General features: G+C 39.0%; 3 protein-coding genes across 11 annotated transcripts; 1 reads left to right on the top strand and 2 right to left on the bottom strand.

Annotated features, from left to right (window-relative positions):
- Positions 1–18,669: 18,669 nt before the first annotated feature.
- LOC104585776 (protein NETWORKED 3A-like) lies at positions 18,670–22,801 on the bottom strand. 5 transcript variants are annotated; one of them, XM_088902654.1, is made up of 4 exons: positions 22,254–22,801; positions 21,738–22,141; positions 21,444–21,544; positions 18,670–20,997 (listed from the first exon to the last, which is right to left on the bottom strand). In XM_088902654.1, exons 3-4 carry the CDS (start codon positions 21,535–21,537, stop codon positions 20,345–20,347), a joined length of 747 nt encoding a protein of 248 aa, XP_088758780.1. In that variant the 5' UTR covers positions 21,538–21,544; positions 21,738–22,141; positions 22,254–22,801; the 3' UTR covers positions 18,670–20,344. The 5 variants fall into 5 exon arrangements, with proteins under 5 accessions (XP_088758780.1, XP_088758784.1, XP_088758782.1 ...); XM_088902658.1 differs by lacking the exon at positions 22,254–22,801 and having other exon boundaries at positions 21,748–21,871; positions 21,976–22,229; XM_088902656.1 differs by lacking the exon at positions 22,254–22,801 and having other exon boundaries at positions 21,738–21,871; positions 21,976–22,228.
- A 21,257-nt stretch (positions 22,802–44,058) lies between these two features.
- On the bottom strand, positions 44,059–48,543 carry LOC104585794 (acyl carrier protein 1, chloroplastic-like). Its single transcript, XM_010242796.3, has 4 exons — positions 48,331–48,543; positions 46,337–46,438; positions 45,304–45,426; positions 44,059–44,394 (listed from the first exon to the last, which is right to left on the bottom strand). Exons 1-4 carry the CDS (start codon positions 48,394–48,396, stop codon positions 44,269–44,271), a joined length of 417 nt encoding a protein of 138 aa, XP_010241098.1. The 5' UTR covers positions 48,397–48,543; the 3' UTR covers positions 44,059–44,268.
- A 7,791-nt stretch (positions 48,544–56,334) lies between these two features.
- LOC104585802 (pentatricopeptide repeat-containing protein At1g08070, chloroplastic-like) lies at positions 56,335–66,821 on the top strand. Of its 5 annotated transcripts, none has more exons than XR_016085167.1 (9): positions 56,335–56,628; positions 57,281–57,410; positions 59,706–59,776; positions 60,213–60,294; positions 62,327–62,442; positions 62,512–62,694; positions 62,966–63,175; positions 63,335–63,412; positions 63,968–64,028. XR_016085167.1 is itself a non-coding variant. In XM_088902480.1 (9 exons), exons 2-9 carry the CDS (start codon positions 57,359–57,361, stop codon positions 64,079–64,081), a joined length of 855 nt encoding a protein of 284 aa, XP_088758606.1. In that variant the 5' UTR covers positions 56,339–56,628; positions 57,281–57,358; the 3' UTR covers positions 64,082–64,318. The 5 variants fall into 5 exon arrangements, 3 of the variants coding, with proteins under 3 accessions (XP_088758606.1, XP_088758607.1, XP_088758605.1); XR_016085166.1 differs by having other exon boundaries at positions 62,966–63,191; positions 63,968–64,027; XM_088902480.1 differs by having other exon boundaries at positions 56,339–56,628; positions 62,966–63,124; positions 63,968–64,318.
- Positions 66,822–69,566: the final 2,745 nt, after the last annotated feature.

The following is a 69,566-nucleotide window of genomic DNA, read 5'->3' as shown; positions in this document are numbered from 1 at the left end:
TAGTAAGTCTGGTGACTAGTGAGAGGCTGATGCTTGAGTGCTTGACTGCCTGAGTGTCACAAGGGACCATTTTTCCACGCCTCCAAGTGCCATCACCACGCCGACAGCATGCCATCCGAGTGTGCAAGTGTGTGTCTTGGGTGGGACATTGTATGTATTTTATATGGGGGGATTGCCAATGGCATTATTGTAATACTGTAGTATGATTTTTCACCTTTTTCATGTTTCTTATTGTCACTCCCCCAAAAGCTTAACGTACTCTTTGAGGGGAGGTAGGTAGTCGAGTGAGCTCATAAGCGTGTAAAGGTTAAGCACGAGATCCCCTCGACACTGTACTATGTGCTTGTGCTTACCACTGATTAATGCAATACAAGTTGCCTTTTGTCTAATTTGTGTGCCTTTTTGTTGCCTTTTGTGTGTTGTTGCTTGCATTTGTAGGTTTTTTGTGTGTTGTTGCTTGCATTTGTAGGCTTTCTCGTCCCCATCGAGCGCCGCACGGGGCCTCGTCGATTAGCCCCGTGACATGAGAGCATGAGGAGACTCGGAGTCAGAGAATAGAGACGAGAGAGTAGAGGTCAGAGAGAGAGGACAAAGATGAGAAGAGCATTGAACTTTCGAAGGGTTAAGTTAGGTCGAAGGGTTTTTGGTTTCTGAAATTTTACCATGTATAAGGGACTATCATTATAAAATAGTTTCACAAATATAACTTCTTGAAAAGGTATAATATATATATATGAAAATATAAATTATATATAATTATATATATAAACTCATTAGGCTCGCGAGCCTAACGAGCCAAACTTCAAAATACTCGGGCTCGGCTCAATTACTATATGAATATGGTATGAAACTTGAATTCGGCTCAAACCTCGATTTAAGCCAAATCGAGCCGAGCTTTTCACAAGCCGAACTCGAATGGCTCGTGAAAAGCTCAACTCGTGTCCACCCCTACATGGAGCTCACACGGCAACCCGAGGATCCCCAAAAGAATAAGTCCAATAAATTCAAAACATGACATCAATTGAACATATATTCCTATTATAAGCTAAGTCAGCTTTATTATCTCAATTGGGTGTGATGTGATTGAACATTAAAAGAGACAAAGGTAGGGTGTGGCGGATGGGAGCCATGGCCCCCTATGCCTTGAAAAATCCCACAATTTACATTTATATTTCACTTATATTTTTTATGCTTTATCGATGTATATTAACTTATAGGGCTTCATAATTCATGTTTATTAGCTTTTGATCCACCTTAAAAATAAATTCTAATTCCACCTTTGATAAGGCTTACATTCTTTTTTAGCATATCCCCAAAAATCAAAACAACAAATAACATTTAAAATCCTAGGAGTGGAACTATTGCAAACTTCATTAGAATGAGCATGGTTAGCAAGCCAATCTGCAGTCATATTCCCCTCCTTAAAGACATGACTGTAATCCACCTTCCTTCAAGCCTCTCGAATAACACCCTACAGTCTTCAATAATTGTTCTCATTCTCCACGGGGTTTTAGTAGTTCTCTTCAGACAATCGATCACGAACTTAGAATCTCCCTCAATGATAATCAACCTGTTAGGAAAATTAAGAGTAACAGTGTGAGCTTCCCAAGCAGCCCAAGCCTCAACCACATTGATTGTAGCTAATTTGTAGGCTTTGAAATGTAAGATTTGACCCATATAGTCTCTAACTATACAAGTGGTGGAATAGTTGCCATTGATGCAAGACACATCAAAGTTAACTTTAATGACCTCAAAATTAAAACTTGACCATCTAATAGGAATAATTTATCTTCTTATATGATCACGCCCATCCCCATCCATACTTTGGATTTCCAACAAGGCATTTCGCACCCTCTCAATAATAATGGGAGGAGGCACATTCGTTTAGGTTCCATTTGGAAAGAGTATAAATACAAGCACAAAAACTTATATTTTATATTATTTTGTAGAAATTTTTACTGTACATTTTTGTATTTGTACTCTTTCCAAACTAAGCCTTACATTCAAGCATGTCTTTTAGGGAAGCTAATACCCTACGGTTGTGATTGCTATATTCAACAAAATAAAATCGAACCGAGCCAATTATATAGGGTCTGGGTTGGCATTATGTGCCCATGAAAAAAAATATTTTTTCATGATATATTTATAATATTATTATCCGGTGGCGTAGATTTTTTCAAAAACTTGTAACCAATCACCCGGTATCGTATCTCTCATGAGGTTTTTGATTGGTCAAAACCCTTTGGATATCATGTAACAAATAAGGGGGCTTGTAGTCAAATTACATTTAATACTAACGGGTCTCATCAGATCAGATCTAATGGTTCCAATTGTAAACGAGGTCTGGTTCGGCTTAATCTAAGGCTGCTTCAGTCATGTACGAATGGTCATTGTATCTCAAGTTTAAAACAATTGTCAATATTGTCAATATATTAAAAATAAAACTATGAAAATTCAAATTATAAAAAAAAATAATAAAATGAGGCAAATTAAAGTTTATTTCTTGCTTGGTCGACTAACATATGGTGCAATTGGATCGGGTGATCTGATCAGATATATATACTGTATTTTTGTAAATTTGTTATATTAATTTTTTTTTTATAAAGAATATGTATCTATGACATGGTTTTCAAAACTGGACTGGATGGTCAGACCGGAAAAACCGGTAACCATTCAGCCCCCCAGGTCTGGTTATACTATAAACTAGTAAATCCTTAAAACCCGTTGAAAAAAGTCAGGAAACTGCTGACTCGGGCGATCAAACCGTTAAATTGCTCAACCCAGGCAGTGGTTTGTGGGTTACAAATTTTATTTTCGTTGATTTAAATAAAATAATAAAAAAAATAAAATGACCCCATATCTCTAATCCCACCTCTTACAAATGTTTAGGGTTAGAATGACCCCCATTTTCGTTCTAACCCTTCCCTCCTCTCAACCCTTACACCCAACCGACCACCTACATCGACCATGACCTACGACGTCTGACGGCGACATGCACCGACCGACGGCGATTCATGACGACCAACAATGGCGGTGAGCTTCATCTACGACAACCAGCATGGATTTTGCAGCAAGTCTAGCAATAACCTCTAAAGTCTTAATGACTTGCAACGACGGCCGACGATTTTGCAATGGTGGGGTACGGGATACCCAAGCTTTGGAGGCGGCAGCAGTTGGTAGTTGACCAAGCGGTGGATTTTGGACGGTTATGTTGTTGTCGATACATTGATCCAATGGAGATTGGTGAGTTGACATTCCTATAGACATGTGCATCTTCAAATACACATTGTGCTGGTGAGTGTTGACTGCTATCCGTCGACACTCCGGATGCCTAACATATGATAGAATTACAAGATACGGGATACCCAGGCCCCAAGAGGTGGCATCAATTGGTGGCTGAGCAGGCGGTGGATTTTGGACGGTTACATTGCCGTCGACACGTTGATCCGGTGGAGATTGGTGAGTTGACATTCTTGCAGACACATGCATCTTCAAATACACACTGTGCAGGTGAGTGTTGACTGCTATCCGTCGGCACTCTGGATGCCAGACATATGATAGACTTACAGGATACGGGTCAAGTAGTAACCTCTATGTTTTTTCTATTTTTTACATTTTTCTGTGTTTTTATGTAGTTTTTTGGATTTTTTTTTTTTGTATTTTCTGCACATGTATGAGCATGACTAGACACAACCTAATTTATCTTTATTTTTCTGTATTTTTTGGGGTTTTTTCTGTATTTTTTAGGATGTTTTGGTACTTTTTTTTGTATTTTCTATTTGTTATGTACTTTGTTATTATTGTATTTAGATAGTTTTATCTTTCTGTTTTTTCTGTATTTTGTGCTTTTTTCTGTATTTTATTTTTATATATCCTATGTGTTTTTTACTATATTATTTTTGTATTTAGATAGTTTTAATTTTGTATTTTTATTTAATTTTATTCTATTTTTTATTATTTATAAATATTTTTATTTTTAATTTATTTATGATGTCACGGGTCGAATCGTCCCTTGACTAGTTCTATTTCTGGTTCGTTTTTAAAAACCTTGATATATGATGAAAATATTTGAAAAGATATTTGTATTTTTTGTTTTTTTAAATTATTATATTTTATTTTTTCTTTATATAATTTATTATTATTTTAAGAAATTTAAATTAGATCGGATCAGATTCAAAAATCTTACTTCTTCATCAGATTCGAATTCAAATCCATACTTATGAGATCTGATTGGGTCAAATTGGCTCTTAACAGTGTTGGATTGAATTCGGATATACCCCGATTCGAATTTGGTCTGATCCATTTGCATCTCTACCAACATCCAATAGCGTCCCGGTACTAAAGAATAGTTTATTTAATTATCTGAATTTTCCATGAAATTGAGATATTTGGCATAATCAATTATTGGGAAGGAAATTCAGTACAATTATTCAATCCATTTTAGGGATAATAATTTTCATTGTTCGAGAATCCTGCATCCCTGACCCAATCAGGTTTGGGATGGAAACTACTTTGGCAGGGTTGGGGATGGGGATAGGGATGTGGAGATTGACTACTTCTTGTTGTTTATGGGAGGAATTTAGATCAGTTGAACGCTAAGGCTGTTCAGGTGGCCATGGAACCAATGATAATGTTTCATGTCAACAACAAATTCATGGATCCCATTATAAAAGGTACGGATCTCATGTATTTTATTATTGGTGTGGAACTTTATCATTAGTTCCACAGTCCTTTAGTTAATCAGGAGAGAGTTGCTTCTTTTTCTAAATCATCACATGTCTTCTTCTTTGCCTTCTTTTTCTAGAGGTTCATCAAACTCCTGAAGGGGAACTTGTCTCCATTAGGGATTACAGATGGAAGTTCATTTTCTACCTGATGGGAATCAAGGACAAGTATGGGGAGTTGCTCAGAGATTGAGGACGGAGATGAGTGAGTATAATTTCCACCCCCATCCTGCCCATTGCCATTCCGACCCATTTAACAACCATATAATCGAATATAATTGTGACCAAACAACCCCCTTACATTGCCATGCTATAACATCGGGTTCCACTTTTTGACCTCAGCTAGGGGTGTTCATATTGAATGTCAAATCGACCAAACCAGCCCATTCCACCTGATTTGGTCGGTTTTTCAACATCATCAGTCGATTTCAGTTTGTGCAAGTAATTAAATCGATGGATCAGTTCAGTATTGGTTTTCACACATGAAAATCGAAACTGAACCAAACCTGTAATACATACACTGGTGTAGAGTGTTTCAGTTCTTGGCTAAATGGTTATTGGCATATTGCTTCTTAGTCCCTACTCCTTAGTCCTTCCCTATCCTACTTAGTTTTTTCTGGATTTTGAGAGGGGGGAAAGTTGGTCAATGGGATTTTGATTTACATTGACCAAAAATCCTATGTTCTTTTTTCAGATTTATGTGGGACCAAGGGAAGTTTATTTTCCTGGGTATCACTTACCCGAGGGTAAATAACTTTCCCACCTTGGGGGAAAGTTGGCAGTACTTGAAAGGGACAAAAATGTCCCTTGAAATAATGGATTTTTATGAATAAAATGGTCATTGCCTTATTTACATGGGTAAATGCACTTACCCAGGTAATTGTTTGGGTAAGTGCATTTACCCGAGTAAGTAACTTACCGAAATGCGAACAGGGCCTAAGTTTAAGTAACATAATAACATTATCTAAATGGGGAATTGGTTTTGTCTTAGAATTGTTTTTCTTTTTTGAGTTGGAAACTTTACACCGAATAGGAAACATAGGATATGGGGGAAGTCATAGTTTAAATCAATTTCAAAAACTAATTAAAATAAGAATTAGACCCACACTTTATTTATTAGACTTTAAACTTAGCAAACTTAGAGAAAGAGAGGTTCCACTCTTTAAACTTAGCAAACTTAGAGAAAATTTATGTTATGGAGTGTTGGACATGTTGAAGTCTTGGAAAGAGAGGTTCTACTCTCTAAGGCTTTACACCGAATAGGAAACACGTTCCAATCTTCACCATTCTCTAAGCCTTCAAACTTGATTCTCTTCCAATCTGAAATGGGAGGAGGAAGATTTCTAAAACCAATTGACTAAATTGATAAACCGACCCTTCATGTTTGGGTCGGTTTTACTTCATTGTCACCGGTTTTAGTTTGGCGAGTAAACAACCCGACCAGGTTGGGTCAGTTGAACAAAAATGACTTAAACCAATCCAGCCCAACCCGTGAACATCCCTAACCTCAACTCCCATCAAATGAATCTGATTGGTTTTCCTGCACCTTACTTCTTCTTGAGGCTAACATAACCATTGATATGGACCTCATTTTCACAATAATCATTTACTAGAACACCCCCTATAGTTCCATGAATTTACTTAAACCCATCCTATAATTTTCATTTTACTAAAACACCCATATAGTTTATAATAATATATTTATTTAATCGACCTTCAACTAAGAAGTGTTTGTTTTAACTTCAGAAAATAATAACATGATCAAAGAAATTGAATAAAATGTTCAAGAGCATGTATCCATGATTGTTTATTTCAAAATTACCCCTAACACTTCTTCATATAATAAAAAAAATGACCAAATAGAGCCAAATAGAGTGGTTGCTTGTGTCTTCTTAGGGGCAAAATTGCATTTTCATTTTCTTTTGATTAAATTTATTAAAATAAACATTTGGGTCAAAACTGTCATTTTACACTGTCATCTAATGGAAGGTTGGTTAGGTAAATGGATGGCAAACTGTAGGAGAGTGTTTTAGTAAAATATAAACTATAAAGTGGGTTTTAATAAACCCATAAAACTATAAAGGGTGTTCAACTATGATATGGAAAAGATATGATATCTGAAAATTTTCTGATCAGTCAACGGGAATCATAAACATGTAATTTATCAAAATTTATGGGTGGGTTTTGATTGGTCAAAACTCTTTCCATACCATATATTTCCCGCGTCATAGATTTTTCTTTTGGTGAATGACCATTTTCAAAACCAAACCTGAAAATTAGAAAGAAAAAAGACAATTCCTTAGGCTGTGTTTGGTTTGAAGAAAAAGGGAGGAGAAAACCTACAAAAATTTTGTATAAATTTCCCTACTTTTTCCTTCCTTTCTCTGACTTTATCTTCAAACCAAACATAGCCTTAATCATTGAAGTTAATGTTGGATGCTACAAGACAAGGCAGTGGTTATCAAATGGCCCCTTCAAGCGTGTAGCAGTTGTTTTCTGACATCTCATCAGTCATCCTCTAGCTCTATGTATCAGGGAAACGTAATGGCTATAAGCGTTGTGGTAACTGGTAAGGCCTGTAGCGCTGTCCAGTCCGGACAAGAAACCTAGGCTTGGGCCATGGCTGGATTGGGCTTGATCTCGGGCCTTTAACTTTTATGTGTGAATACATTAATTATATTTATTTTTATATGTTTTATGATATTAATTATAAAACATTATATAATGTATATCATAATTATTATAGTCTAACATTTATATTTAAATATAAAATATAAGATAAAATAATATACATATTCTATAAAGTTATGTATAAATAATATGGAGAAGAATTCTAAAATTATAACCCCCTATAATCTATTAGTAGCTCCCCTATAAATTGCATCATACCCGTGAATTTGGCATCACCACAGTCAGGATTCATCCAACCTGTACAATGAGACTAAAAATTCTAAGGTAGGCTGAGCAGTTATTCTCCCTAAATAATATTATAAAATTATATACAGCCCGGGCCGGACTGAAAATGATTGTCCCTATAAGACAAATGTTCAAGGCATCTCATACATTGGAAAAACAGCACTAAATCTTTGATTTATTTATTTAAAATGCTCTCAAAATCACACCATCCATATTTTTCAAATTTTTTATATGACATGTCATTAGCTATATTCGGGGTATACACGGCAGCTCCAAACAATCCTCTCCTTGCCACTCCAGCACGGTACAGACCCTTTCTTCCCTTCCAATGGTTAGGGAAGCTTGGTTTTAGAAGCCCGGTAGTCATCATCTTGAACAATATTAGGAACACCAAGATTCACATGCAAGTACTTACGGTCCGTTTGGTTTAAAATCAGAATCAGAATTAAAATTTGTTGTAATTCGGAATGATTTATTGTTATAGTCTGTTTGGTTCAGATTGGCATTAAAATGGGAATTGGAATCAGTTAAAATAAGATTTCATTCACAGTAAAGGGGGAGGGAATGTCCATTCCCTCAAATATGACAATGCTATTCCACCAAGAATAAGAATGGATTCTAATTTTACCCAATCAAACAGTTGGAATCAGAATGGCCCATTTTAAATTTGATTCCAGAGCCCTATTCTCGCAAACCCAACAGGCCCATAATTCTTTTCTCCTCTTCCCACTGATCAAACAGCAGCACCAGCAACAATAACAATAACAAATAGACATTGATCAATGATGGTATAGTGGTTGGAGTTGTCAATTTCAAAATTCAACTGAAGAGAAACTTTCGAGTATCGGAGCTGAATGAAACCCACTTTCTCCTTTCTATTTATCGAGTACAAGAACTGTGGGGGGATGTTTTCTAATACCGGTATATGCATTCCATGGGTCCCTTTAAGTAATATAAAATAATATATGCATACATTCCTTAAAAAATATTTTTCATACAATATACATTAAGCCCAAACAGAAGCCCAGCCCTCCGGCCCAAAATAAAATCTCAGCTCGTGTACGTGTAGGTAGGGGTGCAAATTGAGTGGGTTGGGCCGAGTTTATGGTCAATCTAGACCCGGCCTTAAAATTTGAGCTTAAAGTGTAAGCTCAAACTAAATCCGATTTTTCCAACCTGAGCCTAGCCCGCACTATAATTTGATGCATTTGAATTGGGCTCGGGCCCAGGTTGGGCAATGAACCCACTCTAAAGCTGGGCTTGGGTCGGGTTCGGGCTATCTAAGGTCTAGGTTTAGGCCAGGCCCAAAAAAATAAAAATGCCCGATCTCTTGGGCTCAAACCCAAACCAAGGACGGAAAATCCAAGTCTAGCAGGCCCAACCCATGTAGGTCCCGCTGTCTTGGCCTAGGCCTAGGCTACCGTAGTTCGCATGAAGACCCTTATACTATGGGGCAAGCCCGGCAGGCCCCACCCATAATAATCATCATAAACTGCTACATAGGGGTGATATGATCCAAGCCGAGCTGAATAGTATGAGGCTCGAGCTCGGCTCGCCAAAGGTTGTATAAGGCTCAAGCTCGAGCTCGAGCTTGGTTCGAGCTAGAACATTGAGCTTGAGCTCAGCTCGAGTAAAAAACTCATAAGCTTGAGCTTGATTTGAGGAAAAACATTTTATAAAAATAAAAAATTATATATAAAAAATATTTTTATTTGATATTTAAAAAATTAAGAATTATAATATTTTTATTATATATATTATTTTTTATAATTATATTATCTCGAGCTCGACTCGTTTATTAATCGAACCTATAAATTAGGCTCAAACTTGGCTCGAAGCTCAGTTGGTTGAAACCGAGCCAAGCCAAGTTTTTTACAAGCCGAGCTCGAATAACTCATTAAGAGCTCAGCTCGTTGCCACCCCTACGTGCTACATAATAGAAATAAGGGTAAATTACACAGACCCCCCAAACTAAACGAGTTAACTTTGGCTGTTGGGGCCAACAGCATAGGCTGTTGAAACAGTTTTTGGGCTGAGCACGTTATAGGCAGTTCACCTATTCATGCCCATGCTTTGGTATTTGGTCAAAATAAATTGAAATATAATTACTAATTTACCCATTCTCATGTAGGTAGAATTTCTAGAAACTGTCAGCCTATGCTGTTGGCCCCCAACAGCTAATTTGCGACAAAGACTCACTTCATTGATGTTTCATTAATTGACTTTGGAAAAGATTTATTATTTAAAATTTTTTAAATGCTTAAATTATCCTTTTTTTAATTTATTTTATCAGATTTTGTTCTCATCGAACAACGAGAATACTTTATAGGCTCCGATCCAGGTGGAGTTAGTGGAGCTAAAATGTATTGTTCAACGAAAAGGGCAGCAAAAGCCTGTGAAAGTGATCGATTCCTGAGTAGCATCGATGGGGATGACCGGATTGGAGTCGTAGGAAGAGGTCTAGTAACGGGATGGAACCGAGGCAGTGATAATAGCAACTGGGCTTCTACTGGTTCTTTAGCGATACAAATAATAAGGGCAAAGAGATGAACTAAAGCGTCGGCCGCTGGGCTCCTCCATTTATCTTCATTCTTTACTTTGCACAAGCGAACTCAAGAATCAATTTTTTCTTTGAAAATTTATCTATAAATCCACATTTTTTTTATTTTTTTATAAAAACCACACTTTGATTAATTATACATACATAATCTATTCATCGATAGTCTTTTGGCCCATGCATAACATGGCCCCCTTCCTCTAGTAAATATATTAAACTGAAATATGTACGAAATAAAGTTTTAGAATGCAATAAATGGAATCTAATAGTGATTTTTGCCTTTTTTTTTCTTAGAAGTTACAAGAATGACACATAAAGACAAACCCCCTTATGCGATCAACTTGTAATTGCCCCTATATTATTCGACAATTATATTACTACCACATATAAGATAAACCTTCAAATTTTTAATTACCTTTATGGTATTTGAAAATTACAAGACTATTATATACAAAACAAATCCAATGTTCAAAATATCGATACGACACGAGTTTTGGCCATATCGTATCAGCACTTAGAAATAGGCGTTTCTAAATTTTGGTTTTTTGGGAAGCTTTTAACATGCTTTTTATTATTAAAAAAAATTGGGGGTCCGAAACACCTGTAATCGTTTTCAAAAGATTTTGATACTTTGAACCATAGACAAATCTTCTAATTTAATTAACTCTAAGGCATTCAAAAGTTACACGAATGCCACATATAAGACAAATTTACTCTCTTTACAACAATGCTTTTATGATATTTGAAAATTAAAACAATGCCATGTATAAATATTTACGGTTATGCCATCTTACAAAATAAAATGTCATCTCTTTTTTCTCGCTTAATTCTCTCTCTCATTCTTTATCTCAATTTTTATTTATTCATTTATTTATTTATTTTATTATTATTATCTAAGCATTTATTTATTTAATAAAATTAAATAAATTATTTTAAATCAATAAAATAAAAGTGATTTGACATTGAGAAAAAGATTTTCATAGACATTTATTTATTTATTTTATTAATTAATTAATTTTTTTATTATTATTATCTAAGCATTTATTTATTTAATAAGATTACATAAATTATTTATAAATCAATAAAATAAAACAGATTTGACATTGAGAGAAAGATTTTAATAGACATTTATTTATTTATTTATTATTATTATTATTTAAGCATTTATTTAGTTAATAAAAGTAAATAAATTAACTCTATATTAGTAAAATAAAGAAGATTTGAAATTGAGAGAGAGATTTTAATAGACATTTATTTATTTATTTTACTAAATTATTTATTTATTTAGAAATAATTTACTAACAAATTATTCTCTCCCCTTGAGCCCAATATTTAGGTAGGGTTGTCAATGGGTTGGGTCTGACCTGACGGACCCGATGAACGGGTCGGTTCTAGTTTTGGGAATTGGAATCAACGGGTCAATATAATTTTATTAAATAAATAAATTATATATATACTATACATATAATATATATTATAAATAAATATATTTTTTTAATTTATTATAATCGGGTCTGTCAGGTCAGACTCAATTGTCTCGAGAACTTATCAGTTCGATTCTATTCCAAAAATTACAAACCCTATTAGGTTTGGAACCATATCCGGGTCCTCAACATTTCATGTTGGGTCGATTTCGGTCCCAACTGGTTTTGACCCAGACCTGACCCGCTGACAATCCTATATTTAGGGTTATCAATAGGTAGGTTTGAGCCCAATATTTATGAGGGGGGCCAAAATGTAAGTGGAATAGGGGGCCATGGCTTCCTTGGGTCCCCTTGGCTCCACCCCTGGGGTTGGGATTAAACCTATTCACAGGTCACGTTGGGATGTGTGACATTTGCCTTTATATCAGTCGAACATATTCAAGTCCAAGTTTGAGCATGACCAGATCATCGGGCTTAGATCTTGAGCTTAAGCCCGAAGCTTGACCAAGAAGTTGAGAAAAAAAATTGTATTCTTTATTTAACAACAACATGATTTATTTATATTAAATTGACTTCAAAAGTGAAAATTTTAATTATTTATTTATTGTTTTATTATTAAATTAAATATCTTATTATCCATAGTTTTTATTTATTTAATTCAACATGCGCCAATATTTAGGGTTGTCAATGGGTCGCATTTGGTTCTAGATAGCTTGGACCAGTCATGTCCCAATAATAAATGAATAGTTACTTATTTATTTTATTATAATAATTAATTTATTTATTTATTTTTCAAAATTAAGTAAATTATTATCCATAGACTTCTATTTATTTAATTTACTAAACTATTCAATTAGTTAATAATTTATTTTACTAACAAATTATATCTCTTTCTCCTCGAGCCTAATAATTTAGGGCTATCAATAGGTTAGGTCTACGTTGGGCAAGGGCGGAGCTAAGAATTTTTTATGAGGGGGCTAAAATATAAGTGGATTGGGGGGTAATTTAGGGCTACCAATAGGTTAGGTCTGGGTTGGGCTGGAGCAGAGATAGGAATTTTTTATGAATGGTGCCAAAATCTAAATGGATAGCCACTAGGGGGGGGGGGGGGACCATTGAGGTGGAAAGTGTGGGAGTGGGAAAATATACATGAAGAGTGGGGATTTGTTGGGCCATAGGGGGGTCATGGCTCCTTGGGATCCTCGTGTCTCCACCCCAAGGTTGGAATTAAACTTATTCATAAGCTACGCTAGGCTTTGTTTTTATATCAACAGAACATATTTAGGCCCAAGCCTGAGCATGACCGAACCATTGGGTCTAGATCTTGAGCCCAAGCTCGAATCCCATATAAAGTCCAAAGCCCATACAGGAAATTGAGGAAAAAAAAGATTTGTATTCTTTATTTAACAACAAAATTAATTTATTTATATTAAATTAACTTCAAAGTTAAAAATTTTATTTATTTATTATTTTATTTTATTAAATTAAATATATTATTATCTGTAAATTTCTACTTATTTTAAGCAAATCCTTTTTTCTATAAACTATTAATTAAAAAATCCACCTTTTATAAATTCGTTTTTTCCTATATAATAATTTAGCTTTTGCAAGCCTCTCCCCTCCACCAGTTACTCATTAAGAGGATACAGAGAAGCCAATTGGGAACGTCAAAGGTTGTTCAGTCCTTGTTTCCTAAAATCAGTTGAAGGTAAAGGCGTAAAGACCCAATTTTGATTTCTCTACTTCTGTGCATTTTTCTGATCGATATTCGGTCTTGGCACAATGACGAGGTCAAATCTATGGAAATCTATCATCATCTAAATTTACACTCTGCGGTTTGTTCAAATTAATTGAAGAACACCAGAACAGAAATGGTAATAGATTATTAGATCCAGTAGGGGGAGCCAGGAAAGGAATTTTTTTCTGTGGGGGGCGGCGATTTATATGTATAACCATATCCAATATATTATACATCCAAAAAACACACTTATTAATTAGGTATTGGATTTTATTGGAGCTTTTCTGCTCATTTGAGGTAATACAAAATTGGGTAGATCATGATATAGTTTCATCATCTCAATCCACTTACAAAAAATGGGTAATTCGAAAGACATAGGGCCAGACCTAAGTTATAACCCATATTTGATCACCCCCAAGGGTAGGGGTGAGAAAAAAAATGAAAAATCGAATCGATCGAAATCGAATCAAAAAATGATTTGATTTTGGTTTAGTATTTTAAAAAAAATCGAAGGTATTGATTTGATTTCAGTTAATCAATATAGAAAATCAGTGGTTATCAAATTGACTGGTATACATAGATTTTTATATTTTTATATATTAAAAATTAATAAATATGTATTATATATAAATATATATTTATAATATATGATATATTGTTTATTATTTAAAATATATATATTTAAAATATATTTTAAAAATCAAAAAATCAAAAAACCGATGAACCGAATCGATTAGCTTCGATTCAATTTTCTAAAATCCGGTAATACCGGTTCGATTAAAAAAAAAAAAAAAAGGCCCGAGCACTCCTACCCAAGGAAACAGTTTTTTATTTATAAAGTTGGGGAGAAGGACCCTATATCTCCGCCCCTGATTAGATCATATTGTTGTCTTCATCATCTCATTATTGTTATTATTGTTTGAAGCTTACTTATCAATCACAATCAGGTCACATATCACTATATCAGTGTGTCTCGACAGTATCAATCAGTGCGATATATCGGGTTGAGTTGATTATTAAAATAATCAACTAGAAAATAAAATAAAAAAAATATTCGATTATTAAAATAAATATTTTTTAAATATTAATTTTATCATTCCAATATCGTTTGCTTGTGAATGCTTGGAAACTCACTTTTGTCACTGCTTGACCTTTGTTCTTTCTCTTTCTGTATGCTCAGTATAAACTATAAAGTGGGGTTTGGTTAGCTGGGGCTCTGCCTCTGCATCCGAGCAGCTAACCAACTACAACTTTCTACTGTACTGTCAACCAAAAAGGGATAAAAGAAGATAGACAATGTGGACTGTTGCAAACATCAATCGAGAGATGTAAACATGTGCACGCGTTAAAAGAAATTGAAGTTTGTGCTTGAATGAGTAGTATAACTCGCTGTTGTTGGTGTCTTGGTGAAGGTGAACGACAAGTGTTCGGTTTCATGGACCACGATATCTTCAATATCTGTGTTGGTGAGGTGAGGAGACAAATATACCTAGCTATTACTGTCTCGTGACTCTCGTAGTCGTCTACAACTTTGCATTTGCATTATTGCAATTAGGGGGTTGCTTTTATCCTACAGAAATGTATAAAAACTAACTAACTTCAATGCTTTTGTTTCCATTTGTGTTTGAATATATATTTGTTGTGGGAATAAAAAAGATTGTTCTATAATGTGAATTTTTTTATTAAACCATCTGGTTTGAAAATAAATTTTTTTAAAATAAAAAAAAACATAGAAAATATGTTTTGGTTGTATATGGAAACATTTTCATCTAATTATTTAATATTATTTTCTATAAATCATAAAATTTGTTTTTTTTTGGGGTTTTAAAAACCATTATTTTGATGATTCCAAAAATATGTATTGTTTTTTTAAGCAAAAAAAAAATTATGATATGGTGATTTCAAAAAACAAATGAAAACAAAACAATCATATTGTAAAACACTCCATATCTGTTTTAAGGTTTAGAAACAAACAAAAAAAAAAACATATATTTTTTGTTTTGAGAACTAATTAGTTTTCAAACCAGAAAGTTTTTATTTGATTTTAGAGCTTACAACAAAATAAACATTTCACATTGAAGAACAACCCAAAAACTTGTGTTCAGTTTTTACAAAATACATTCATTTTCCCTTCATTTAATGTACAGCCAAACAGAGGCTAATTTCCAGTAAAGAGATTGGCTTCGGTGCTTATTTCGTTTGGCCAGCCTTTTACGAGTTCAGTTTCAGTCAAGGCAAAGCCCATTCAGGTAGGTTTTATTGCCATGCATTGAGAATACCTCCGTACTTGTGTACTTTATTTCATGGGGAGATATTCCCAATGCAAAGTTGCAAAAGACTGTTGAAATGATGTAGGCACAAATTTGCCTTGACAGAAGTGATCTTGCCTTTTACAACCATGTATTGGAAATGTCTTTATATTTACATGCTTTTTTATGGGGAGATATTTTCAATACAATGCTGCAAGGGATTGTGTAAATGGTGTAACCACAGTTTTGTGAGAACTAAATCTGATTTTCCAGATAAAGGCATTGGCTGAGATACAAAAATCTGGATTTACTCATGAAATGCACTCCACACCAACCTCGTAGGACATCCCGTTGTGTATTGGAAACTTCTCTCAACGAATAACAACACATAAATAGGGGAGATGTTCTCAATATGAGGCTGTGAGAAACGCTTTATAAGGAATAGATCAAGACTGGAGACACAAGCCATTAAGTTGATAATCCTGAGAGAGTCCAATCTACTCTTGACACTGACCTTACAATATGTTTCAGCTACACAGAACATATCCTATACAATATATAACTGTATATTATTATTCATGAGAGATGTTCTAAATAGACGGTAAGATGTGCCTTTGAGAGGAGATCCAAGGCCCAATTCACCAACTCACACACCATGAGAATAGGCGGGGCTGGAATAGGGTTGAAATAGCGGGATCACGATGACGACGAACATCATTCACGTGAAAGCCAATTTGCTCACAACCACCCAATCAGTATCGCCATTCGCCAGCCAAATCCAATCAATTCTCTGTTTGATTTTTGCCGATGCCTCCCATCCTTGTGGGCCCCCCTCCACCACTTTGATGTCTGGAAGGCTGCATGCGTACATCCGTGACTTGCGCGTTACAATTTTCAGAAATCAAAACCACTATTCACTCCCCCCTGGCCCCCTGCCGTTCATCAGGGTTCAGGCGCACGCGGCGGGGTTCCTTAGAGACCGGATCTGCTATTCACACGTGGCGCCTCACACCGACCTCACAGACATATCTCACCGTATATAGAAAACATCTTCAATATTTATGTTATTATTTACGAGAAATATTTTCAATGCACGGTGAGATATGCCTGTGAGATCGGTGTGAGGAGATCCTAATTCGGTTCTTCGTTCTTCCTACTTCCTATTCGGTGCTGGTGCTGAGCCATCATTGTCCAATAATTTGCACGGTGCAGCACTCTTCGGCAAATTTGGAGATGGTGACGATATTGAACATCTGGGGTTCAGGATGGTGGGCCACACCTTGCATCAGACGGCCAAGCTTCTCCCCTCGTAGTTTAGATCCCAACGCACACGTCGTCGGTTCACGGCTGTCGTATTGTGGAAAACGGAATCCACCACTACCATAGAGTATTGATTCCATCTGTTAGGATTAGAATGTGTCGTGAGACGGAGTAGCTCAACAGTAATAGTAGGTAAGGAAGGAAGATATCATAGCAGCCCTTGAATTTCCTTCCTGTACTTAAGGATAAATCTACCTTCTACCTAGGAGGTGGTATCATTAGTCCCCAACTTTGTTTTCGTGACAGAATCCCCCTGGAATTTTAAATTTTAGCACTTTTCCACCTCCAACTTGATGGCGACTATAAAATCACTAAATTGCCCATTTAAGATTCTAGGGCTGACATCAACAAATGTCAAAATCAGGACCACAGGGTTAAAGCCAAAAAATAAATAAATAAATAAAACAAAACATTTTGATTTTTTATTCGGTTAATTCGATTTTTGAAAATTTTAATTTCAATTTTCAAACAAACCAAGCTTCATTATATAACATGTAATATATAATAGAATATATTAATATTATAATAAAATTTGGTTTTAATTGAAATAACTGAATCAAAATTTTCAGTTATCATTTATTTTGGTGTTCATTTTTTTGTTTCAGTTTTAAAATTTCGTTTTATTTGGTTCGACTTTCAACCAAATAAACTAAATGCTTACCCTTAAATGATGAAAATAACTGTTATAAATCAATAAAACATAAATTGTTCTCAAGGAAATAAATCAACTCATCATTCTCAACGTTTTCTCAAGATGAACTTTGTCGAAAGAAAATTGGAGAAATAAAAGTGAGAATTGGAATTTTACAAAAAAAAAAAAAATCAAAGGGACAAAATGGTAGGATAAAATAAGGGTAATTTGGAGTTATAAAAATGTTAAATAGAATATTTAATGAAGTTAAATGACAGTATGCTAATGTTGTGAGGGTAAGTGTCCCTGAATTTAAAAGGTTCAGGGGGGGTTTTGTCGCAAAAGAAAGTTGGTGGGACTAAATGTCACTAAGTCCTTAAAGTATAAGGTAGCAATATGTAAGTTATCCTAAATTTAATTAAAAAAGATATGTCAATTCTGTCCATTAACAGACATTGCCAATCTGTATTCTCCCATCATTACCCAATAATCACTTTCCACGTGGCCTATCGCTGGACCGGCTCATTCGTAAAGCCTCATCATCATATACTCCAGAGTCCAGACTCCAGTCTTCCTTCAATCCTTCCCCCACCTCTCGTCTCTCTCTCTCTCTCTCTCTCTCTCTCGGAGTTATCAAAAAACACATTTATTACAGTTCCTCTCCAATAAAGTGTTTGATTTCATCCTCATTCAATGGCCTCCTTTTTGCTAACCTTTGTACTCATCGTGGCCTTCATGGTCTCGCCTTCATTGTCTCTCTCTCCGGAGCTGAAGTTACAAGCCTCAGCCATTTCAGCGGCACCTGCATTCTTGCCAAATCCTCCCATCTCTGCTTCTCCGCCGGTTTTATCCCCAGACATTACTCCGTTGTTTCCTACTCCCGGCGGGGCGAGCGCTTCTCCAGCTGAGTCGTCCCTGCCCACCATCCCTTCAAACCCAAGCCCACCAAATCCCGACGACATGTTCTCACCTGGGCCTGCTTCCGCGCTTTCACCTTCTCACTCGTTACCGGTTTCCTCCGTCACCTCTCTCACTCCGGTCAGGCCGCTAAATTTGGCAATGCTCGTGGGTCTGGTCCTGTTCTGGCTGCCGCCGCTTACTGTGAACTGAGGTACTGCTGGGTGGGAGCTTCAGTTCAAGCCTTTAATTATTATTTGTTATTATGATTTGCCCCAATTCTCATTTCATGCCTGTAGATCTTCAATTTCTTCTCTCCCTTAAAACTTCTAGTACATGGTGTTGTTTGTGATGTAGGTAAGACGTATGGGTTTGGCATTCCTGAATCCTGCTGTATTATATGCTTATTTTTGTTTGTTTTAATTTTATAATTGGTTGTAATTTATTCTATTAAATTGAGGGATTTAAGGGAGGTTTCTGTATTTCTTTGGTATTCCTGCTGGTGGGTTTGTTTATGCAATAATTAAAATTTTTGGTTTATCTCTTGTCTTGTATTAAATTGAGGGATTTAAGGGAGGTTTCTGTGTTTCTTTGGTATTCCTGCTGGTGGGTTTGTTTACGCAATAATTAAAATTTTTGGTTTATCTCTTGTCTTGATCTATGACACTTAAGAGAGAAGGTGGGTCAGTTGCATGGACTTTAGCTAAATGATTTGGGTGGCTCACATGGTTCTGTGTAAACATCAGAGTCAGAGACAACATGTGAATAAGGGTCCTGCCTGTTTTCCAAAACTCAACCATGGAGGTTCAGCTTACAGGGTAAGAGGCTGAGAGTTCCTCACAATCTGTCTTCCAATCAACTAAGCCATATCTCAGAGATGATTCGTAGTTCCAAAGGTCTAGACTCTAGAGTCTAGATGTCTAGAGACAGAGAGACCCATCTGAGAGTTGTTCAAAGCTGCCACGGACCCAGAGTAAAGCCCCACACCGCACAATGGGACACCACCAACCTCACACATTTCCCAACCTCGGCCGGTCGGCACTGTCATTTCACCTTTGCCCAGTTAGTCAAATGCCTTACCAAGGCCCCAACTGGGGCCAACAAGCCAGTACTTGATTGATGTCGTTTTGAGCCACATTATAAGAGAGGGAAACCAGGCAGCCACACAACCTTCTGGCCGCCTTGTGACACAGCGACCAACAGAGGAGGAGCCCAGTAGGGGGACTGGGGACACCTTAAATAGAACCATGTACTAGAGCCTAGAGGACTTTTACTTTCACGCCTGCTGTTTAAATCATTCCTGGTGTACCAAGAAAGAGTAAAAAACATGTAGGTGAAGATTGAAGAGGAGCTGAAATTAAACAAATTTAACTATGTTATCCGCTGTAAAAGGTTTTATTGATAGCGCTTCTTTTGTGTTCATGGCGTCCTAAATTAGGACATATCATTTCATCCTTCTGACAATGTAGTGATGCATCTAATGATAAAAGTATAAAGCTACTTATGAAGAAAAAAACACAATATAAAGTTGCTTTGGAATAAAATACAACATTTAAACACTATAGATGCGCCCAGTGATGAAAGTGAAACCTTTTCCCAAGGTCAGTAATTGGGAAGCCATCTAGAAAGAACATATTCAATTGAACTCAAAATTATACTATATGATTGACTCTGAAAGCCTATTGAAAAGGGAAAACCCCAATAAAAAAAGTGAGAAACTCAACAATTCTAACCTAAGACCACAGCAAAAGGAAGGTGTAATTTCTGTGAAATTGTATACCCTATTTCTGTTTATATATGAGGGATGTTCTATAGACTACATTGTTTTCTGGACAAGGAATAGTTTTCCGCTTTTCCTAGAAGACTAGTTTGGGGTTTCAGAGACCCGTTAAAATAGCTTCATTGAGAAGGCTGCCTTCAACCTGCCAAGTTCAAAGAGACTCCCCTTGGATGAACCCTTGGCTTTGGCTACAGTCTTCCTCAAATCTGTACTTTCCTTCTTCATGACCTCTACAGATAAACTAAGCTGTCTTATGACCTCCCTCTTCTCCTCATCTTTCTCCATTAGCTGGTCTGTTTGGATCCTATTTTCCTCCTTGAGTCTCTCTAGTTCTTCTCTCAGCTTCATTATTTCGCTGACACTGTCACCAGCTCGACTAGAAACTTCTTCTTCCCTCATTTCTCTGTCATCTTGGGCTTGGGTTTTTTCTTCTTGTTCAGGGTCATCAACTTCAGACTCCCCAGAATCCTCAAAATCAAAAGCATCAGAGTAGCTGTCATAGGATATCTCCCCATCTCTTCTTAATTTGCATGTCTGGTATCTGCCGTTGAAAGGGCATCCTGGTGGTGTTATTTGGCGGATCCCAGATTCTAACTTGAGCTTATCAAATTGCTCTGCTAAGGAGCGGTGGGCCCGGTATAAACCCTCAACCATGTTAACCAACTCTGGCCGCTTCTTACAATACATCTCAGCACTCTCTGCAAAGGAGTCTGCATCTTCTTCAATCAGTTTCAACATAGCCAGTATCTTCTCGTCAAGCTCTGTTGAAGGAGAAGATTAAGAGAAGGAAATCAGACTCAATTTCAGCGAAACAGAGTTAAATTACAAGGAGATCAATCTGGTCCACCAGTGGATGCCTCTTTGACAGGCTACTAAGATAAATATTCAAATGATAAATAAGGCAATGGGTTAAACCAATCAATGATGCATATCTACTAGTATTCACCAACACCAATGTAAATGACCAGTCAGCTAATCAGTTCAGCCATAGCTTACTTGGGTGTTTAATCAAACAAACACTCAAACTCCATCATACCCATCAAGGATAAAATTATAATTTTACAGATCTCTAACTTTTGGTGGTTTTGAATCTGAAAGCTACCCCACTACAATGATTTTTCTAATTGAACTGAAATACTAAAGTGGGGACGGAGGGAGCTGAGCTTTCTAGGGTCAACTTTTAAAAATTGAACGTAATGGCAGGTACCAGAAATAGTGGACTGGAGCCATGGAGAGCGTCTTTGGCTGCTGTGACTGTCAAACCACCACGAGTAGGACGTCTTCTTCATGCTTAGCAGCATCTTCACCCTGACCAAGAAGCAACAATAACAATTTAATCTGAGTGTTCGAATCCGAAACCTCCAATCGATCAGCCCCACTGTCTGGAGCTTATTCCGGCTTCAAAAAGTCAATCATTAGAGGGAGTTTTGAAAAAAAAAATCAAACCGGAAAAATCACAATATTCATCAGATTTAATTCTTGAAAACATGCCAAACACAACCTTATTTTACCAATATCTTTGCAGCCGGAATAAACGGCGGAGTCCAAATTTCGGTTCGTTTCGCTGACGGAAACCGACGACGATCCAACCGATGTAGCGTGGCTCTAAGAACTAAAAAGAACACTAACCGGAATCTGACACAATGAACTCCGTTTCCGTATGTGACACAAACAGCTCCCGTCTTGGCATATTGAAAAAAGATGGATAAAGAGAAGAGGAAGGAGACAAAGAAGCGTACCTTGAGCTTGAATTGTCTCTCCTTGTCGCCTGGCTCCAGAGTCCAGAGGAAGGCAGAGACGTCCTTCTGTAATCTGTTCCAAATCTTTTCTTCAATCAGGAGTGCGATAAGAGACAACCGAAACCCAAGTGCGATTGTGCGAAGAGAGAAGAGCTCAGGAGCTTTTCTGTTAAAACAAAGCAAAATATTCGGGCTTTTTCCAGTTCGTCTCGTTTAAGACGGATACGGAGCTGTCCTATTACAATTTAGTCTCGAGCGATGAACTAACGTACACTTACCGAAAACAATTCATCCATCCATCTCTCACTGTTGATGTGGAATATGGCATTTTATCGCAGCGGCAAATGATCATGTGGGACCTACAAAATATTCTAGATCAACGATAAACATACACGTGTCAGTACTTCATTTTCACGATTTGACTAATGGCACTGAATTCTGATGGAGATATTCCCGATAAACGGTGGCAAGTGGCTTTGAGTACTGAATTCGAGTTCCTGATTTTCGGTTCAGAATATCCAATGTGATGCCTTCCTTAAAACGGTCGATTAGGCTCTTGCTCTAGTCCACCTGTCCCACTCTATCATCAATTTCCCATATCATTGAAGAAAATCATTTTGATTTTGAAATGAGAAGGACAGGTTGATGTGGCAAAGTCACTAGCACATGACAAAAGTGAAAAGTATGGCCTACTTTAGACGGTTTACATGATCAGATCTAACGGTCTGTTTGGTTTGCAATTGGAATTGGAATCGAAATCCTTATGGAATCAAAATGGTATATTCTCATAGTATGTTTGGTTCATAGAGGAATAGGAGTGAGAATTGGAACCAACATGAATGAGATTTCATTCCCAAAGGAATTGAAGGGAATGGCCATTCCCTCAAATAGGAGAATACCATTCTATTCCAATTCCATCCAACCAAACAAATGGAATCAGTATAGTCCATTCCGTTTCCAATCATAGATTCTTATTCCTGCGAACCAAACAGGGCCTAAGATATATTAATATTTAAGGCCTGTATTGGAAAAGCTGAAGCTTTTATTGAAGCTCTTTTAAGAGTCTGTTAGACAATGTATGTCCTTACCTCCAATTAAATTGATGTATAAATACATTTATTGTAAATGAACAATAGTACATTATTGTTTCATGTTGATATTTGTATTTTTTGTGAAATTATCATTTAAACTGGACACTTATGAGACTCGTGTTAGTTTAGAATTTCTCAATCGTTGGATAGAATTCGGGGGTTTATCCTACCAAGGTTGACATTGATATGCTGCCAAAGAAGTTTGGGCATTTTGTCTGAGTTGCTAGAGTTAGACCCAAAGCACATGCAACGTGTGTTTGGATGAAACATTGAACCTGAACCACTTTTCATGTTATGCCCTAGACCTTGGAGATTGATGGACAAAACTGAAAAGTTACACATAACCCCTAGACTAGACTAGATTATGGTACTACACTAGTTGTTGGATTGGTCTGTCTTTGATATGCCAATCAGTGAGATCAATCAAGGGTCAAAACCTGGTATGTTGGGGCAGTCTGAGAATTCACCTAAGTGGGTGATCATAGTGATAGAATTGACCCCTTTGTCGAGCAAAGTGAATGATAGGGCTTACACTCTCTAATGGAAACTTGAACTACGAGTAGTGTATTTCAACTGTGTTTGACATTTGGTTTTGTAAAATATATTTATATGATATATATATATATATATAAATGTTTTATGAAAAATGTTTGCAAAATGTTTTAATTCCCGGGATTCATCCGAGTAGAGAATGTGACACTGTACCTTGTAGTTAGGGGAGAGGTCCTTCATTATCCAACAGTGTTGAATAATGAATCATGAGCTTTTGAAGCAAATGAACCTAAGGCCCATACTTAATAAGATTAAGTAAGATGTCAAGTTGTCATGTGTTTTGGGTCAAATCTGGGTTTGAAAATGAGTATGGAGCACCCATCATCTTAAGAAGATAACGCTTGTCTCTTAATAAAGTCTAGATCCAAATTACATTTGGATAATCTCCTAATTTAATTAGGAGAGTGCTTCATAAGGAGATAAAAGAAGAAGAAGGCGAATCAGACTAGAAGACCACTCTCTCTTGTTCTCTCTTGTTCTCTTTTGTCTTCCAAGAGATCAATTTTCTTCTTCCCCAGTTCGATTCAAGAAAATTTCAAAGGAATTTTAGGCTCACCTTCCCCAGTTCAATCCAAACAATTGGGTTGTAGTTTTGCTGAAAATTGTATTGTTAAATCAACTTCACGTATACACTACGCCATCTTCAGTGAAGGTTGGTTTTAGGACTTATTTGGGTGTGAACTTCCACCTTTTGATATGCATTTATGGTATCCATATCAGGTATAAATCTCATTCTTTGTTTGGTTTCAAATCTAGTCTGGTTCAGTGCAAGACTAATTCATAAAAATGCATTTTTTTTAAAACATAAGGAATTCGATTCCTAAAAGGATTATGAAATTTTTGAAATTTCACTCACCCATTTAGCATAATTCGGTCATTCATATGATGGATCTTAACCCTTCCAATAGAATCAAATAGGCCTTGAAGGTTTATTTGGTTGAATGAAGATGCATTTGGGTTTTTGAGTTTTTTTACCAAATATAACTTGTAAGCCGTTTCATGTGGGGTCCACCTTACAAAGCCATAACCTATTACATGGAATCCCTTCCGGTGCCCATTTACTATAGACTATTCATATGGTGCCCATATTGCAAAACCAGTGGACGGTATTTTTATTAAAAAATGGGTTCCCAAAACACCTATATTTACTACGGGGTCATTCACTAGTATTTTTATTAAAAAATGGGTTCCCAAAACACCTATAAACAAGTATTCGAAACTCAAAAGATAGAATATGATAAAGAAATTTTCGTCCTTGCTGGCATGTAATATAGTTCCATATTTGATTTACAATTTTGCAATTTTTACAATACCGCAAGGTGTGATATCAAGATGAACTTTGACCAATCAGAAGTCATAACCAATAAATGTGATGAATCCTTAGTTGATTGATTATCACTTGCATGATATTGGTTGATTGATTGATTATTTTAGACATCACATGTGTTTTTAGTATAATAATAACCAGACTCTATTTAAATTATAGTCGATTTTAATTAATGGGCATTGATGATGCACGATCCGGTCGGTTCTAGCTGCCGGTAACCTTGTCTCTGATGGAGCAGGAGATGCCTGAAACAGGGAGGAAACAAGAGATTCCGGGGGAGGAACCCGGTGGGAATGCTCCGATACTCAAGTTAGTACTCTTGAGAAGGCAAGAAGAATGAGAGACCCTGAGACCAGAAGGCACAAAAATATCACATACCTTTACTCTAGGGAAGAGGGCCTTTTATAACTACCCTGGTGCACTCACTCCCAAGTAGACCTGTTCATGGGCCGGGTGGCCCGATGGGCCAGCCCGGCCTGGCCCGGTCCGGTCCCCGGACGGGCTTGAACAGGTATATAGGCCCACGGGCTTAACCTCGGGCCAAAAAGCCCGATCCGCAATAAATTTGAGCTGGGCTCGGGATTTGCCAAAATAGCCCGGCCCGGCCCGGCCCAACCTATAAATAAACCTAAAAACCCTAGTTGAATACCCCTCTTTTTTTCACCTCTTTCCCTTCTTTATATATATTTTTTAATATAAATAAATTTTGAATTTATATATTTTTTAATGTAAATAAATTCTGATTTATATTGATTATTGAATAGGGAAATTTTCTAATTTTTTTTATTAGGTCGGGCTTCAGGCTCAGGCTCGGGCTTCGAGCTTTTTATAAGGGTCGGGCTCGAACCCAAGTTGTAGGCCCGTTGGTCGGGCCGGGCTCGGGCACGGACCTAACATATTTTCTGTTAATGAAGAGTAAAAGCCTGGCCCGAGCTCGGCCCGACCCAGCCCATGAACAGGTCTACTCCCAAGCCTCTACCAGATCAGGTATAACCGCCTCTGTGGGGGGCAGACATAACCGCCAGTGGGCCGTCTCTGCAACAACTGAGATGGCGGTAGCAGGTGGCCATTGGAGTACAGTTGTCATTTTGTCAAATCCATGATCAGTTAGGCGTGCCGCCTCAGAGTACGGGCTTCCTTGTCAGGTACGGTTATTCAGTCATATGACCTGGAGCCGAGGTGTCGGACTGTCCCGTGGTGCCGGGGTGTGGCCCGGACCGACCCGAGGCGGGTTAGTCCGGGCTTCCTCCATTGCGGGGTTCCTTGCAAGGCTTGGGACTTCTAGGGAGAGCTCGGGTTCCACCTCCTGGGAAGCGCAGGTTCCTTTCGGGGAGCTCGGGGCCTATCCTTGGGGAGCTCGGGCTTCTTTTTGGGATGGCTGTCGCTGTGCCGAGCTGACGCTCCTGCCAAGTCATACCTAATTGCTTCCACGTGTCGCACAGCCAAGGGGTTGGGCCAAATCTACTTCCATCAATTGCCCCCCACTCCCCGTGCCCAGGGTCTTGACCCGTTGTGGGGAGTTCACGGACTGACGGGTGGATTTGCCCTGTGGCGTGCTTTGTCCAGTTCGGAGATCCTCCGGTCTGACCCACCTATGTTCTTGGCTCGACCAGGGTCAGTGCAGCTCGACCAAAAGTTAGCCCGGGTCACGTATAGCTTACGCGTGAACGTCAAACGATTAACAGTTTTTGGACGTCAAAAATTCGCGCTAAACTGATTTCACCTCGGGGGTCGTGCAGTCGGTTTTCCTGAGAGCCATTGGATGGCTTTGATCTGGACCGTTGATGTGCGGGTATAGTGGCTATAAATAGTGGGGGCCCTGGTCACTTTTCCTTCGCCAACATTCATCGTTTGTTTCTTGAGCTCGCGTCCAAGGTCTTCAACTCGCGTCACCTTCCCTAGTTCAGTAACTTTTCCTTAGTGAGTCCCCTTAGCTTTTTTAGATTTCCTTTCCATTTCAATGTCTAGTTCGTGTAGCTCGGGTACTTTAGATAGCCTTTTAGGAGGGCCTGAGGCAGAGACCTCGGGTTGGGCTGCCTCTTTCGATAGCCTTCTAGATGAGCCCGAGGTAGGGCCTTCAGTCCGGGTCACCCCTGGCAGCCTGGAATCCACTTCCCGACGAGTTCGGACCCTCCACTATGACGTCTGAGAGACTTCGGTCTCTTGTTCGTCAATTCAACCTGCCCAGGGAGTACACTTATAGCTTACCTACGGGCGACTTCCCTTGGGAGCACGGTCCGGATGAGATCGTGATCTTCCGGGAACAAGTCATTGTCGGGCTGCGTCTCCCTCTCCATCCCCTAATCGTCGAAGTTTTGAATCACTTCGGCGTCTCCGTCGGTCAGCTTCACCCGAACTCCATCCGTAATGTTGTCAGGACCATCTCCCTCTATTGTGAATACATCCTTCCCTTAGACTTAGACGGGCCTATTACCTGTCAGTTAGCTTCCTTACCAAGCATAGGCGGGCCTATTACCTGTCTCCCCTCTCGGGATTTAAACTTCTACATAAGCTTCCGAATAAGGTCCCAGCGTGGAAGCGAGACTACTTCGTGGTCTGAAGTGCTACGGGGTCACCGTTTTCTACTCATTGGAGGGCGGTTGTTCCCGATCCCAATGTCATGTTAGATAAAGACATGGCCAAGACCTTCCAGTCTTGGGCCCAGGTCGGGCTCGAGTGTGGAGACTACCTTACAGAGGCTAAGCTTATTCAGTCTGGTCTGAGTCCGGGTAGGTTTCTTTACTCAACTTCCTCTTTTTTTTTTTTACTGATGTCGAACTCTTTTCGCAGGTATCATGGAGGCAGAGAAGACCCGCAGTGTCAACTTGCTTGATGAAGAAAGCGGGTTACTAAGCGAGCCCGCATTGAGTCTCCTCGGGCTATGGTGTCCGAAGCCCCAAGTCATCCTCCGCTCATTAACCTGGATTCTCCCAGGGAACCCGAGGTGGCCGGGCCTATCCCGGAAGTGGTGGTGGAGACCGAGGTCGCAGAGGCTCGGGATGCCGAAAGTACGGAGGCTTCCCACACTCAGACAGTATTCTCTAGTTCGGGGAGCCAAGAGGGGACTGGTAGAGTGTTGACTCCGAGCTATGCTCTCCGCAAGAGCAAGAAGGTCGTCTATCCTGCGGAGGTTTCGGCATGGGCTGACCTTCCTTCGGGTCACATCGGAGCACGCGCTGCGTCTCATGCTATGGTGGTAAGCCGAAGTGGTCTCCCTTGTCTTTTTCTTTTATGTTGTATTATTCTCTTCTCGTCGGGCTGACTTGTTTCTTACTTGGCAGGTGAACTCCTCTATCCACGCCCTAATTCTTCAATCAAAGAGGAGTCTGAAGCGGGCACAGGTTTCCGAAGAGGCTTCCCATGCAGCGCATGCCGAACTGAGGGCAGCTCGGGAACGGATCCATTGTCTCGAGGGTGACACTTCAGCTCAAAAGAATGAGGCTCCGGAGAGAAAACGGCGCCTTGAGGCTCGTCATAAAGCACCTCGCAACCTCAAAAGGGGCCTTGGAGCACAAGGTGGAATACCTCAAAGCCGATATCAAGGAGAAGTCTGAGATCTTCTTCTAGGCCCTCGAGAACAGTAAAGTGAAGGTCGTCGATGATTACATCGCGTCGGAGCGCTTCGACGACCTGATGGTGGGCTCATATCGGAGGGGTTTCAAACCGAGTCGGTGGATGATAAGGCATGCGTACCCCGAACTCGACACCCGTGCCATAACCACTTCGCGTATCACTCCGGAGATGGCTCTCGCAGCTGACAACGACCCAGACTCTAAAGATGAAGCAAACGCCCCGAGTGCCGCCGAAGTTCCTACAGATGTTTTGGGCGAGAGAGGTGTGCTTCCGTAGTGATATCTGTCGAGCCTGTGAGCTCGTTTTTTTTTTTTTTGAATAGATTGTAAACGAAACATTGGTAATGAAATACCTTTTTTGTTTAAGTGTTGTGGAGTCATTCTTTCCTTTTTCCGAAGTGACTATATTGTCGAACTATTAGAATTAGGTCCCCAAAGCGAGGGGGTTTCTCGAGGCAAGTTAACATAGTAAGGCTATACGCCCGATCTGTTCTCCGCCTGGATGGGTTTAATGGTTTGTCTTCAATAGGCCTGGCTAGGAGTGGGCTATGCACCTCGGGTTTCATACCCGTGCTGCCTGCTCTTTCGGCGCTAACACTTGGTTCTTCGTTGAAGAGGTGTCGAGATCATTATCAGCTCGGCACTTTAACCCATTGGATTGGATACTTTCCTAGGCTTTGCCCATGCCGAAGAGGTGACTGGGTCTTGTGGTGACGAGGTCATTATCAGCTCGGCACTTTAACCCTTTGGCTAGGATACTTTCCTAGGCTTTGCCCATGCCGAAGAGGCAACTAGGTCTTATGGTGTCGAGGTCCTTGTTAGCTCGGCATTCTGGCCCTTAGGCTCTAGGGGCGACTCATAGTCCACTTAGTTCGGTAATTTACAGGTAATATCGCCTTAAGTTGACGATGTTCCATGCCCGGGATATTTGTCTACCCTCCAGGGTTTCGAGCTCGTATGCTCCTCCGCGTACTCTCTTTACGCGGTAGGGTCCTTCCCAGTTCAGTCCGAGCTTGCCAACACCGAGCTCAGGTACCATGACCTTGCGGATAACTAGGTCGCCGACGCGGAAGTTTCGCTTCTTGACTCTAGCATTATAGTACCGAGCTACTCTTTGCTGGTATGTTGCGGTCCTGATGTAGACGAGGTCCCTCACCTCGTCGAGTAGGTCGAGGTTGGTACGTAGCTCGTCGTCAATGGTTTTGTCATCGTACGCTTCGAGTCGTAATGAGGGGATTTCGGTTTTGGCTGGGATGACTGCCTCTATGCCGTAGGTGAGGTTGAAGGGAGTTTCTCCAGAGGCGGTCTTCTTTGTAGTTCGAAAGGCCCATAGGACGTTGGGTAGCTCGTCCGCCCATAGTCCTTTAGCTCGGTCTAGCCTGGCCTTCAGTCCGCGGAGGATAGCTCTATTTGTGACTTCTGCCTGACCGTTTGCTTGCGGGTGCACGACCGACGTGAAGTTCTGCCAAATTCCCATGTCTTGGCACCATTCCTGGAATTTGATATCCTCAAACTGTTTGCCATTGTCGGAAATCAGTACCCGAGGTAAATCGAAGCGGCATACTATGTTCTTCCAAAAGAAGTTCTGGACGTTTCGGGCTGTGATTGTCACAAGAGGTTCAACTTCTACCCACTTCGTGAAGTAATCTACTGCCACTACTAGGAACTTCCTCCCACCTGTTGCTAGCGGGAATGGCCCGAGAAGGTTGATGCCCCATTGCGCAAAGGGCCATGTACTAGTGAGATACTTGAGGTCAGCGGCGGGCTGATGGTGGATATTGGCGTGCTTCTGACACTTATCGCACTTTCTGACTAACTCAACGGCGTCTGCTTTCATTGTTGGCCAATAGTACCCTTGTCATAGTGCTTTTTCAGCAAGGGCCCTGCCCCCAGGTGTCCGCCACACAGGCCTTCATGAATGTCGTGGAGTATAAGCTCGGCTTTGGAAGGTCGCAAGCAGCGCAGGTAGGGGAGCATGTAGGATCTTCGGTACAACTGCACGTCTATTATGACGTACTTGGCTGCCTGGCGTTCTACTCTCCTGGAGGCGTTGCGGTCTGCGGGGAGGGTTCCATGTAGCAGGAAGCTCGCGAGTGGATCGATCCAGCTCGACTTTGCTCGGGCGATAGGAGCGATCTCCTCTACCCCCCCGATATTGCTAGGCCGAGGTAAGTCCTCTCTGTACACGGTCCTCATGGTGTTGTCACTGGTGCTGGCTAACCAGGACAGGGCATCAGCCTCAGCATTCTCTGTCCTCGGGATTTGCCTGATGAAGTGTGACTGGAAGTTAAGCAGAGGCTCCTTTACTTTGGCTAAGTAGGCAATCATTGTCGGTTCGCGGGCTTCGTATTCGCCTGGAACCTGATTGACCACGAGTTGGGAATCACTGCAGATGTTGCTCTTACCTCTTGGGTCTGGGCTAGCCCAGCTATCAATACCTCGTACTCCGCCTCATTGTTGGATGTCGCAAGCTCGAAGCGTAGTGCGTACTCCAGTTTTGTGCCACTCAGACCGTGAAGAACTACTCCGGCTCCGCTATCCTACTAATTTGAGGAGCCATCTACGTGAAGGATCTAGGGCACTTCATCCTAGTTCGCGTTTGGCCTAACCAGGAGAGATACCGAACTAGGTGCGACCTCATGGTGTTCGGACTCAACCGGCCTAGGGGCACCGAGCTCACCCGGACTAGGGGCTTCGTGCTCAATCGGGCTAGGGACTTCGAAGCTAAACATGCATTCCGCAACAAAATCCACCAAGGCTTGGGCCTTGATAGCAGTTCGCGGCTTGAACTGGAGGTCATACTCACTGAGCTCGATGGCCCACTTCGCCAATCGACCAGAGACCTTCGGTCTGAGTAACACTTGCCTCAGGGGTTTGTCGGTGAGGACGATAATGGTATGGGCTTGGAAGTTTGGGCGGACCTTGCGAGCTACAATGACCAATGCATAGGCTAGTTTTTCTATCTCTGGGTATCTCGTCTCTGCTCCATGCAATACTTTACTAACATAGTAGATGGGTCGCTGAACCCGATCTACTACCTTTATTAGTACCGAGCTGACCACTTCGTCACTTGCTGAGAGATACAACTCTAGGACATCGCCCTCTTCGGGCGGGTCAAAATTGGGATACCGGCGAGGTACCTTTTGAGCTCATCAAACGCAAGCTGGCAACCTGGGTTCCATTCGAACCCTTTGCTTTTCATTGCCTTAAAGAAAGGCAGGCAACGGTCTGCTGATTTGGACATAAAACGACTCAGAACGGTTATCTTGTCGTTCAACCTCTGAATCTCTTTTACTTTTTGAGGTGGTCTCATATCTAAGATGGTCTTTATTTTGTCCGGGTTGGCCTCAATACCGCGCTGGTTGACAATGTATCCTCGGAATTTACCCGAGGTGACACCGAAGACACTTTTTTGGGTTTAGCTTCATGCTAATTTGGCGCAGAATTTGAAAGACAGAATGCAAATCTTGTATTAACTTATGTGAAAATTGGGTTTTGACGACCATGTCATCTACAAAACATTCTATTTTACTGCCAATTAAGGGTTTAAACAGCTTATTCACAAGCCTTTGAAAGGTTGCCCCAGCGTTTTTCAGTCCGAAGGGCATAACGTTGTAGCAGTACAGGCCGAACTGGGTTATGAAGGCGGTCTTTTCCTCGTCAGTCGGGTCCATCCTGATTTGGTTGTAGCCCGAGTAAGCCTCCTGGAAGCTCAACAACTCGTGCCCTGAGGTCACGTCTACTAGGCAGTCGATCCTAGGGAGGGGGAAGCAATCTTTCGGGCAAGCTCGGTTCAAGTCGGTGTAGTCGACGCACATGCGCCACTTGCTGTTGGCCTTTTTCACCAGAACGGGGTTGGCTACCTATCTCGGGTAATGAACTTCCCTTATGAAGCCTGCTGCGAGGAGCTTCCCGACCTCCTCGTCGACCGCCCTCCATCATTCTGGGGCTAGGTTGCGTTTCTTCTGTCTAATGGGCCTAACTACAGGTTCAGTATTGAGTTTGTGAGTTATGAGGTTAGGGTCTATGTCGGGCATTTCTACCATGGACCAAGCGAGAACATCTAAGTTACTGAGTAAGAAGCGAACCAGATCGGATCGCAAGGGCTTCTCCAAGGAAGTGTCGACCTGAAGTGTCCGGGTCGGGTCTTCTGCCGAGACAGGGATGGGAACGGTCTCCTCCGTGGGTGCAGCTCACTCCTCGTTCTGCTCCATGGACCGCTCCAACTCGACGTCGTTGGCCACCTTTGCCTTTCCCTTGAGGGCGGCAACGTAGCACTTGCGGGACTCAAGTTGGTCACCCCGCACTACCCCCATGCCGAAGTCCGTGGGGAACTTCATGGCTAAATAGTAAGTGGACACCACAGCCCTTAAAGCGTGAGTGATTGGTCGACCTACTATGGCATTGTATGGGGAAGGGGTCGCAACCACCAAGAAGTCGTGTTTGAGTCTTACCGTGATAGGCCACGTGCCGACTTCCACAGGTACTATAACCTTTCATAGGGGCCTGAGTTCTTCTCCGCTGAATCCGACCAGTGGGGTGTTCATGGGCTTTAAGTCACTCTCTTGGAACTGGATTTTGTCGAAAGCCGCTTTGAAAAGGATGTCTGTCGAACTGTCAGAGTCGACAAGTACGCGTCGGACTTCAAAATCATTGATTTTTACCTTTATGACAAGCGCGTCATCGTGGGGGTAGTGAACCCCGCGCGCGTCGTCCTTGGTGAAGAATATGGGATCTTCTGTCCCCGGCTGCTTTGGGGGATTCTGTTCTTCTCTGGCGGCCTCACGGGTTGATGCCCGAGCTGCTGCCGAGGTGCAACCCGCTACAATCGATCCTCCAATGATCACATGGATCGTTCCCCGAACTGGCCTTTCCTCCGGGGGCTATTTCTGTGACTGCTCTATTGGTCGGTTGCTGGACTCGGGGGCATCCCTACTGCGCTCCCCCTGCTGACCTGCCTTATTATTATTATTATTGCCATTATTCTATACAAAGTTTCTTAGGTATCCGCAACGAATGAGTTCCTCTATTTTGTTGCGGAGATTCTTACAGTGTTCGGTACTATGACCATGGTCTTTGTGAAAGCTGCAATACAAGTTTCTATCCCTCTCATTCGGGTTTCCTTTCAGACGGGGTGGCCACTTTACGTACGGGGCATCCTTGATCGTCATCAGGATCTCAGCCCGCTTCGCGTTCAAGGGTGTGTAATCCGCCCGATCTGCCGCGGGAGCTCGGAACAACTGACTTGGCTTCGCCCCCTGAGCTGGTCTTTCTTCCTTCTGTCATCTTGGTGGGAAGGCTCGCTTTCCCTCTTCCTTTTTTCAAACCCGCCCTCAGTTCTTTGATTGATCTCCTCTTCGATTCTTATGAACCTGTCCGCGAGCTTGAGAAACTCAGCTATGGTTGCGGGCTGGTTGACCACCATGTGCCATTTGAATTCCTTGTGCGTCACTCCCCACTTGGCCGCTGCGAGCTGTACTGTGGGGTCTAGGCGTGGTATCTGTAAGCACGCGTCATTGAATCGTTTGATATAGCCCCGGATGGACTCCCCTTCCTTCTGAACTATATCGAGGAGGCTCTCCTCAGTTAGGGGGCACCGCTTGCTAGTGACGAAGTGCGCGGTGAAGACTTGTACAAACTGGGCCCAGCTCCTTATCGACCCGGGGCCAGGTTTCTATACCAGGTGCGAGCCACTCTCCGGAAGGTGGTAGTGAAGGCCACACACATGCAGGACTCGCTGGCCCTTGCTAGGTGCATCTGGGACTGAAAAGCATCTACATGATCACTTGGGTCAAAGGAGCCATCATATTTGTCTAGCGGGGGGAGTTTGAAATCTTTGGGCATGAGGACAAAGAGGAGTTCTGATGACAGGGGGAAGGGACTGAGAGAATAGGGGTAACCTTTACCTCGTCCGAGGTCGCTTCCTCTTTACCTCTGAACTCGGGTAGGATGCGGGTGGTAGTTCGGTGAGCTCGTTGGTGCCTCCGCGACTGCTTGGAAGGCCCAGTGTTGGCACTACTTGCTTCAGTGTTGCCGAGTTCAACAGGCCCAGACTACTGGTGGTAGTCCGCGGCTAAGGCGCCGAACTGATTTTCCGTGAGCGGGAGCCCAAACTGAGAACGCCAAGCTGACGCTAGCTTGATAGGTCGAGAGGTTCCCAATCCGCTGGCATGTTGCGAAGCGGGGGTAGTTGGTATTTCCCTTCTACCAGGGGATGAAGCTTGGCTTCTAGAGGGGTTCTGAGCCTGGGAAGCTTCTCCTCAGTGAAGGCACCCGCCCTGAGGAGAGGGCTTGACTTGCTTGACAGCAGGGTGCCGAGGTGGAAGTTGTGGTTGGCTCTTAGGCAGTTGAGGGAACTGCTGTTGGTAGTGGTACTGAGAGACGTGATGTAGTACTTGCTACTGGTAGAGTTGGTGTTGCTGAAGTTGTTGCATTTGGGCTTGCATGGCCCGCATGCATTGCATCAAATCATCAAGTTGGTTCTGGTTAGTTGCCAGGGGGACAATGGTTGGTTCAGCGAAGGTTGTCTCGATAGAGGGGGGAAGGGGAACATTCAGGCTAGGGATTCCGTCCACCGAGAGGGGGATGGTGAACTGCCCGATGCAGACAGTGGGGGGCTGAGGGTGTTCCCCAACGGCATTCAAGTCAGCATTACATCTATCACTGCTGGAAGAAGCCATGAATGCTAAGTTTTCTTTCTTTTGAAAAGAGCTAGAGGTTGGGGGAGGCCTTTTGAAGCGTTCCCACAGATGGCGCCAAATGATGATGCACGATCCGGTCGGTCCTAGCTGTCGGTTACCTTGCCTCTGACGGAGCAGGAGATGCCTGAAACAGGGAGGAAACAAGAGATTCCGAGGGAGGAACCCGGTGGGAATGCTCCGATGATCAAGTTAGTACTCTTGAGAAGGCAAGAAGAATGAGAGACTTTGAGACCAGAAGGCACAAAAATATCACATACCTTTACTCTGGGGAAGAGGGCCTTTTATAACTACCCTGGTGCACTCACTCCCAAGCCTCTGCCAGATCAGGTATAACCGCCTCTGTGGGGGGCAGGCATAATCGCCACTGTATTCTCTATCAGGGTCGTCTCTGCAACAACTGAGATGGAGGTAGCAGGTGGCCGTTGGAGTACAATTGTCATTTTGTCAAATCCCTGATCAGTCAGGCGCGTCGCCTCAAAGTACGGGCTTCCTTGTCAAGTACGGTTATTCAGTCACGTGAGCTGGAGCTGAGGTGCCAGACTGTCCCGAGGTGCCGGGGTGTGGCCCGGACAGACCCAAGGTGGGTTAGTCTGGGCTTCGTCCTTTGCGGGGTTCCATGCAAGGCTCGGGACTTCTAGGGAGAGCTCGGGTTCCACCTCCTGGGAAGCACAGGTTCCTTTCGGGGAGCTCGAGCTTCTTTTTGGGATGGTTGTCGCTGTGCCGAACTGACGCTCCTACCAGGTCATACCCAATTGCTTCCACGTGTCGCACAACCAAGGGGTTGAGCCAAATCTACCTCCATGAGACATTATGGGCCTACCCATTAAAGCCCCTTGTGAGAAATAGAAACCCGTGTATGTAATGGCTACAAATGCTCCGATCATTTTTATTTTTGGTAAAGAATTTAGGATGGCAAGACAAAGAAAAACATAGATCGAAGACCACAAATAGAGCCCTGCCTTTTCTTTTTTACTTTCGTAACTAAGGACAAACAAAACAAAGAAGACTAAACAGAAACACGTCTACTCAAAGCACGACCCCAAGAGTCTATAAACAAAATGAAACTATAAGTTGCCACATAGGATCTTCTGAGATATTAAAGTCAGCTTTGGATCCTTTAGTGGACCGGGCCCGCCTTTTCCTATTCCTTTCCACCTTCTCTTTCTACAAATTCCTCTTTTGGTTGTGTTTGATTGCAATGCAAATACAAATATGTACATTGCATATTTACCCTCTTTCCAGTTCATGAATGCATATATGATTCAGATTTTAAACTGTTTTTACACTCATCTTATTTGTTTGAAATCGGTGCTAAATGTGGGCTTCATCATTAAATGCTCCAACTACCTTATGCTCCAATGCCTTAATTTTGATTATCAAAATAATACAAAATTATATCCAAAAAATAGATACAATAATACTCTCTTTTCAAAATATAAAAATATCAAAAAATACATTTTTGATCTGATAATCATTACTATTTTACATACTAAACAAATGCTCACAAACACGAACCGGTTCGCTGTTTATATTGTAAAAAAATGGAGCCTTTAGTAGTGTGATAGGTACAACAAAATACAAAAATTGCTCCAACAAATGGGCCGTAGCCCACTAATGTTGGTAAAATAAAAAGGAAGGGCCCTACCACGTGATTAGGGTTACTTTTCGGTTGAAATTTTCTAAAAATGCAATTTATAAGATGGTTTTGCATCCAAATTCAAATTTATCGTATTCCCCAAGCAGTAAATAGAACAGAAGTTTTGAGCTATTACATTCTCTTGCCATTTTATATAACATACCTAATATTTCTCAACAAACTTCAGCAGCTTCAAAAATCAAAAAATGAAAAAAAATCCTACAAAGGCTTTCTAGCCAATGAGAGATCTTAGAAACATCATTTATGCTAATTATTTTACCAAAGAAATTGCTATTTATGATAACTGTTGCATCAGAAAAAATCACTGGCTCATTTGATATTTCTATTAACTAGCCCCTGCTGCATGAAAAGTAAGAATATTAGAGAAGAGATCGGATTTTCTCCTTACAGAACGCACCTCACACCAACCTTATAGCGCATCACAACCATGTAGTGAGAATATTTCCTAACTTGATGTTATCATTTCCTATGCTTGGTTTGAAGAAAAAAGTAGGGAAAATAATATTATCATTTTTTGTAAATTATTATTAATAATTAATTATATTATCATTTGTTTAGAATAATAATAAAATTATTATTATTATTATTATGTAATAATAATTTTATTGTTATTATTGTAATTTATGTTAATATTATTTTTTCATAGTAAATGTTATTATTACTGAAAATTCACTCCAAATCAAAACGGTTTCCAACCGCCTTAGAATTGTATTCACTTAAATAATTAATTGATAAATTATTTATTTATTAATTATTAGTTTGAATTCATGAATTTTAATTAATGACTATTATTATTAATTAACTATTATTATTATTTTTCTATTTATTAATTATTATTTTGAAACCATTACTTATAGTTAATGACCTAATAGCCATTGTATCCTCAAAGAACATTTGTCTTCTCAAATGACGTTTCACTCTAAACTAAATCAGTGGCGGGCTACACATAATTCATATGACCATCCTGACCACCGGCGGCCACTCATGTGATCGGCGGTGGTCGGCGATCTCATCTAACACTAAAAAACAAACGCCGGTAGATGATAGTTTGAATATTCTTATTAGAAGAATGAATACCCCGGTGTTCCTTACGCATGGGACCCATGTGGGATGTAGGCTTCATGTATGAAAATACCAGTTGTTGACTTTTAATTGGCACGCTTGTGTTTATAGTAATCTTATGACAACAGAGACAAATAACCGAAACATGGTGTAATGGTGGCTTTGTTGTTTTTAATTTAAAAATTTAGCTTTAAATTTTTTTATTTATATTTTATATCAATGTTTTTTTTTTTAACTTGCATGTAGTTGAAACAAATAGTTAAATCAGCTTACCTATCAGCCATACAGATTTAATCAAGAGTGTATTTCAATCAAACAATTTTCTTAGTTAACCAAATAGCCTTATATTAGTTGAACTATTGATATGTTTGACCAAGTCAATAGGACATGGGTAAGACATTAACTTTTTGTTTTTGTAATTTTAGCCATTTCATCTTTAATAATAATAGGGCTGTTCATAAGAAGACCTAACCCGATCAAACCGACCAATCCGGACCAACCCAACCCGAGTCAGTCGGGTTTTCTTCAGCACCGGTTGGTTTCGGGTTATAAAAAATCATAAGTTGTCTCTATCCTTGTTACAACCTACTTAGTTCATACTTAGTAATTAGTTCCTACTTAGTAGTTAGTTCCTATTTAGTAGTTACAACCTACTTAGTTCCTACTTAACTAAGTTGTCTCTATCCTAGTTACAACCTACTTAACTAAGTTGCTTCTCAAACAATGCTCCCTCTACAACTAGATCCATGGATGGGTCACAAAACATTAAGGAAATGTTGGTTTCCTTTGGGAATGTAGAGCCAAAAATGAACACTTGAGCAACAACTGAGTCACCACTAAATAGAACCGAAACTGACCCAAATCGACTCAAACTGATCCGGTCGATTTTGCTTAACACAGGGTTGGTTTCGGTTTCAATTTCAGGTAACTCGACCAAGTCGGATCGATTGGAAAAACATCAGTAAACCGACCCAACCCGACCCATGAACAGCCATAAATAATAATAGATCTTATTTTTTTAACATATATTTTGTCTAATATGATGAATATATAATATTAAAAAATGTTCAATTTTTTTTATAAATTTTACAAAAGTTATTATTTTACTTATTATTATTATTACTATTACTATTACTATTATTATTATTATTTTATTATTATTGTTATTATTATTATTATTATTATTATTATTATTATTATTTGGGTAAAGAATATATAAATAACGCTGGTTGAACCGTCATGAGGGCAATAACGTGGATTGAGACCTGGCCAAATAAGTGTACTACAATGAATAGGATGCAAATGGATTGGATTGGATTCGAATAAGGGTATATTCAAATCCAATCAGATATTGTTAATCGTAGATCCGATCCGATTTGATTGGCATGAATCTGAATTCAAATCTTTGGGAAGTCAGATATTCGGATCTGATCCGATTTAATTTGTTTTCTTTAAAAATTAATAAATTATTAAAAAATAGAATATATCAATTTAAATAAAGAAAAGAAAAAAAATATAAGTATTTTTTATTATTTTTATCATATATATAAATGTTTTTTATAAAAAAATAATATAACAAAATTAACAAAAATACAATATAAATAGTATATGTATTATTTGTATTTATATAAATAAACATATAGCATATATATCGAATTGGATCTTCTCGTATTGGATAGGGGAGATCCGAATTTGACCAAATAAGATCGGATCATAGATTGGAATGGATCATGATCCGATCCATTTGCACCACCAAATGAGCCCTAAGCTCGGCTGACATGGAGGGTGGCAATGTGGCACACCCATAATTGAAGAGGAAGTGAGTGCCAGTGCTCACCGTGAATCTCAGACAATCGGGGCCACGTGGTAAATCCCAAGCGAAATTCAATGGATCACACCACTTGCCCCGCCTCTTGTGCAAGGATTGTGGAATGCGCCCTAGAAGCTCAATCGAGGACAACCTCAAGACACAACAGGTGTCCCTCAAGTGAGGAGCACAACGACACTCCCCGACAAGTATTTAAAGGCATGCCACTTGTTGCTACCAACTAAGACAAAGAAAACGTCAAAGGCCCCGGAAGAGGGGTGAAGACTCCAACGGTCAAGTTAGCCGAGAGCTATGAAGCATCAAACCAAACAAGTGAGGAAGCTTGAAGCGTAAAGCTTAAGTTTGTGCGTCTTTACCTCAATGTGAGAGCTCCTTTTATAGTTGGAGTTGCCTTAAAAGAGGAACAGTTGGGAACGGTTGATAGTAGTTGATGGATGGCCAAGATGCATCCGACCGACACCATGTTTCAAGATCTACAGGTCAGCCAAATATTCCTACATCACTTATCTCCCACTCTCAAGAACGTAGTGGCCGAGGTCGGTTGGCGAATTGTGTAGGCCTCAAATTTGGCCAAAGAAGTTTGGTGGATTTGCGTGGAGGGGTCGACCTTGGCTACGGAACTCTTCTTAGCGGTTGTGCGGATACAACTCCTCCATTCATCCTTCGTGTCAATAAAGGATCATTCCAGGCCAAGGGTGTGCGATCATGGCCAGTATGGGCATAGGCTATTCGCGTGCATTACCCGTGCCCCATACGGGTGCGGACGTCATCCGTAATAGGTCCATATATAGGACGAGTGCTAGGGTTGACTAATTGAGGTCGTGCGCGAGACGGTACGGGGGGTCCAATTTGGCATGTCCTCGAGCCAGAGTTGATAGACAAGCAGGCCCGTCTCTTGGCATTGTTTCGTCTCCCGAGGTCAATGGCATGTGGAGCCTATTGGTTCGGGCTGTTAGGTCAACTAGTCAGTAGTTGTTGGATCAATTAAATCTGACACGTACATTTTCCTTTAAATAAGGAGGTTGGTTGAGCGAAACTTCACCATTTGACTTAAGGGCAAAACGGACACCGAGCAAATGGTGAAGTCTCACTCAATTAGCTTCCTTATTTAAAGTAAAATGTACGGGCCATATTCAATTGATCCAATGGCCGCTAACTGGCCGACCTAAAAGCCCGAACCAATAGGCTCCACATGGCATTGACCTCGGGAGACAAAACAACACCAAGAGGTTGGGCCAGTTTGCCCATCGACTCCATCTTGAGGGCATGCCAAACTAGACTCCCTGTATCGTCTCGCACACAGCCTCAATTAGTCAACCCTGGAACTTGTCCTGTATATGGACTTATGATGGATGATGTCAGCACCCTAATGGGGCACGGGCAATGAACACAGATAGACTATGCGTTCTTATTTAGGTCGGTAAAACGGACACCAAGCAAATGGTGAAATCTCACTCAACTAGCCTCCTTATTTAAAGGAAAATGTATGGGCCATATTAAATTGATCTAATGGCCACTGGCTGGCCGACCTAATAGCCCGAACCAACAAGCTCCACATGGCACTGACCTCGGGAGACAAAACAACACCAAGAGGTCGGGCCAGTTTGCCCATCGACTCCATCTTGAGGGCATGCCAAACTAGACCTCCCGTATCGTCTTGCACACGGCTCTAGCCTCCTTATTTAAAAGAAAATATACGGACCATATTAAATTGATCTAATGGCCACTGGCTGGCCGACCTAATAGCCCGAACCAACAATCTCCACATGGCACTGACCTCGGGAGACAAAACAACACCAAGAGGTCGGGCCAGTTTGTCCATCGACTCCATCTTGAGGGCATGCCAAACTAGACCTCCCGTATCGTCTTGCACACGGCTCTAGCCTCCGTATTTAAAAGAAAATGTACGGACCATATTAAATTGATCTAATGGCCACTGGCTGGCCGACCTAATAGCCCGAACCAACAAGCTCCACATGGCACTGACCTCGGGAGACAAAACAACACCAAGAGGTCGGGCCAGTTTGCCCATCGACTCCATCTTGAGGGCATGCCAAACTAGACCTCCCGTATCGTCTCGCATACGGCCTCAATTAGTCAGCAGCCGTATGGGGCACGGGCAATGAACGCAGATAACCTATGCCGTACGGGCCACAGTCACACACCCTTAACCCAAAATGTTCATTTTACCCTTAAGTCAAATCGGAAGCTCTAATTCTTTATCTTCCTCAGTCTGGTCTTTGCCGCCCAGGTCTAGTCTAATCTTCATCGATCGGTGATCTTCTTCACCCACCCCCTTCCCCTCATCAATATCATCTAGCCCCGCCATGAATCTCACTGTTGGACGTTCAACCTGAAAGAGAAAAACTAGAAGAGTTGGCCGCCATGAATCTCACCACCCAGATCCAGTGTTGTGTCTGACGGATCTTAGCGATTGCGGAGAACACGAGCCCAAAGTGGAAGGTTTCTCGTTCCACACACACACACATTGGGGTGCAGAGATGGCGGAGAGAATAGGGGGTGAGAAGGACGGACTAAAAACCGAGGGAAAGGAAGAAAAACGAAGGAGAGAAGGATGGATGAAAAACCGAGGGAAAGGAGGAAAAGCAACGAAAAAAATGAAAAATCGCAGACTGGATCAGCTGCAAGTTGCAGCGACGGATTTGGTAACCGCTCAGCCATGCTTGTCTTGAACGTCTGTATTCCTACATCAGTTGAAGTCGTTGTAGCGGCGGCTCTTCCACGTTCTCTCTCTCTCTCTCCTCCTATTTCACTTCCTCTGTTCTGCCACTGCAGTGTTCGTTTGAATGTGTCTACCTGCAGAAGTCGAAGTCGTTGCAGCGGCCTGTATCTCTCTCTCCTCTCTGTTTTTCCCTCTCCCATCCTATTTCACTTTCCCTGTCCCAAACCCACCTCACTGTTCTCCTCTTATTTCATTCGAACCAATACCTTCTTATTGTGGCCATGGTGTCCCTGAGCTCGTCTCTTTGCTTGTACTTCTTTCATCTCACAAGAGAAGAATTCCAAACCTCACAAATCATGGTTGTCGACATCTCAGAACAAAAGCCTCACAAATCCAGACCTCATTGTTTCTGAAACATTTATGGGATGAGAAGAACAAAAAATCGGGGCTTTCAAAAAGTGCGGAAGCTTCGGTTCAGTGGTTCATTAGCGATAAGGCTCGTTGTTTAAGAAAGAGAGGAAGGATAAGAAAATTATTAGAGAAGGGGGAATTTTACAAGTTGTCATTCGGTTGATAAATCGAACACAAAGGAAACAAAGGAAACAAGTGTTAGCAGGGAAAAGCAAGGAGAAGATACGTAACTAATCCTGGAACCCTAAACCTATACTTCTTCTCTCTTTGGTGTGAGGAAGAGAACGGTGATGAAATATAGGAGAGAGGGAAAGAGAACGAAGGGGACGAATAGGAAAGAGAGGGGCGGAGGTGGAAGGGGTTATCCCTGCCGCTGGTTAAGAACCGAGCAAGTTCGGTTTGCCACTACTGAAAGGAAGAAGATGTGTGGGTAAAATTGGATTTTAAAAAATTATACATCACATGTGTAAAAGTGTAGACGGAATATTAACAGATCGTAATAGAATTAGTCAATTGTCAAAAACAACAAGGGTACTTACAAGACAATACTAAAACAAAACAATAGGGTAGACTTAATCAATTTGTAAATTAATCATATGTTAAATTAATTTAGATTATTAATTTGTATTTTCCTTAAAAAACAAAAACAAAATATTTGTAGATTATCTCACATTGTGTACGGTGTGGTCTAAACCACACCACATCCTATAAAACACCTATATGGGTGTGGTGTGGTTCAAGCTACCTATTTTTGTCCACATTGTAAAATACGTATTCTGTTGTGGCATGATGTATTCTCAACCACACTACGTGGTTGAAAATTCATCACCCCATTTCTCATTCACACAATAGAATGCCCACTAAAGTGGTGTGATGTGGTTTGAAACACATATCTCATGTATTCATTATACCACATTTTGCTTGGCATCTCACAAATAATACAAGTTAAAAAGCAAAATACATAAAAATAAGTCCTAAATCTAACGCTGAGGGCCGAAGGCTGTGTTTGATTTGAAAGAAAAGGCAGGAAACCTGATACACATGACAAATTTGGGTGGCAATTCCCGGTCTATAATACCGACACCATCATGTTCAACCCATACCAACAAGAATGCCCCGCGGCCGACTGGTGATGCTGCTGTTGTTACTATAGTAGAAAAAATCATGGAGGATTTAGAAGCAAATTTTTGAGCGATATGTAATAGAAAAAACCAATAAGAATTTCTTTTTAGGTTCCGAAAACAGGAACTAAAGTTTTGTCAAGTTTAATTAAGATAAAAAAAAAAACAAGGAAAAAAACACAGGAGCCTATTATGTGAGTTCACACCATCATGCTAAGCTGAAAATTCCATATATAGACGCCTAAAGGACCTAAACCAAAATATAACAGAAAATTCTTGTTTCACTTCTTAAGCTTTCTTCGCAACAAGCTTGTCGATCAGATCCGCAGCATCATTAACAGTGGCGATGCTTTGGGCATTCTCCTCTTCCACGCTGATTCCAAATTCCTCCTCGAGTCCCATCACAATCTCAACCTAAGGGATGACATTTCAATAGGAATTAGGGAGAATAAGGATGAATACTAGGAAATAAAAACTTTTGAGGGAGAGAGAAGCAGCAAATAGAAAAGCATGACAGGTTCTGGTCCGAACTTTGAAATAGAAGGTGGAGTGAAAAAAAAGGCGATAATTTATGATTGTGGGGCTGGACCCGTTTGGGAGGCCTGAGCTGAAGATTCAACTAAGCTGATTCAGCTTAGTTGCCTCCCCACAAAGCGTGACCCGTTTGGGAGGCCTGACCCGTTTGCATTGCCTCCCCACAAAGCGTGCCCCACATCCATCCCACCGTGCATTGAGAACATCTCCCGTACTTGTCATGTGGAGATGTTCCCAATGCACATGGTATGTGCTGTGGGGAACGGGGTGTGCTCTTTGGAGAACCAATCTGAACTCAGTTTAGCTGCTTTGAAGCATTCCTTATAAGTCATTCCTAGAGGATGAAGCAGACAGCCTTTCAGATGTCTTGAGTCCCTTGACCGACGGCCAATTTAGTTTCTCTGGATTTTTCACCAAACAAAGCTTATAAGCTATCCAAGCGGGGCAAAATTCAGAAAGCCAGAAGCTGCTGTGCTTCGGCCCTCCCAAACAGAGGCACTGTATAACATCTACCATTTGCCTAGTTTGTAATCTAAGAAAAGGTACATGTGAGATGATAAAATGAAATCAGGAGGAAACGATATTTCATATGGATAAAAAAATAATTTATTAGATGAAGTTGGGTATACAACACAGTAAGGACAAGAAATGGCAATAAATTTGGTAACCATTGAACCGCCAAATAGAAAAGAAAAGCACATGATAGAAATCATTATGGCCATGCCCAGAATAAGAGGTTGATATTGTTGATATAAAAACTAAAAAGGCTTGTGGGAGGTTGTCAATTACCGTGTCAAGAGAATCAGCACCGAGATCAGAGAATTTTGACTCGCCGGTCACTGAAGAGTCAGCTGGTAGTGCCAACTGTTTCCTCACTATTTCACAAACTTTTTCCACCGTATCTGGTTTTGCCTAATCAAAGACATGGACACCCTAAATAGTCAGAATAAGCATTACAAGGTAACAGCACACCAACATGCATACAGAACTAGTGTAGATTGTAAATGTAATAGTGCTAGAATTAGTGAATTCAAACAAATATAAGAGTGCTTCCACATAATCTTGTAGATGAGATATGGCATGGTGAGGTGAAGCATATCATTATGCATGGCAAAATCTCACATCCACCACCTGGATGCACTGTTTTACAAATTCACCCAATCAATACTCAAGCTTATCACCTATCAAAAATAGTCTTCACTTGGGTCAGACCACCAAATCAGTGTAGCAAATCCTACCCCATGCCATGTATGCAGTGCTTTGACATTTCTCCTCACATGAAGTGAAGCAGAATGAATTTAATGTAGGAGTAGTCGGAAAGCCACTAGCTAGGTTGACAATACATCCTTTAGCATGCATATTTCTATATTTATGTACTTTACAATATTTTGAAACTAATTGCATGGAATTCTAGTTCTTAGAAATGCTTTGAAAGCTGGACCAGACTGCTTGAAGCAGACCGGGAATAGGACAGTTTTTACGCTTAACCACTTTAGAGTGGTTTCGGGGGTTATTTGACAAACGTCCAATTGCAACAGGATTCAGGGATTTGGACAGCTTTATGGTACAATTTCCACTCCAGTTTTCAAAATATTGATTTTTACAGCAATGAATACCAATTGTTGAACAACCACATAGTCTAGATCTCATTTCAAACTAAGAGTTCATTGTAGAACAACCACATAGTCTAGATCTCATTTCAAACTAAGAGTTCATTGTAGAACAGTGCGAAGTATAATCTCTGCAACTACTGATTGGACAAATACAATAGCATAGAAAAACTATAACAGAATAAAGCAGTATCAGGACCAAGGCAACTTACAGCGCAGGAAAAACGATGGAAACGAAGTGGCACTGTTCGCAACCCAAGAGATGGAAAGCTTTTTCTTTGCATGGAGAGTGAAACTGATCTGAGACCAGTTGCCTACAAATAAAATTCAACCACAACAACCAACATCATTACCAAATGCTGGAAGCCAACCGATGTGTGAAACCAGATCAGAAAGAAATACCTAATATTACCATGTTGACATTAAGATAATGCATATTATGTAAGATGCAATACATATCATACAGTTTTTACAAACATAATTACATCTTATTGGAAATAATTATAGCATGTCAAAACTGAACTAAGATACCGAATAACAATTGTTATAAATATTTAACACTATGATTGTTGTCAGATAGAAGAGGGTATCATTTCCACATGTGTTGCAACAAAACTACTACTGGTTATAAGGTTGTTGCTATGCCATGGTCCCAACTGTCTACAGCAAGATACAGTAGTGTCACAAAAAAAGACATACACACAAATAAAATGTCCAGAACTTGTTACTAACGTACTCGTGCATATATACAGCAACAGTATTGAGTATATTATGCCTTGAAGTCTGTCCACGTGTGCTCTACAGTTGAGATTAACATGTAACCCACAAAATATCCAACAAATTCAGAACTCCCCCTTCACCCAAACTGTTAGGCCCGTTCATTTTTAGGATGTTGAAGGGAAAGCTAATTCCCATTGATCAAGATACTCATGTTCTATTTTAGATTTACATAGAGCCTACGTAAAATTATTTTTACAAGTAATTAACTTTTTCATTTAGGAGAAAGTTGCCAACAGGGCCTTATGGGGACGTATATACACATCAAACGTTCCTCACCGAGTCAATATTCACATATATGATTCTAATTAGCAACTTGGTTAGGTTAAAACGACAATAACAAGGTGATGCCCCACAGAAAACACAATTAGGCATCGGAAGTCAATTACATGGATAAAATAAGATCGGATTTGGTCCTCACAGAACCATCCTCACATCCTCAATGCACGGCTGAAAGAGACTGCGAGTACGATGTGCGGACCAAATCCGATTTCGGATAAGAGGGTATCGTTATATCCTAAGGGAAGAAAGCGGGTCCTTGGTTGACGATAACTTAATATAAAGATTTCGATTGAAATACCTTGCAAAATAGTAACATAGAAATCAGGACCTAGTAGAGATGGCATGCACTATGCATGGTTTCAGGGTTTTTAAAAAGTTTCCTAGTATTTATAAACGCTTACATGGTATTGCAGCCCCAGCCCCAAACGGGATTTCCTACCCACATTCTACCCGCCGTGGATTGCAGACACACATCTCTATTATAGATTGAGAGATGTGTGACTGCAATTCACGGCAGGTAGAGAGTGGGTAGGAAAAGTGAGTAGCAAATCTGGACTGCCCCAGCCCGAGGAAAGACGTGCCAAATTTGTCTTTCCAGTACGAATACCCAGTACCTGTGCTTCTCTACATAGTTACAAACACCTATCCCAAAAAATAATAAATAAATAAATAACAAGCATTCTTAACCAAAATGAGCTCGCCTGCTGCTTAAGAAGGCAACGGCAGACTGCAGACGATCTTTTGTCACTGAAGGATGAAGGGGAAGTATGCATCAAAGTCCCTTAGGCCCTTATAGAGACTTCGTTGTAGAGCTACACTATTGGCCCAGGATCGCTAACAATTTTCTCAAATCGATCATCATAACAACTCAAACCAAGTGAACAAAGCAACAAAAATTACCAAATGAGTATTCATAATCTACACTAAATTAAAATCGAACTCCTACTATGAACCATAAAGACATTAACAAAAAATTATCGACAGCATCAATCACTTCGAAAACAACTATAATCACCTAAATGTCCTCTTGATCTATAATCAAAGAACCAAGAGCAAAAACACAACCCAGTGTAACAAATCCTAAGTCATAAATCTTAAAACAAACAACGGCAGAGGGAAATAATAGGGAACGGAGAGATGATGATACCTGGTTCTGCTGGAGCAAACGCGAATGAGAGGGGAGAGAGATCGACGATCCTGTAACAGCCGCCATCGGTCGACTCGAACAACGAATCTCTGAAAAGAGAAGGAGAGATCTGAGATTCTATGTGAAGGAGAGGAGGGACGGACGGAGAAACAGGGAGAGGCGGAGAGCACGAAGCCTGTGAGAGGTGAGGGAGTGCAAAGAGCAAAACAAAATACTCACTTTAGTGAGTTTAAATAGGGTTTTATCGCTATGGTTAAACCGAAATGTTTAGGTTGGGCCGGACCGCTGGAGATGTTCCCTGTTCACCCGGCCGTAGCGTATCCGCTGGAGCCGGATCTCCTGAAAGCAAAAATCATGTTAATACCTTGAATGGTACAATATTAATATTGATACAATATTAATACGTTGAATGTCCGAAAAAGTACGGACAGGGAAAATTTTTTATTTCCACCGCAGAACTATAAACATTCAAAATGGCAATAATCCATCCTGCACTGCCAAGCACAACAAATAGATATAATCATTGTATGGTATTGCTCTACAATAGATTTGTTCATGGACTGGCTCAGGTTTATCTTTTGTAAAAATTCTAAGGGGTTTAACTGTTCAATCCACTCCCAGGGTGGATCTAAAAATTTCTAGGGATGGATTGAATCTTGACTATGAATTGATATTAAATCCAGGAGTAGAATGAGATTTATAGGGGGTCTATTAATAGACTAAGAGGTGGCTGTAATTTAAGATTTCTGAGGGGGAATTAGACCTACTTACCCCAGAATTCTAACGGGTAGGTTCGAAAGCCAAGCCTGAAACTGTGAAAATTTGAACCCTAAACTGGACCCCTGAACAGGCCTATTTAACAATAAACCATCCATCATCACCATTGTCTCTCCTCTGAGTTCTCTCCTTCTAACATAAACATACATGTATCATAATGCATTATAATATAGATCAGGATGGAGTCTGGATATCCTGTACATGTCTTCCTACACATTTTCCTGCACGACCTATCAGAGTGATACACGTCAACATCCTGCGGATTAAAAAATTTATACATGAGAAGCATGAAATACCACCACACGGTTATACATGCTTCTCATGTATAAATTTTTTAATCCGCAGGATGTTGACGTATATCACTCTGATAGGTCGTGCAGGATGTTAACACTAAAAGATGCTCCTTCAAAAAACACATTAAATAAAAGTTATAAAACAAATGAGAAATAGCGATGAAGATAAATCAGAAGGTTTCCCCCAAGACGATCTTGCCAATAATTTAGGAGCTTATGATAGATAACTACAGTTTTGATCTTGCTACTGAGCTAGTAAAGGGGAGAAGAAGAAAAAAATGGAAAGCAGGGCAAGAGAAAAGAGCATTGAGAGAGAGAGGATTGTTTACTAGCAATGATGGCAGTGATTGGAATGGAAACTTCTCATCCCTTCCTTTCTCTCTCTGGTTTGATCATCAACAACGAAGAAAAAGAGGAGACCCATCTCTCTCTCTCCCCTTCTTCTTCTTCTCTCAACACCACTTTGCTCCTGTTTTTCTTCAATCTTACATCTTCTGCAATTATTCCATTTATGTAATAAAAATCATGTCATCCTCGGAATAAAAGATTACAAAGAAGTTACGGATGAATTCAATGGCCTCAAGCTTTCGTGGTCTTTCAATCAAAACTCTATCACCCAGGTTTCAGATTACCATTTTTATTCTACTGTTGATGACAGCTTATTCTACACATTCACATTCCATAAAGCGTCGCCCGAAACTTATCAATGGCTCCCTCTTTTTTTGTTTCAATGAATTTTAAATTTAAAAATTTTGGGAAACAAAGAAAAGGAAGTAATTTCTTTCTGACGCACGTACAAATCCTTTAACCCATATAACGTTAACGTGTCTCACTTTAATAGGTTGTACAGGGAAATGTATAGAAATAAATGTACAGCAGTACAGGATATCCGGACTCATCAGGATGTCCAATGCATCAACCCTAACCCAGTCGTATTTTATATTAGGTTAACATTTTTCAACCCTAACCTAACCTAATTGTTGACCAAACCTTATTTTTCCTGGTTGGGTCGAGGTGCATCCTTGTGCAAGTAAGGAGTTTAGAAAAAGTGTGTAGAATCTGAACAGAGGAGACCGATCGAAGAGTGAGAAACTTTTAAACTTAGGCTCAGTTTTGGAAGGAGTAGAAATATAAATATGTATGTATTTGTATTTATAATCTTTTCAAATTGAGCTTTAAGTAATAGCTTAATCCACTATTTATTTGGAAAGAAAATTTGTAGCACATATTTTATGTTTACGAAAAGAGTGTATCAATGTAAGGTTGTTCTTTGTACAAAGTGGAAGGATGACAGGGACAACCTGAGCAATGGACAAAGCAGGGATAGGGAACCCTTTGGATTAGCAAAGTGATAGTTGATAGTTCATACCAGCCTATACCCTACGTGATTGCATTAGCCCCTCTTTATTAGTGTTGCCACCTCTTACAAGTGTTAATGAATTATTGGATTTTGAAGGTTTTCACATGATTATGTCTATATACAGATGGCAAATTTTTTCCGTCATCGCAAGGTACCCGGCCTCCCTGACTAGATGGGGTTAGGGATGGAGATTGCCTTGGTGGGTATGGGGGCGGGGATGGGGATCAATAGGAACCCTTCCCGATTAGGAATACAAATGGATCGGGTCAAATTTGAATCAAGGTATATTCAAATCTATTCGGGTAGACCGTAGATCTAGTCGAATCTCACCAATATTGATTTGGATTCAAATTTGATAAGGATGTCCGATATCTAAATATAATTTGATCCAATTTAATTTCTTTAAAAAATAATAAATTATTAAAAGAAACAAGAAAATATAACATTTTAAATAAAGAAAAAATAAAATATTTCCTAGCTATTTGTAGCAGAGAGAGAGGGAGAGAGAGATCGGATCCTTCCAAATCGGATAGAGATGATCTGAATCGATCCAATTATTTGACCCGAACTAATCGAAATCCGAAATGAGGGTATTCGAGTCCAACAAAATAAGATCTGACTTCAGATTGGATTGGACCATTTCAAAGATTGGAATCCCTTTGAAGAATCCATCTAGTCAAGAATCGGACAACTTTTACCTCCCATAGGAATCAGGGTGAAGGATGGGGATTTGTTTCAAAATCAGAATTGGGAAGGTTCTTCAAGGCTTGGTTTTTTACAATTCATTAAAAAAATGGTGAAAGTAATTAATGTTGCAACTTCCAACTAGGGGTGGCAACAAGCCGAGTTTTTCACGAGCTGCTCGAGCTCAGCTCATGAAAAGCTTGGCTCGGCTCATGAGGCTCACGAGCCGGCTCGAATATATATATATATATATATATATATATATATATATATATATATATATATATATATATTATAGAAAATAATATATATAATAAAAATATTATAATTCTTAATTTTTTAAATATAAAATAAAAAATTATATAATTTTTATTTTTATAAAATATTTTTGTAATAAAATATATTTATAAAATATAAAATGAGTCGAGCTGAACTGAGCTCGAGCTTATTAACTTTTGACTCAAGCCGAGCCCGAGGTCAAGGTTCTGGCTCGAATCAAGCTCAAGCCTAATACTATTCGGCTCGGCTCAGCTCGAATCCACCCCTACTTCCAACTAAAACAAACAGTCCCTTTACTATAGCATTAATAAGCATACACAAATTAATGAATTATATGCTGTGGTATTTAATATACTGTTGCTTATTTTGGTAGGAAATTGAAAAAATAAAACAAAAAATGTGGGAAACCATTAATTATATTATCACAGGTGTGTGAGCAGACTTGTAGTAATAAAGAGCGCAACTAACTTACTTTGGTACTAGCAAATGTGTATGTGAGTGCATATGGCAATTTCAAATTATGATAAAAATGATAATAATAATTTCAATGTTTTTCATCAAAACCCATGTGAAAAAGATAATTAATGAAACATGTTATTGGGGGATTAATTGGCTCGACCACACAACATGGTGACCCAACTAATTAAACCTTTGAATTGTTTGACCTATTTAGTGGGGTCATAGGTTGGACTTTAATTCTCTTTTTTTTTTCTAATTTTTCTATTTTATTTTCATCATTAATAAAAATTAGTTTTTATTATCATATTTTTTAATATGATGAATACATAATACTAGAGGCGTGCCCTTACTTTTCAATAAAATTTTATATTTTTACAACTTATTGTATTTTTATCTAATGTCTTTTATTTAAATTTTATTTATTTATCATGGTTGAGCCATTCAACCACTAGCCTAGCCTAGCTACCACCTAGATGGAATGCGAAATTATTACCATTACTAGTAACAAAATAGTTCATATTTTTCACACATATTTTTGTTTAATAAGATGAATATATAATATTACAAATGTGCCTAAATGTTTTTTATAAAATGTCTAATTTTATGTATTTATATTTTTAAATATTTACTAGTTAATAATGACATCATAAGTTAACCTATTTAGCCTAAAAGATTGAATTGTTGACCCACCACTTAGACAAGCAAACAATTTCATTTTCAAATCGGTTTTAAAATATGTTTTCATTTACATGATTAATAAAAGCAAGTATTGCTTATCACATTTATTTTGTGTAATATTGTTGATGTATAATATTAGAGATGTGTCTAAAACTTTCTTACTTGTATTATTCCTTGATTTATTTTATTTTATATTTTAAAAACTTTTATTATTTAATTATAACACCATAGATTAACCATTTGATCCAAATGGTTGAACCACTTATCTGACACTCATATAGGGAAATAGTTTCATTTCTAAATTAATTTTAAATTTTGTGTTCCATTTTCATCATTAATAAAGATATTTCTTATTTTTGTTTAATATCATGAATTATATTAGAGATGTGATAAAAAATCTACAAAGTTTCTTTATTTTTGTATTTTATCTATTTTTAAATATGGCATCATGGGTTCACCTCCTTGACGAGAATGGTTGAATTTCATACTCACTACATAAAAAGAAAAAAAAAATCTGTTTTGTTTCCAAGTTGGCTTAAAAAATACATGGTTTATACTATTGAAATTATTGTTGATGGATTAAGTTAGTGGAATTTAATGATTATTTTATTTGTTTGTTATTTTTTTTTAATTTTAATTTTAGTATTTAACTATTTCCAAGTCGGTTTTAAAAAATATAGGCTTGTATGCTATTAAAACTATTGCTTATGGAATTAATTAGTGGAACTTAATGATATGAAACAAAAGTACGTCAAATTAATATCTTAAATATGGGACTTAATGAAAGGGAATAGAATAAACTAAAAAGTAATATTCAAATTACAATTTCTACATTCACAATGGAGATGAAGCAAATTTGAAAAAGAAGGGTATTTTAGTCAAGAAAAAACCCAAGTCTTGGAAGACTATCCCCAGTTCTTATAGTAGTATAAGTAAAGGTAATTATAAATCTTCTTTCTTCGTCTTAATTTCCCTCATCCTATGTGATGTAATTGTATGTAGTGTTTCACTTTGCAAAAAATCCAAGGGTTTGTTTGGTTCTCAGTTGGAAACAGGATTGAAATCAAATGGACTTGAAATCAGAAATTGTATATTTCCCCGCCTATTTAGTTTAGATGGAAAATGAAAATCAAATTATATAAGATATGAATGACTTATAAGGAGAGCTGGCATTAGATAAAAAGAAATTTGTATTCTTTTAATCTATTTTGTGGGGGGTGGGGAGGATTTTAACTCTCTCTCTCTCTCAAACATGAAGCTTGAGCCACCTCAAGCTCCAAATTTGTATTGATGCAAAACTATAACAGTGCAAGGCTATGTTTGGTTACAATGCAAACAAATTTGTATTGATGTAAAACTATAACAGTGCAAATGATTTGAGTGTAAATTCTGACCTATTTTTGTTATAAAATAATTTTAATCTATTTTGTTTTGATTGCAGTACAAATGAAGCAAATTAAGACATGGAGCAGAATAAAATAAAACTTAAAACAAAGTTAAATGAGAATTTATATTTTTTTCATTTGCACTCCCATACATTTATACTAATACAAATAAAATTGTACTGCAACCAAATGAAGCATAAGAGAAAACTTGTATCCAAAGCAAACCTTCACAACCACCATCCATAGAGGTAATCCAACACTTTCGATCGCCCTTTTACTATACTCGGTTTTTTTGTTAGGCTGTATTTGGTTGCAATGCAAATAAATTTGTATTGATGCAAAACTATAACAGTGCAAATGATTTGAGTGTAAATTCTGACATATTTTTTTGTTTCAAATTTTAGCTTATTTTGTTTGACTGCAATACAAATGAAGTAAATTAAGACATAAAGCAGAACAAAATAAAATCAAAAATAAAATTAAACAAGAATTTGTATTTTTTTCATTTGCACTCTCATGCATTTATGCTAATGCAAATAAAATTGAACTGCAATCAAACACAGCCTTATTTTCAAACCATAATCTTTGATTTGGTTTCTAACTGTCACCTTTGAGAACACCACCAAGCAATCCAAAAGCAGGGAGATCGGTAACGACATTTCTTTAATACACGCAAATGGTCAGACCTTCCAATCATATCCTCAGTTTGTCTCTCTCCGGCTAACAATGAGGATTTGCAAGTCTAGGAATTCCTACCTAAAGTTGGCAGCCAAACCCATAACCGTCAACGGCTCAACCCTGGTGTACGTGGGATGGATTCCAAGTTTCCACTACACTCGGGCTATATTTGATTTGAAGGAAAAGGTAGGAAAAAGAAACATAACCTAAAGTTTACAACCAACTAGAGAACTTACCAACTGAGTCAGTTTACACCTTTCCATGGCCAGTAATGATTTTCCTTCAGCCATGCCCATCCAAACGTGGAGCTTTCAAAACAAAGTCCGCAAATGGTATTTGTATATCCAAATTTGAATTCAAATTCGACCCAGTCACAGGATGACCACAAGTGTATATAAGTTTTTATACACCTATCTTATAAGCACATTCCACCGTGTTAATTAATATCTCCCCATAAATAACAATATATATATATATATATATATATATAAATATATAAACATGGAAGATGTTCTCAATGTGTGATTGAAGATGTTCCCCTATACTTTTGGAGGTAATGACACTTTAAGGGCCTTAACTTTCACTTATAATACTTTTAGAGATCAACATTCAAGTCCAGCTATTAGCATCTTCAGTTATTAATTTGGAGAATCCATGTAGCAAACTACAGGGTACTTCCCTGTAATTTCCACAATAACGTTGTGTTTTTAGTTTGTTGTTATAATTTTTGTGTATAATAATATCTTGAGTATTTTTAGTTTGATGTTATTCAATATCCAATGGCGGATGGCGGATGCCGCCGATCAGTGCAAGGTGCCAACTAGCTGGTTGGTAAGGTCTCTTGATGGTAATAGGCTCATAGCGGGGACTTGGGGTCAAATGCCATTTACACCTAAGTTGGGAGATGGGTTACCCGTTGTGTAACTCTTAAAAAGATATAAAAAAAAAATCAATATCCAATGACAATCCGAATTGCATTCGAATCTCATATAAATTTGTTGGTTACGTCTTCATTTTGTTGCAATGCAAATTTATTTACATTAATGTAGAATTATGGTAATGCAAATGATTTGGATTTAAATATTAATTTTATTTTTATTTCAAAATTTACCTTATTTTGTTTGATTGCATTACAAATGAAATAAAATAAGACCTGAACTGAAATAAAATAAAATCCAAAACAAAATTAAACTAAAATTTATATTCTTTTCATTTGCACTTCCATACATTTATACTAGTATAAATAAATTTGCGCTACAACCAAACACAGCCTTAAAGATAAAATTTGGATCCATCCAAATCGATTCCATCCGATCCGACTCGACTGGTTAGAGACCCTCCAAAACATAAAAAGCACGTACAGCTCCGAAGTCCTACTCACGATCGGTGCAACCGTCCACACAACCACCCCCACAATTTCCATACTTTCGCTTTCACTGCTTCAGAGTGTTTCAGACACCTAACGAATATAGCAAACATGAAACAATTCTCTCTCTCTCTCTCTCTCTCTCTCTCTCTCTGTGCTACTGCATTTCAAGGGTCACGACTCACGAGTGTCCTCGTCCTCTTGAAGCAACCAACACTTAGACGTTTCGTGAGAAATATCAATTTAATTATGGTGGCAAATTTCCTTAAAAAGTCGTCCCATCTGTGCCCTGTATATACTCTCAACACTGACTCTCTACCTAGGGTCCCTCGCCGGCCGGTAAGTTCTCTTGTCACTCTATCTCCTCTTCTTCTTTGTGGTTCTTCAGTGCTTGGCTTTATGAGATTTTTTGATGATTTTCTTCGGTTTGCTTTTTGCGAGATTCTTTACTGATTCTGTGACTTCAATCGATGTTGTTGGCGTATGGGTGGACTAATTTTATTTAGTCGTTGGCTTTATGAGATTCTTTAATGATTTTCTGCCTTCGATCGGTTGTTTTTTATGAGATTCTTTGATGATTCTGTGACTTCATTTGATGTTTCCATCGTCTGGTTGGTTGGACTAATTCTTATGTAGTCGTTTCGACCGATCTGAGTATATGTCTGGAAATTAGTGCTCTAACAGTTTCGGCATTGTCACATAGGGTTGGAGTGACTTCGAGCTGAATGTTATTTTTCATTGTTTTCTTGAGACCGAGAAGTCGTTGAAGTTGAATATGTAGTAATCTTGTTTACTGATTTTTCTCAATATATATATATATATATATATATATTTAATGTTCTTTTTGTCTTTTTTCTTTTCAATGTCTCCGCACCCCAAGGTTTATTTGTGAAAATTTGTCCCACTAGCGCATCAGTATGGTTCTTGTGTGTCAAAGTCTTCGGTTATGGTTGTGTGGATGCTATTTACCTTGTTCTGTCTGTATGTGCAGGCTGGAAATATTTGGAGTTTAGTGGATGTACTAACCTTCTATGCCAAGTAGTTTGGTTTTGGCTTCGTGTGAAGAGGAATGATGAGTCAAGAACTTTTGCAGATTCACCCCCGCGAACTAAAGTTCACATGTAAGTGCATAAGAACTGGATCTTTATGACCCCACCTGCCCTGCTCATTTATTAATAATGGTTGTCATGGTTTTTCCTCTCTTCCGTGGTAAATGGTTTTTCCATTTGCAAGTGAGAATAAGAAGAGTTTTACATGTTTCCCTTTCATTGCTTAAAAAATGGAAAGCAGTTGAGTGTTTGCCATAGTTTTCAAAACAAAGGAGATTAAATCTGATGGTGTCTCAACTTATACTGGAAAAAGGATTTGAAGACATCAGGGACTAATTTTATCCTTTGTATGAGAACTTGGTGCTTTGGATAGAATTTCCAAATAATCATTAACAGTTTAACACTGAACTCTATGAATTTACACCAACTATTGAAATGCTTTGTTATGATAAGGAATGTGATCAAATGATGCTTCTGCTATTGGAGAATGTCAATATTGCATTAAATTACGTGAACTAGAATAACAATGAAAATTCATTAAGCTCGTATTCAATTTCAGCATTTCCTTTGAACTACATGCAATTATCCTTTGCAGAAGAGGAACTTAAGAATTGACTTGTCTGTACACAATGTATTTAAAGATGATAAGTTTCTTTTTTTTTGAGGGTGTACTTTTTTGGAGGTCCCTAATTGGAATATACATGTACAACATTTCATTGTACAGAGGACCACATACTTGTAGATATTAATACATTACACTTTACCTTTCTCAGAAAGAGAAAAAATCCGTTGCCACTGACATCTGCCTTCCATGGTTTCTGTATTTAGACCAATCTGATTGTAAATAAATTAATTGGCATATTTGAGATTTGGTTGTCTTAAATGATTCCTTCTCTGTTAAATGGTTTTGCATATATTAGTTGTGATTGATATGTCTCACTCCCATGGAAACTTCGTGTGGTCATTTTGCCTTCTGCATATAGTTGTATATTTCATGTATATGGCATTTTCTAAAAGATTTCGGATATTATCACTCATCACTTATGAGAATACTATATCTGTCCATGTTTGATAGCCTTTTCTGTCCATAGGCTCCCTCTACATGACACATTAGTCCACAAAACCATGCCCCCAGTACTGTTACTGGTGTATGAAGTCCATATGTACTTATGTGTCATGCAGAGAGAGCCCTGTGGATAGTACAGGCTGTTGAACATGGACAGTTAAAATTTTCCCATCATTTAAAGTGAGTATTGCATGAGTTGTTGGCTACACTTTATCAAATTTTTTGGTCGTGTTCAGATTGTTCCAAAAAACATGCCTGGATAGAGTGGAGACCTACTCTGAAGATGAAGTTAGGAGAGTTTGAACCTTTGTACTTTTTAAGGTGCTTGTCTGGATTATTGTGGCTTTTTCTATGTGCCATTCAGTGCAATAAGATAGTCAATTTGCATTGTGCAAATTGATTTAGTTCTGCTGTAGGGTTTTTTTATTTGAAATTCCAAAATCTCCAGATATTGTAGGTAGAGACCATAAAACTATGCATATTAACCAGTGTTGTAATACTTGGACTGGATGTAGAACCAGAATGCTTGCCAGATCATAGGTCAAATGGTTGGACCATGAGTCACATAAATAATACATATAACATAAGTGTGTCCCATCAGTGCCCTATCTCTCAGAACCAATTTGATATTGGGGTTATTTGAGTTCAGCCCACCTCAGAATTCATAATGCGATTGTACAGTTCAGGTCAGTGTTAAATGGGGAGGGGGGGATGGTGTTTATAGGGGGCTAACAATGTTTTCATCCAACCTGTCACTGGCCTACCTAGTAGGACCAGTGACATGGTCACAATTCTGGTTTGGGCCAACCTCTAATGGTTTAACCCACTATATTATAAAAAACTCTTGACTCGGATGACCCATCTGGCCCATTCAATGGGTCACCAGTTTTTGCAATATTTTAGTCTTTTTACAATTTTTTACAATGATGACATCACAAGCTGACCCATTGATTAAGACAGTTGAACTGCTGACCTGTTGACTAAGAAAAGTGGTTCTACCTCCAGGTTGGGTTTTAAACACTGTTCCAAAAGCCCCTTTAACACTGATATGACCATTAACTTGTAATAGCCTGGACATAGAAACTAGACATTATGCTGTAACCTGCAAATGTTAAAAAGCTATTAGAAAGATAGGATCCATTTTCTACCATCTGCAAATATCAAAATGTCAATATTCTTTTCAAATTTGTTTGATAATGCCATGACATTCTTTTGTTGCCTTGTTTTGCTCTTCATGTTGTCAAGTGAATTGTCAAACTTATGGTTTGAGGTAGTAACTTTTTTTTTAATGATTTTACCAGTTGAGTTGAAGAAGCAAAGCTCATGTTTGGTTCAACTCGTCAGTAACTCAGATCAATGTGTTGCTTTCAAGGTGAAAACAACTTTTTGAATGGATATGATGTTATAGATCACTTATTTCCAGTATTTTCTGCTCTGAACTTTTATATTCTCAATTACCACATAATTTCCACCTAATTATGTGTTTAAAAAATAGTTCTAATCACCTCTTTAACTTTCTTCAATTTCTTCTGCATTTTCTAACTTTATGTTGGTAAAGAAGAGTTTACTGAAATTAACTGGGGGCAGTGATTTAAGATGTCTAAACTTTCTTCTGCATCATTTCCTTTGTAAGAGGAAGTACAAAATGCAGATTTAAATATTACAAATTTCTAATATTTCTCAGCATTTATCTGGTATTTTAACTGCTTGATTTTGATGACTTTGCTGATATCACAATGCTACCACTAAATGTAGTGGATGTGTACTCATTTCCTGATTGATGGCAATCTAGGCATCTTTTTTTGCAGGTAAAAACTACTTCTCCAAAGAAATACTGTGTACGACCAAACATTGGCATTGTTCAGCCAAGGTCAACTTGTGATTTCACAGGTCAATGCCCTTTCCTTGCTTTATTATGGCTCAAGGACATAGAGAATCACTTTAATGACGTGAGTGTGCAACAATTGTGGGTGGCTGTGTGGATTTGTATCTCTTGATGTTTTTCTTCCTCATCTCCAGTCATTAAACAATCTATGGTAAATCTAATGGTGAAACTTGTTAACACCTACTAATCTCTTGTCCATTTGTTGCATGAATTTGGGAATAGTTCTTTGTTTTGTTTGGATGTAGGTGGACTATGCCAGTGGAGATGAATAGGCTGTTTGATCCAGCCTTTTATTTGGCTGAAGAAGAGAGGAAGAATCTTGTGGAGATGCACAAGGGAGCATTGGTTTGAAGAATTTTGGAATAAAGGAACACAAGAATGTTTTTAGAGAAGGAAAGAAGGAAGTGGTGATGAAATGTGTTATGACTGGGGTGATGGAATGCGTTATGCACAATGGATTAGTTTTTCATTTTTCTTGTATGATGATACTTGGAGAGATTGGGGGAAGGTGGCAAAAGGTTCTTCAAAAAAGAAGCCAGTATATAGAGTGTTACCTCCTATAAATGGCTTCATTAAATTAAACTTTGATGGGAGCAACCATGGTAATCAGGGCCCATTTGGAATAGGGGGAGTTTTTCATAGAAATAAAGATGATCAAATTACAGCTTTGTTTTCAGGACCAATTGGTGTTGGTGATTCTGTAAGGGCTGAAATCTTTGCTGTACTTCAAAGGGTGCAGTTATCAAGAGACAAGAACATAAACAAGCTGATTGTTGAAGGGGATTCTATGGTGGTGGTGGGCTGGTTAAGGAATCCAGAGGTTGTGGTTTGGCATTGCAAGGATGAACTCAAGAAATTCAAATGGTTAACTAGCAATATGATTAGAAGGACATAGTGGGTTCAGAGCTCAGCTAATGGGTTGGCTGATACCCTAGCCAAGGGGATAATTGTATTGGACTCAGTTATAATTTGAAATTAAACCGACTTGAGAGGGTGCAATTTGCACTTCTACAAGGGATGCTTCTACTGTTTGTATATATTTTGTTCCATGTTTAATAAAATTTTTACAGTTACTTATATGGGGCATGAATATGCATTACACTATAAAGTTAATGCAAATCAATCTGTTATTCCCCCAGAAGACTTTGAAATCATGAATTGTTAAGGAATGTTTAGGTAATGTCAAGATGATGTTTCAACAAATGACATAATAATAAAATGGAAGGAAGTGGCACAAATGGAAATGCATAAAGAAATTATCAAGATGGATTGGAAACCTCCAGGGCCAAATAAATTGAAGCTGAACTTTGATAGTAAACTGTAGCTTTATTCTCAGGACCAATTGGGTATGGAGACTCAGTTCAGGCAGAAATAATGACACTCTTGCAAGGCTTGAAATTAGAAGCTAGAGAGTTGGAAGTGAAGGGGACTCACTGTTGGTCATCTCTTGGGCTAAGCAAGTAAACTCAGCACCATGGAAGTATGGATTTGCATTCAGGGAGATTGATTTACCAGCTAAGAGCTTTGACTCTACATTTGGGTGGACTAAAAGGACAGCAAATGGACTGGCAGACACTCTTGTTAGACTCTGGAAAGTTCTTGTAATCTGTTTTTAAATTAATAAAAGTTTCTCTTTTGCTGATCAAAAAAATAATATGCCTCATTGTTTTGATCATGTTTTCTACACGTTTTGCACATTGAAGTTTTTTTTTCCTTGACCCCATCATGCCATGCAGCATGAATGTCTGAGGACCTCTTCACCAGAGGGGAAGGCATAAATAATTAAGATTGGTGATGCAACTTAAATAAGTTATTCTAGGACCATTGAAGTTCTCAATATGGAAGAAGACACTCACTACATTAAAATATGGCTCATATAATATTCTTAAATAAATACAAGATGGAAAAGAATTTCTTTCTCATATTGCTTAATGTGAAGGAAAAGAATAGGTTTCTCATGTGTTTCCTCTGCTGTATTTAGTATTATTTACCGACTTTAATTTGATTTCTCATGTTTTGTGTTTGATGTCAATGAAGTTACTATGCAAGCTCAACGTGAAGAGCCACCTGATCTGCAGTGCAAAGATAAGTTCCTAATCCAAAGCATGGTAGTCCCTCTTGGAACTACTGTAGAGGACATTACACCCATCATGGTAAGTATTGTTTGCTGTTGAAATTGACTTTAGGTTGTCTGTCAAGGCTTCTCATTGTTTCTTTGGCAGTTCACTAAAGATAATGGAAGATACATTGAAGAGACTAAGTTGAGAGTTGTTCTGGTTAGCCCACCACGTTCTCCTGTACTTCTTCCAGTAAATGGGGCTCTGAAACAGGAACTTAATAATGAACCTTCAATTTTAAAAGGTCAAGTAATGAGTGGAGATGAGAACCTACCCCCGCTCTGTATGGTATGCATAGTAATTACTTTGCTTTCTAGTTTTGGTTTACCGTTCCTCCTATTTTCCACCCCTATTTTCGTCTACCAATTAATGGGGCTTTGAAGTAGGAGCTTTATTATGAAGCTTCAACAATTTTCAAGTATAAAGTGGGGTTTACCATACCTCTCTCTCTCTCTCCAATTACGGAACTTTCAGGAATGCAGATTGTGCACTGCAACAAAAAAGTAAAGAAAAAAGAATAACTGTAATACAACAATTAACTTGTATTTCGTATTTACAGGTCCTGGAGGAGGTTAAATCTACTAAAGGTGTAGATATGAAATCAGCTTGGAATGTGGAGGAGATGAAATTAGCGAAGGAAATTGGTGATTTGGAGTTGGGTAATGCCATTTTGGAGTTAAACTCAAAGATAGATGAAAGGGAATCAAAGCTAAGGGAGGTTAGTTGGTCTTTTCAACTCTCAATTTCCAAATTCTAACATAACAGCATGGTGAGCTGAAGTGAATGTGAGTTGTGCTGGTTCTCTAGGCAAATTATTGGCAACCGAATTCCATGCTTTGATTTAATGAGAAGAGAACCTGCTGGTATTGTTTTTTGTTGGTATATGTTAAAACATTGGTATAGTAATGAAGATGAATTTTTTTTGCAGGCAGGTATTGCTATTGCAAAGCTAAAAGAAGAGAGGAGCAGGATAACTCAAGAGTGTGAAGCATTATGGCAAGAACTAGTAAGCAATTTTTTGGGGACAATTGAGTATTTTCTTATCTTATTTGAGGTATTTCTGCTATTTTTCCATGGCCATAGCTTAAGCTATAAAACTATATAATGATTCCCATTTTTGTCCATAATCTGAAGCAATCATGTAAGACAAAGGAAATGCGTATGTCTATAAGAACCGACAGAAGAGTTAATGGTCAGGACTCAGGAGCCAGGTCCCAAACATAACATGTTTGGGTTATTTCCCAGTGAAATGGTGGCCACTGATTGAATGATCAGGATTAGGGGTGCAACTTGGTTGGGTTGTGAGATGAAATTGTGCTTGAAGTGTCATTGTAGATCATTGTAACACAATGAGCATGAAGTTCCAAATATTTCAGTTGCACCTCAATTGAACCTACAGTGAAATTCCACTGCTTCTTTTGTGTATGCGTTCTGATTTTCAAAGTGAAAATAGTTTTTTATTTTACCAGTTAAAATGCAAGGATGATACTGATCTTGCCTTGAGATTATATGCTTCCCGAGTTTGGTTTGTGACAGTGGTCATTGGTTTCTCTCTTTGCAGGCAGTGGTGAAAAAACAGAGTGGTGCTAGAAGAGTTCAGGTCGGGTTCCCCTTTCTGTTTGTTGTTATGATGGCACTTGTCAGTGTGGCGCTTGGATTATGGTTACGCTCTTAAAGAAAGGAATCTCAAGCGGAATTAGAGATAACTGAAGTCTGTAATTAGTCAGAGGTATAGAGAACAAACAGTTCTTCCCTGTCCTACAAGTTTCATATACAGTTGGAGGAGGGGAAACTGTATATAAGTTGTGGTTTCATTCTAGGGGTAGTTTGGTGAATTTCAACAGATGTCTGTTATCTTGTTTATATGAACAACTTACACTCCCTCCAAAATATTAAAATGAGAAATTTCGTATATGAGAAAGTAAATGATCTCTCAAGATGGGTTGTCTGGTCTTGGATCCAGTAGGGAAACTACCTCAGTTTCTTCCAAGGTCCAAAGACCAGCAACATTTCTCTCACTTGCTGCAACAAAACCCCAATCTCAAATTGCACCAGCTCAAGCAAATCCAAGCCCAGCTGCTCCGCAGATCACTCCACCAAGACAATATCCTCGTGGCAAAGCTGATTTCCGTCTGCTCTGCTTCTGGCACCATGGACTATGCAACCCGTCTCTTCAACTATGTTGAAGAACCCGATACTGTCTTGTGCAATTCCATGCTCAGGGGTTACACCAGAAATGGTCTCTTTGAACTAGCTCTCTTATTTTATGTACAATTGCTCGGTAAGGGATTTAAACCAGACCACTTCACTTTCCCTTGTGTACTTAAGGCCTGTGCTGCCATGCTTGGTACCAGTCTTGGATCCCAAATCCATGCCAGCCTGATGAAGAATGCTTGTGTCTCTGACAACATTTTCGTGCTGAATTCACTCTTGGATATGTATTTCAAGTCTCATCAGAAGGAATGTGCGGTTAGGGTCTTCTGGCAAATTGATGAACCCAATTCAACTTCTTGGAATATCATGCTTGCAGGCTTGTTGAACTCCGGTGATCTAGATTCTGCACAAAAACTGTTTGTTGAAATGCCTCAAAGAGACGTAATTTCTTGGAATACAATGATAAGTGCTTACGCCAAAGCGGGTAACTTAGAAACTGCTCAAAAGTTATTCAATGAGATGCCAAAAAGAAATTTGGTCTCGTGGAATGCTTTGATAGCTGGGTTTTCTCAAAATGGTTGGAACGATGAGGCACTATCAGCTTTTGCGCAAATGCTAAGATCAGGAATCAGTCCTGACAATACTACTATTCTTTCGGTTGCATCGGCTGTCAGTGGGGCCATTTCACCTGACCCTACTGCTGTTGAGCGTATAATCAGTTTTGCGAAGTCAACCAATTCCATCTCCGTTTCCACAGCGGTTCTTAATCTATATGCCAAGCTCGGAAGAATCGATGATGCAAGAAAAGTGTTTTATGAGATTCCTGAGAAAGATCTTGTGACATGGAATGCTATGATTGGGGGATATACTCAGAATCAAAGACCCGTGGAAGCAGTTAAGTTATTCAGGGAGATGCAAGCAGAGTGTAAGGATAGTGTTAAGCCCGATGGAGTAACCATGGTCAGCTTAATTGCTGCTTGCTCCCAGATGGGTGCATTTGGTTTGGGAGAGTGGGTGCACACATACATTGAGAAGAACGGGGTTGAGATGGATGTATTCTTGGCAACTGCTCTTGTTGACATGTATGCCAAATGCGGAGATATAGATCGATCTTGGCACCTGTTTCAGGGTATGCCCACAAAGGATTTGGCATCTTGGAATGCTATGATCAAAGGTCTAGCCATGCACGGGCAAGGAAAAAAAGCCCTTGAGATTTTTTCCCTGATGGAAAGAACTGGAGTAGTGCCCAATGATATTACTTTTGTGGGCTTGCTTAATGCTTGTAGCCATGGTGGGGGCTTGACAGCTGAGGGCTTGGAGCTGTTCAATTTAATGCAAAGCCGGTACAGCATTGTACCGCGGTTAGAGCATTATGGTTGCGTTGTTGACCTCCTCGGTCGAGCTGGAAGGTTGGCCGATGCTTATGAATTTGTGAGAAGCATGCCTATCAAGCCGGACAAGGTTGTCTGGGGAGCACTGCTTGGTGCATGTCGATCCCACCAAAATGTCAAATTGGCTGAAGAAGCAGTTCGTATGCTTGTTGAATTGGATCCCAGCCACGATGGGAATTATGTGCTCTTGTCAAATGTGTACGCTTCTGCAGGGAAATGGAGAGATGTTTCAAGGGTGAGGGCCCAAATGAAAGCTCAACAAGTGCAGAAGACTCCCGGCTGTAGTGCAGTTGAAGTTGGGGGCGTTATTCATGAGTTTGTTGCTGGGGATAAATCACACCCAAGATCTGAAGAAATCTATGCAGCTTGGGATGAGTTGGTAAAGCAGATTAAGCCGATGGGATATGAGCCAGACACAGGGGCCTTACTAAGGAACTTGGATGAAGAAGACAAGGAGGAGTCATTGTATCGTCACAGTGAGAAGTTAGCGTTAACGTTTGCGCTTATTAGTACAGAACCCCAATCACCAATTAAGATTGTGAAGAACTTGAGGATATGTGGAGATTGCCATAGAGCAATGGAGCTGGTATCCAAGCTTGAGGAGAGAGAAATAGTAGTGAGGGACCGTAACCGTTTTCACCATTTCAAAGCTGGGCTTTGCTCTTGTGGGGGCTACTGGTGAGGTGGAACCCTTGGCTTGGATGGTAGTTGGGTATCCTTTATCACACGCGTGTACCGAGCCAGATTGGGTCGTGTCGGGTGTGGGTGTGGGTAGGATGTTACTGTGAATGTGCAAGAAGTGAACAAGGTAAAACAGTAAATGCAGGAATTAAAGGACTTATCGACTAAGACATAAAAGTTTGGCAAAAATTCTAGGGATTCTAACCAATAAGGGCAATTTAGATAACTTTTTTGAAAAAAATATTAAATAAGGGCACGAGATACTGGTCACCTCCTTCCTCCTCCTGAAGCACCGAACACGGTGGCAAAGCTCCCCCACTTCCTCTCTCTCTCCCTCTCCCTTCTTCTTTTTCTTCTTTCACAATAGAGCAGATGATTTTTCATCGTTAACAATAGAGCAGAGCTGTGGTCTTTTTTTCAACTCGGCATTATCTAAACTTTCACAACTGATAACAGAGGTAGGGAAGGTCTGAAAACGATGCGAAGAAGAATAAGGGAGAGAGAGAGACCAGAGGTGGGGGAGGTTTGCCACCATTGTTCGGTGCTTCAGGAGGAGGGAGGTGAACAGTATCTCGTGCCTTTATTTGATATTTTTTCAAAAAAGCTATTCTATTATAAAAATTATTATTTTTATTGATATTAAGGGCAAAAAATTGCTCTTATCAGCTAGAATCCCAAAGTTTTATTACTGGCTGCTGATCGAATGCAACTCTCTTATCTCTAGGCTTGGGATTGGCGGTGCAAGACAAGTTCACACCAGCAAAAATCCAAACAGCAATCTAAAATTGAAGGTTTCCATTTATTCTTGTAACCTCAATCAATCCCATTTTTCAATGCTTCCAAGGGACAATATTTTTTTAAGAAAAATTAATGTTTTTAAATTTTTATATATATTTTTTTAAATCAAAAGGTTTATTTGTATTTGTATATAACTGTAGTTAACAAGATTATACACGTTACCTATGAAATATCCCAATTTTTTTTACTTTCAACTTTTAAATTAAAAACCTATTAAAGGTCATTATTCATTATTTTATGATATTGCATTTGTTTAGATGATTTTTTTATCATATTTTAATAACTTAATTTAAATAAGCTATGCTGAATACAACAATATTTTAATCTTGTAGTTACTTTATCTCCTATGATTTGTTGTTGTACACCATTGAATTTAATTCTTGTTTTTGTTTTTTAAGCCATAAAAAGAAAAGTCCATTCATTTATTCTCATATTACAAAACAAGATCAAACATTAGATCCAACCACAAAAACCGAGAGTATGGACAATATGAAAAGAACATTAAGAAACACTAGGAACATGAACGGAATAAATTGCTGTGAGAAAAGGCAAGTTGAGCACCAGGAGTAGATCAATCATGGCCTTTGCATACAACATATAAAAAGTTCAAAAATGCCAACACGAAGAATAATCTTCTTCCAACAGACACACAATCATGGTTTAAAGTATCGATACATCTCATATGCACGAATGACCATATTTGGTGTTTCAATACAACAAAACATCCTATTTTTAGTTTTTTTTTTCAAAATTGACCAGGGGATCGGTCTTAGGCCTGCTTACCCCTAAAATTGCCCAATTTCCCAAACCCTCATTATTTCTTGTATCAGACCTCATTAATAGATATGATACACCTGATATAGGGCAATAACCTTGGATGCAACTAGAAAGCAAAACTCTTGTAATAAAATAGACAATAAGGTGACGTTTGATAAATTTGAAATCTGAAATCTGAAAAGTTAAAAAGATATTAAAAGTGTTTGGAATCTAAAAAGAGGCATTAATGTTTTTCTACCTTTTAGAGGCTCTAAATATTAACCTTGTTTGTGTTGGACCAAACCTTTAACATCTGAAATGCCTTGATTTTACTATTTTACCCCTAGAATAGACTATTTGGTAAATTTGAGCTCAATTTGTACTATTTCATATAAATAAATTATTAAATTCAAAAATCATATTAAACATATAATAAATTATAAAAATAAAAAATAATTTATTGAAATAAGAATAAAATTGAAAAATACATATAAACTTATGAATTAAAAATAAATAATTAAAGTTAAAATAATAGCGAAATTAGTAATAATGTTTATGAAACAATGAGAAAATATTTAATAATTAAGAAATTAATATCTTAATACTATTAAAATATTTAATAATTAATAAAAAGTATAATAATTAATAATTAATAAGAATATAAAAATAATAAATAATTTATTAAAATAAGAATAAAATTGGAAAATATGTATAAATTTATAAATTAAAAATAAATTATTAAGAATTAAAATAATAATAATAATAATAATAATAATAAATAGTAATAAAGTATATGAAACAATTTAAAAATATTTAATAATTAGAAAATTAATATCTTAAAAACTATTAAAATATTTAATAATTAATTAAAATTGAAATAATTAATTTTACATATTTTGGCTTACATTACTTGCAGAGGTAGGGAATGGGATGGAGAAGACAGTGGAGAAGAGATGGAGAAGGAGGGAGGGAGGGAGGGAGAGAGAGAGAGAGAGAGAGAGAGAGCGAGAAGGAGGGAGGGTGTTAACTGCCACTACTGAGAGTTGCAGAGGCGGTGGCGGGATTTCACAACTCCTCCTCTTGCAATAGAGATCTACAACGACGAAGCCAAATGGGACGGAGAAAGTGGTCGGGAGTGAAGAGATGGAGAGAGAGAGAGAGAGAGAGAGAGAGAGAGAGAGAGAGGGAGGGAGGGAGAGTATTAACCACCACTGCTGAGAGTTGCAGTGGCGATGGCGGGATTTCATAGGCCTTTTGCATCAGAACTCGAAGCCATCAGAGTCGAATTTCCACCAAAGATTGACGACAAAGAACATGCCAATAGAGGTGGAGATCGACAATTTTTTCTCTATACCAGAGAAACTTAACAGAAATGATCAT

This window comes from Nelumbo nucifera, chromosome 4 (assembly GCF_055504915.1).
Source record: "Nelumbo nucifera cultivar China Antique chromosome 4, China Antique-T2T, whole genome shotgun sequence".
NCBI classification, from domain to species: Eukaryota; Viridiplantae; Streptophyta; class Magnoliopsida; order Proteales; family Nelumbonaceae; genus Nelumbo; species Nelumbo nucifera.
Note: the sequence above shows the minus strand (reverse complement) of the source record. Positions and strands in the feature narration are given on the sequence as shown.

Bases quoted from the DNA above. Each gene is read 5' to 3' on its own strand.
- LOC104585776 (XM_088902654.1), bottom strand. From the start codon at position 21,537: ATGCTGCTAAGCATGAAGAAGACGTCCTACTCGTGGTGGTTTGACAGT. The intron at 20,998-21,443 runs GTACCTGCCATT...CTCCTTCAACAG, and splicing joins GCTCCAGTCCACTATTTCTG to AGCTTGACGAGAAGATACTG.
- LOC104585794 (XM_010242796.3), bottom strand. From the start codon at position 48,396: ATGGCGGCTGTTACAGGATCGTCGATCTCTCTCCCCTCTCATTCGCGT. The intron at 45,427-46,336 runs GTAAGTTGCCTT...GTCTTTGATTAG, and splicing joins TCCATCGTTTTTCCTGCGCT to GCAAAACCAGATACGGTGGA. The intron at 44,395-45,303 runs GTAATTGACAAC...GTCATCCCTTAG, and splicing joins GTGCTGATTCTCTTGACACG to GTTGAGATTGTGATGGGACT.
- LOC104585802 (XM_088902479.1), top strand. From the start codon at position 64,345: ATGGGTTGTCTGGTCTTGGATCCAGTAGGGAAACTACCTCAGTTTCTT.